Below are 72,089 nucleotides of genomic sequence, written 5' to 3'. Positions count from 1 at the left end.
AGCAGAAAACCTAGCAGTTGTACTTAAACTCAGACCATCATCTTGAGGGCAAAAGGGGTCTAAATTAACAGATGAGTTTAATTTGGGGAAAGTTTGTGTGAGAAGGTAAGCTCTCTGTAAGTTTTGATGAACGAAAGGATATAAATTGGTAGAGACAAGGAAAAGAGGGAAACCATCATTTGATGAGAACTGAAGTTTCAGACTCGGTCTTTCATTTAATTCTCTCAGTGAGCCAAAGGTGGGTGGATGTAACTACCTCTATGTCCGGCACATAGTGACAGGAGAGAGAAACTGCGTGCTTTTTCTCAAAAAACAAATGCTGGGTGATGTCATCTTTATCAAACAGATATGTATATATATTTATTTACTGAGGTACAATTGATTTACAATGTTATGTTAGTTTCATGTGCACAGCAAAGTGATTCAGATGTATATACATACACACATATGTATATATATGTTCTTTTTCAGATTTTTTTCCATTATAGGTTATTACAAGATATTGAATATAGTTCCCTGTGCTACACAGCAAGTCCTTTGCCTATTTTACATATCATAATGTGTATCTGTTAATCCCAAATTCTAATTCCAAACTCCCCCTCTTCATCTTGGGAACTATGAATTTGTTTTCTGTGTCTGTGAGTCTGTTTCTCTTTTGTAAAAATTTCACTTGTGCCATTGTTTTAAGGTTCCACATCTAAGTGATGTCATGTGATACTTGTCTTTCTCTGTCTGACTTCACTTAGTATGATAATCTCTAGGTCCGTCCATGTTGCTGCAAATGGCATTATTTCATTCTTTTCTACGGCTGAGCAATATTTTATTCTACATATATACCACATTTTTCCTTATCCATTCACCTGCTGATTGACATTTAGGTTGCTTCCATGTCTTGGCTATTGTAAATAATGCTGTTAGAGTTTTTGTCTTTTCTGGATATATGACAAAGAGTGGGGTTGCTGGATCATATGATAAGTCTATTTTCAGGTTTTTTAAGGAATCCCCATACTGTTTTCCATAATGGCTGTACCAAACTACATTCCCACCAGCAGTGTAGGAGGGTTCCCTTTTCTCCATAGCCTCTCCAGCATTTGTTATTTGTAGACTTTTGAATGATGGCCATTCTGGCTGGTGTGAGGTGATACCTCACTGTAGTTTTGATTTGCATTTCCCTGATAATTAGTGATACTGAGTGTTTTTTCATATGCCTATTGATCATTTGTGTTTCTTCCTTGGAGAATTGCTTGTTCAGGTCTTCTGCCCATTTTTGGATTGGGTTGTTTGTTTTTTCTTACTAAGTCATACGAGCTGCTTATACATTCTGGAGATCAAGCCTTTGTCAGTTTCATTTGCAAAAATTTTTTCCCATTCCGTAAGTTAACTTTTTGTTTTACTTATGGTTTCCTTTGCTGTGCAGAAGCTTGTAAGTTTCATTAGGTCCCATTTGTTTATTCTTGCTTTTATTTCTATTGCTTGGGTAGACTGACCTAGGAGAACATTTTTGAGATGTACGTCAGATAATGTTTTGCCTATATTTTCTTCTAGGAGATTTATTGTATCTTGTCTTATGTTTAAGTCTTTGATCCATTTTGAGTTTATTTTTGTGTATGGTGTAAGGGAGTGTTCTAGCTTCATTGCTTTACATGCTGCTGTCCAGTATTCCCAACACCACTTGCTGAAGAGACTGTCTTTATTCCATTGTATATTCTTGCCTCCTTTGTCGAAGATTAGTTGACCAAAAGTTTGTGGGTTCATTTCTGGGCTCTCTATTCTGTTCCATTGGTCTATATGTCTGTTTTTGTACCAATACCATGCTGTCTTGATGACTGTAGCTCTATAGTATTGTCTGAAGTCTGGGAGAGTTATTCCTCCAGCCTCTTTCTTTCTCTTCAGTAATGCTTTGGCAATTCTAGGTATTTGGTGGTTCCATATGAATTTTATTATGATTTGTTCTAGTTCTGTGAAATATGTCCTGGGTAATTTGATAGGGATTGCATTAAATCTGTAGATTGCCTTGGGCAGTGTGACCATTTTAACAATATTGATTCTTCCAATCCAAGAGCATGGGATATCTTTCCATTTTTTAAAGTCTTCTTTAATTTCCTTCATCAATGGTTTATAGTTTTCTGTGTATAACTCTTTCACCTCCTTGGTTAGATTTATTCCTAGGTATTTTATTACTTTGGGTGCTATTTTAAAGAGGATTGTTTCTTTACTTTCTTTTTCTGTTGATTCGTTAGTGTAAAGAAATGCAACTGATTTTTGAACGTTAATCTTGTAACCTGCTACCTTGCTGAATTCTTCAATCAGCTCTAGTAGTTTTTGTGTGGACCTTTTAGGGTTTTCTATATATAGTAACATGTCATCAGCATATAGTGACACTTTTACCTCTTCTTTTCCAATTTGGACCCCTTTTATTTCTCTCTTGCCTGATTGCTGTGGCTAGGATGTCCAAGAATATGTTGAATAGGAGTGGTGATTGTGTGGAGCCTTGTCTTGTCCCAGATTTTAGTGGGAAGCTTTTGAGTTTTTCACCATTGAGTACTATGCTGGCTGTAGGTTTGTCATATACACATTTTATTACATTGAGATATGTTCCCTCTATACCCACTTTGGTGAGAGTTTTTATCATAAATGGGTATTGAATTTTACCAAATGCTTTTTCTGCATCTATTGAGATGATCATGTGGTTTTTGTCCTTTCTCTTGTTAATGTGATGTATTACATTGATTGATTTGCATATGCTGAACCAGCGTTGTGTCCCTGGGATGAACCCCACTTGATCATGATGTGCAATCTTTTTTATGTGCTGTTGGATTCTATTTGCTAATATTTTGGTAAGGATTTTTGCATCTATGTTCATCAGTGATATTGGTCTGTAATTCTCTTTTTTGGTGGTGTCTTTGCCTGGTTTTGTTATCAGAGTGATGGTGGCTTCATAGAATGAGTTTGGGAGTATTCCCTCCTTTTAAATCTTCTGGAAGAGTTTGAGAAGGACTGGTATAAGTTTTTCTTTGTGCGTTTGGTAGAATTCCCTGGTGGAGCCATCTGATCCTGGACTTTTATTTGTAGGGAGGTTTTTTTTTATTGCTAATTCGATTTCATTTCTCGTGATCGATTTGTTCAAGTGGTCAGTTTCTTCTTGATTCAGTCTTGGTGGACAGTATGTTTCCAGAAACTTGTCCATCTCCTCTAGGCTATCCATTTTGGTTCCATATAGTTTTTCATAATATTCTCGTATGATATTCTGTATTTCTATGTTATTGGTTCTAATTTCTCCATTATCCTTTCTTGTTTTGCTTATTTGTGCTCTCTTGCCATAAACCTTTTTTAAATAACAAGAAAAATCTTTCCCAGCATGGCCATGCATGCTGCTGCCCCCAGGAAGAATCCAGATCCTATTGACCTAGTTGGGTCGTATAACCATGGCCAAATCCATTCCCTGGGAAGGAGAATAGAAGTATGATTGACTTAGCCCCTTGTGATTCATAGAACATGGGAGGGTGAAGCCCAGAATGAACTAGGGCTCTCCCAGTGAGGGACAGTAGGATGAGAAGTGGACACCAATTGTGTCCACCTCTGTGAACTCACTACAGTCTTGGAGGACTTCATGTTTCCTTTTTCTGGCCCATTTGGAGTTGACTTCACATTTTAGTTTCAGAAAGCCATCTCTATCTCTCCTATTCTTGGGCCTCAACTGCACTGTTGCCCTTTCTTGTATCCATCCCCTATATCTTGACTTTGTTGGTATGTTTAAAAGACTCTCAGGAAGAAACCATCCATGGGAATGACATTCTACCATCTCGTTGCAATGTGCACTAGAGTATAAAGAGTGATCTGCGTGTGGTTTCCCTGTCACTCAGAACAGTGCTGTGAGAGGATCAAGTCTCCAGTAAGTGAAAAGTGGTCTTGTCCAGAGTCCAACAGCTTTTAGGTCATTGCGTTTTGTCTTAGGCTCTGCTCTTTTTTTTTTTTTTTTTAATTGAAGTATAGTCAGTTACAATGTGTCAATTTCTGGGGTACAGCATAATGTCCCAGTGATGTGTGTGTGTGTGTGTGTGTGTATTTTGTTTTGTTTTGTTTTCATATTCTTTTTCATTAAAAGTTATTATGAGATATTGAATATAGTTCTCTGTGCTAAACAGAAGAAATTGTTTTTTTGTCTATTTTTATATATAGTGGCTAATATTTGCATCTGAAACTCCCAAATTTATCCCTTCCCACCCCATTTCCCCGGTAACCATAGGATTATTTATTATGTCTGCAAGTCCGTTTCTTTTGTAGATGAGCTCATAGTATCCTCTTTCTTCTCTTCTTTAATTCTGACTCTTCCCCCAGTGCTTTTTCCACTTTTCTCTCCTGACACTCAGGACAGTGCCAACAACATAGCAAACACTCAGCACATACTTGTTAGATAAATAAAAAAGATTAACATCGAACATCTGGAGAAGAATGTGTACCATTTCTGTAATTGTTTTAGGAGCGTTGAGACAGTATAAAGCATAATAGCAAGACAGCCACTGGAGGTCACTGTTATTTCACAAGAGGAGAATTCGTTATTTCAGAAAGAACAGGTTGATCCAATTTTAAGATCTCAAGTGAAATGAGGATGGTTGTTATTAGGTAACACTTGCTGACGTCCCAAGGCTTTAGGAATTACAGTTATGCAGAGTTCACGCTTAGTGTTTCCAGTGTGAACACTGACCAAACATTCTGCTGAGCCAACATAGCCATTTTTTTCTGTGACATTTCCCATATTTAGAATTACCGTTTCTCTTTTATAATAAAAAGATGGGTAAGTTATTTTGTGAACAGAAAAGTTCCTTTCCTCGAAGTGGGTTTTTTCTGTATTGTTATATTCCCAAGGAAGAGCCACCTATACTTCCCATGGGTATAATTTGAGAGACACTTAGAACTCTAACCCTCTTGTTCCCTCTGTGATGCCTGCAGTGCATTCACAGAGATCTGAAATTTCATTATTAGCTCTTTGTTCCTTTTTCTCAAATTTGCATCCCCACTTTGAGGGCCTTTGCTCCAAAGCAGCATCTTCCAAATTGATGTTTTTAAAAATACATCTAGTATGAAACATTCCATAAAAAGGAGGGTTCTTCAGTCAAGTCAGTTTGGGAAACGTTGCAAGCAATAGCCTTCAACTGGAGCTGGGAAACCAGGCTGAAGTGGAGGGAAGTTCAACAGCCAAGAAACAGTTGGTGTGACTTTATTTAACAAGCTGTTTCTGCATCTTTGACCAGAGGTCAGCAAATTTCTGTAAAGTGCCAGATAAGGAAGTATTTTAGGCTTGGTACATCATCTCGGGTCTCTGCTGGAACTTCTCAGATCTGTCACTGTGGCAAAAAAAGAGGCTCTGGACAACATGTAAACAAACAAATTGTGCTGTGTTCCAATAATGCTTTGTTTATGGACACTGAAATTTAAATGTCATAAATTTTCACCCGTAATGAAATGTTACTGACATAATTGATTTCCTTCTTCCAAATATTTAAAATTGAAAAATTCACAGCTATACACATTTTGTATGCAGGTTATAATGGTCACCAAAACAGACAGTGGACCAGATTTGGCCCATGGACCACAGTCTGCTGTCCCCTGCTTTAGACCACAAGCTTTCTCATCTTCCCCTTTTTTGTATTTCGTGCAGATTCTATTAAGGTCTAAGGGACTGTGGGGCCTTCGGATGGAAGCCACCTTGATGGACATTTTGCTTGTTTTCATTTTAATATTGTAAACTATTCTGTAACCCATTAACCAATGAATTTCCTAGATCTATTTTTAGATATATCGTTTCCTTAAGTAAATGACCAAGGACGTATCTAGGGACAATTGAGGCACCTATGTGTAATTCAAGAAAAACTATAATTTTGCCTTTAATTCTGGACAGGTGACATTCTACCCTCTGTTTGCTAATAAGGTAGTAATTAAGTATCTGGGCATTGGCCCAGAGAGTAGGGAAAACAAAATTATCCAGCTTCCACACTTTTGTTTATCTATCCCAGAGGCTTCGAGTAAGGAAGGAAGAATGTGAGGGCAGAAAGACTCACAAGGATTTGACCACAAATTATTCTAGTAAAGCTGTAGTGCATTAGGGAAAACAGCATTAAGCCTAGGAATAGAGTTTTAACTTTTTTGAACTATACCTTGGAAATTAAAAAAAAAAAAAAAAAAAAAAAAAGAACAACTAAGTCCAGTAAAACAACATGTGCTTCTAGAGTGGCACTAGAGAAATGTCAGATCAAAGCAGATCAAAATAACTTTAAAAAGAGAGTAGAAAATAGTAGATATTCTATATTTGGGGGGATTGGGGTCAAGGTGTCAGACACTGTGGGTGGGGGTAGCTTTGATGGCAGCTTCAGGAATCCTAAAACCTCTCAATGTTTTCGAGTCTTCAGCCTTTGAAAGTTATTCCAACTCTAACTTTCTTATTTCTGATTGGTTTACTTGAGATTTCAGACACAACACTAGCTGTTAGTTTTTAACTCCCAAGCTACTTGCATCTGTTACAATCTGCAACAACTGTGAGAACTTCGCAACAATCCTCGGTTGTGTAGTTCCCTTGCCTCCCCATGTTATACAGCTGTGATTCTGGAAGCTGGGTTCCAGGTCAGCAGTGCCAACATCACCTGGTACTTTGTTACAAATGCACGTTGTCAGGCCCATCCCTGACCCATGGAGCTCGTCCTGCAATCTGTGTTTTTATTAGCATTCCAGATTACTCTGATGGTTGCTACAATTTGAAAAACCATTGTTCTACACCCTCTAGTCAGAAATACATCATAAAATAAGAAAAAGAAAGAGAAAGTCTGAAAGCTGTCATGGATTATTTGGCTAAGACAAATCAATTGTTACAAGAAGAGTTATGGAAAGGAAGCCTGTTGGAAGAAAATGACTGGAGGAATGAGAAATCTGACTTGCTGGAAAAATCCTGGTTGCTATCCTAATGACTCTTATTCCAAATGTCACATAATTGTCTAAGATGTCTTTGCAAAGAAGAATAAGAGGAATAACGGTAAAACTTTACAAATAATCTAAAAATGTGTGTCCTCATAGGAAAACTTAAAATAAAATTTGTTTCTCAATAAATATTTCTTAGATAATTTTTTAATGGTTCTAATTTGATAAAGATTCAAAGGAATTCATTTAGGAAGGAGAAACAAAGCACTCACATGCTGAGCAGCAGGAAGAGGTCCAAGAATCAAAATTAAAAGATTACTGTTTAATTTCAAAGGGCATCTGGCATGGAGCTCATGAGAGGGGAGAAGGTGGACACATTTTGAAGTAAATTTCCCCCTATACTCAGCAATATTCTCATCTTCCTTTGAGTGATCTATTCAGATTTGGATCTACTTCACCTAAGTTATTAAATTTAAGTTTCTAGGTGTTGATTATTCTACCCATTTCCCCCTTTTAGATCTAACCTTCATTTTGTTGCGTTATTTGTTATTTGTTTCTTTTTGCCATTTGTAAAGGTAATTAGAGTTCTGGTACTTTTACAAGAACTATTTAGCTTATCACAGTCATGAGTCATTTAACACATTTTCCTAATCTCTGTGACCCTCAAAGGTCCTCAACTCCTAAAATTCCATGATTCCATAATTTCTAATTTGTGCTGTAGTCTAGAAATCCCAAGAAGATAAAATAGAGGAGATGAATGAATTTGTTCAGAAAAGCATTATAGAAATAAGAATCCCAACATTAATATTTATTTTGCACTAAACTAAACATGAATCTAGATTTAGCGATGGTTCACAGCTCATATAATTAAGCTAATATTACAGAACTAAGGAATCTTGAGTCTGCAAATGAAAAGAAATGAAGTTACTGAATTAAATTTAGAGTTAATGAGCCTTTTCAGGCTTCGTCGTGTTAAACAATATATCCCATTATTATAAATATTTGGAACTGTTATAAGTCAGATGATAAACAATACATTGATGAACACACTTAGGATCAAGTATTTGTAATTTCTCAGTTATTTTGAGGAACTTTATCATATAAATGACATTTATTCCATGTCTTGGGGCACCTGTAGACGATTTTTTTTTATTGTGACATAAGTCACCATGTAATGCTTGAATGGCTGAAGGTTGCCTCCAGATTATTAGAGCTGTCAGAATCCATTTTTACACAACAGATTGGAAAAAAAAAAGTAACTCCCTTAATTCAAAGCTGTTATTTCTATCATTGTGATATAGTTCTTTCCCATTCCACTTAGGAAAGTGAAAGCAATAAAGATTTTTTTCTGTCTTTGTAAAGGAGAGTCTATGATTAAACAGTCAAAAATGACTCATTTTTCCTAAGATGAGGTTATCACTTTCATTCTGATTTCCAAAAGTGTACATCCAGTCTAGTGGGAGTCCGGGGTAGGCTTCCATACAAGGATACTAAAACAGTCAGTAAATAATCTCACTTTGGAAATGGTCACACAAAGCAAGTCGCCTCATGTGTCAACTTGCTTCAGAGTGTTCCAGAGAATAATCGAACATTTGCTGTTGCTCAGACCTGATTGCTATGTGAGAGTGTCAACGGGACAGGAGTGCCTCCACTCTGACTCTCTCCACCCAGTTGAGTAAGTCCATGTCCAAGATAGAAAGCAGCAAAGCTATTTGTAGTCCATAACACTTATTACTGGATATTATGTACTAACCACTGGGCTAGAAGCTGAGAATACAAAGAATAAGACATGACCCTTCTTCAAGAAAAAAAACAGTTTTCTGGAGGAACATAAGAGCAAAAATATAATTTCAATCTGGTTGTGTAAACACTATGATAAGTACACACACAGTCCATGTAGGGAAGCAAGGAGGAAGAGCCTCCAACACAAGCCTGCAGAGGCTGCTACGTGGAGGGCAGGCTGACAGGAGGAAGACTCCTCCTTCCTCCCAGCCCATCTAGTGTGGTCCTGGGGGAGGGGTGTTCCCACGAAGTAGCAGAACCAGGACTCAACCCTAGATCTTCTTCTATTTTGAAGTGCTCTTGCCACCAACAATGATGTCTCTTGAGATTCTCTTCCTTGTGGTGACCTATATGAAGATTGACCCTTATAGTGGAATCCCCTTATGGATGAATCCAGTAAAATGTGTTTGGGGAGATGGGTGGGATGGGGTGGAGGCAATAGGAGTTCCCACCGCTTGCCAGTGAGTAGCAGGCTGTGAGAGACTTGAATCTTCTCTTCCTTCAATTAATCTGTTTCCATGCACCCCTCAGGGCTGCTTTAAGACATTCTCTGAGCACAGGGTTAGGTGCTGACTTTCAGGATCTACTCCACCTTAAATCAAACTTGCTAAATTGTATCCACATCCTATATTAAATACAATTTACACATAACTGTAAAAAAAACTGAACTGAATTGCACTTGACTGGATGACATCAAGTTTTATATTGCTGCTATAATGGTCTTCAACAATTCCCTTTTCTTACCGAGCATTCAATTTTGGAGTGGTTTCTGTGGCAGAACGCTAGCTGACTCCAGTGTCCATTTCCACATTCTTCAATAATAAAATGATTGTCATCTGGGCACATGCAGCCCAGCATAAAGTGGCTTTTTCTACCCTCTCTGGCAGCGAGCTGTGGCCATCTGACTAAATCCCGGGCACAAGAATTTCCATGGAAGTGTCTGAGACAGCTCCTGGTTCCCTTCTGTAAGAAACAGCTAGCCTATACTGTTTGAGCATCTCCTTCTGTGTCCCTTTCCCCAACCCCTTGTCTGTAATGCAGATTATGCCATCTAGAACACAAGTTCGGGACCAAGCACAACAGAGCAACAAGATGTAGAGATCCAAGTGTCATTACTGTGGAGTGTCATAAAAGCTCTTATCTCCCTTCTTTGCTTAAAAGAGAAATACATTTCGTTTAAGCCACTCTTATTTTGAGACTTTCTGTTACTTGCAACTGGTCTTAACCCTAGAATCACGAGTGAACTGCAGAAAGTTGCAGAGCAGAGCATGGGCTACTGACTTGGTGGAGTGGTGAGGTGGCAAGGAATCGGACAGTATTGGCTGGAAAGTTCATGACCCATATGTGGCTCAGGGGTCCCTATCGTATCCTGAAAGCAGCCTGTAAGCTGAAAGAGGCTGTAGATTTGGGGCGGGGGGAGAGAAAATGGAGAATGTTGATGGCTGCCTTTTCTGTCTTCTTACTGCAGCAAAATCCCGCACCAGAGAGACAAATCCAGACCAGAGGATCTGGGACTAAATCTCGAAGATAGAACAGCTCCACTAAGGACAACCTTTTCAGCCTGAAGTCTGTCATCTAAGTTGTCTCAGTGGCTACCTGGGGCCCTATAAGAGAAAAAAAAGAAACTTTTTATACCCCTAAATGGAGTAGTTATAAGCAATATTTCTGAAATGGAGCTTTAGCAAGAGGGAGCGCTGTAGCCCCAAATCCTTTTCAATCACCTGATAAGAGTTTTCTTGAGTGAAAACAGAGTCTTCAGGCAGTAAAGTTTAGTGTGGAGTCAGATTGCTGGGACTGAATATATTAGCTGTGCGACCCTAGGAAATGGCTTAATCTCTCCACGCAGCAGAATTGATTGGGTCCCTATTATTTTGCCAAGTACTGTTCTTGGGCTGGGCTGGGGACAACATGGCAAAAAGAGGACAAAAAAGTTTCTGCTTTCATGGGTCTTGAGTCCCAGTGAGAGGAGAGAGATCATTATTAAGTAAATAAATTACCAAGTAAAGAAACCACCAAGAATCCATTCACAAGATAATTTCAGATAGTAGAAAGTGGTAAGAAACTAAAGTAGAGTGAAAGAGAGTGTGTTACCAGTAGTTATAATATCCAAGAAAAACTCAGAGTCTACATTATTTCTACGATCCTTTGGCATTAATCACTGCTGGAGTTTAAGAGTGCCTACCATATGGAAACTCTGTTCCCCGCTAGAACTCGGTACCAGCTGAGAGATCGAGCAAAGGAGTCAAGGCGATCCCACTCAGCATGTCAGTTCTATTACTGGGAGAGCTATTTTGAGTACGTGGCTTGGTCCATTCAAAAATGGACTTTGGAATACCGAACCTCAGAATTAGACTAACTTTCCCACTCAGTCATTGGGAGAACTGCTTTGTTTACATTTACTCACAAACTACAGTTTTAACACTCAATTTAACAGTAAAGCACAGAGCAAGTAGATAGCTGATGAAAAAGGACCTTCATCACACAAGACTATGGTTAGATTTTTAGCATCTTCAAGGAATCTATTTTATAACTATTTCCTCACCTTTTATTCTGATAACAAGCAGAATAGCTCATTCAGTGCCTTGTATTATTAAGATTTTATGTCGCTAGCTCAGAACTACTTAGCCTTTCAAGTGTTCTCTACTAAACATGCTCACATCTGCTGGTTTCATCTGAAGTCAAGGATTAATAAAAAAATTCAAGATATGAAAAATTTAATTCCACAATATCTTCAGTAAAAATACATAGTTATATCTGAAATTAAGAATATCACAAAAGAGAAAGTATCCTGGACTTACATAGTGCACAATCCTGTAAACAGGATTATTACAAGGCTCTCTTTTTTATTTATGTAATTTTTGTACATATTTAATTTTTATTGAAGTATAGTCAATTTACAATGTTGTGTTAATTTCTGGTGTACAGCATAGTGATTCAGTTATATATATATATTTCTTTTCATATTCTTTTTCATTACAGGCCATTGCAAGGTATTGTATATGGTTCCCTGTGCTATATAGTAGGACCTTGTTATTTACCTATTCTCTATACAATAGCTAGTATCTGCAAATCCTAAACTCCCAAATTATGGTTGCCCCAGGGTAGGGGGTGAAGGGATACAATGCTCTCTTAAAATGTGTTTCTAATTCTCTGCAGTTAATCCACTGTAGAGATGGGAAAATCCAGTCTTGGCTCTTTGCTGATCCATTCTGATGCGCCCTACATCCAGGTCCATGTTTCTACTGAGGATAGTAGGGTCTGGCCACATGGGAGATTTACAGAGCAGGTACACTGGTGTGGGCATGTAACCTTAAGCTCAACCTCCTCCCCACCCATGATACAGCTTCAAATGTGTATTAAAATCAGGGCAGAAACTATGGCATAGGGCATTGCACTGTCCTGGAATGTCAAACTCTCCTAAAAAGCCAATTTTTCTTTAAGAGAATTTCTGCAATCTAGATGCATGCCCTGACATTCTCTTTCTTGGGTCTGTTATTTCTCACACTCAGTTCTTGTTCTGTTTTCTTTGACATTGTAGAAGAAAATTAATGGAACAGAATAAATTAAGAGCCTCGGTGCTTTATCATCTCAACTGTTTGGCAAATCTAACTGATAACTTGGGGAGATCAGGAGGGGCCTGCTGATAATTCCTTTAAAGCAAAGGGCTTTTTGTTCGTTTATTTTTGTTTACTTTTATGTTCTGTTTATCATAAAGAATCCCACACTGTTATGGTGCTGCATAAATAAGAAATAAAGAGAAGATATGATAAGTAAAGGTTTAGGGGGAAATCACAATGTAGACTTTCAAATTAAACTGCAATATTTTGTCCCCAAATATCTATAGAACTGACAAATCTGGTCATTTGATTAGAAGGAAGTAAACTAAAAATCTTTAGGTTTCATTAATTCTCGAGTTTTTAACACATTAAAAAGAGGGTTGTAGAAATTCTTTTTGTGGAGGTGTCTGAAACGGAATTTTATTTGAGGAGAATTAAGGCTGAACCTTAGAATATTTTCTCAGAGTCTGTTGTAACCTCTGTGTGTGTGTGTGTGTGTGTATGTGTGTGTGTGTGAGGGGGAGGGGCATAAGTGAGCCCATGTACATGCTATTTTCTCCAGAGCTGAACTCACAGTGCCAACATATTGGAGGGTTTTCTATCGTAATTTGAGATTCAAAGCTGTATCAAGGTTAAAAACGCTAATTTCTTAAATGAGTAGTAAAAGATCAATCTTTGTATTTCAGATTCAAAGAAGTTAATTTTCTCTTACATTCTCTTTATGTTTTTCTTCCATGTGAGAAATGTGTCAGAAAGGACAAGTTCTTGGGGAATTTTAGGGCAAAAGAGCGGAGCCACTTCTCAACTGCTTCAAATTATCAGCAGAGAGGCCCCCTTGTCATTCACCTACCATCTTTAGCCTAAAGAAGATGAGTTCCTGGCCCTGAGAGGGGGACGGGGAGGGTGCAGATGGCAAGAGAACGGTGGTGCAGACAAAGCTTTGAACTTGAACTGATAAAAGCCAGGGCAGGTTGCATTCATGTGGATGTTAGTTGCGGTTCTCCAACTGTTTCTTAGCTTCAAGTTTAATTTTTTTTTCAAATTCAATTAGATATTTTTGCAGACCAAAGTATTCCTGCCAAGTTGAGTATTCCTATCTAGAATGCTGTCCCTGCTCTTCCTCTGACTAACACCTAGTCATTTTCCAGGTTCAATGCCACTTCCTCCAGGAAACCTTATTTTTCCTCTAAATTAGTACCTTCGAAATTTTTTTTCTCCCTTTGCACCATGTTCCCTTCTTTCAGAGGAATATATGTATAGAAATCCACATCCATGTACAGGAAGGTGATGGATAATTACATATTAAGATCTCTTATATGATAAAAGTCTCTCTTCCATATGGGACCATACCCTGCAGCAGGACAGGCACCATATCTGGACTGTGCGGCACCAGATGGCAGACAGCCAATCCATATTTCCTCAGAGAATAAATCAGTAAATATTGCCTCACTTTCTCACATTGGAATTTGCGACGTTCTCTGTCTCCATTTCTAATTAAACTTTGATCAGCATTATTTCTCACCAGTTTACATGACGAATTTCATAGCTCTTCCTTCATTGCCAAGGGGATGTAATGTTTAAAGGAGTTCAAGAGTGATACGTTTTGCAAAGAAAAGAGTCATTTGACTGTATAAATATCCCATACACTTTTCAAGGTGAAATTTATTTTCTCACAAATACTGCCTTGTTTATGGGGTTTTCTCTGCTAGGACCGTGTCCTTTCGCAACTGTTTAAAGCCGCTCGTATTTCAGTAAAGGACGCTTTCACCTTCCGCCACCCCCACAACACAATTTGATGGGATTTGGGGAGATTTGTTTCCTTTTTGCTTGAGGATGGCCGCAGGCAGTGGCTGTATCCTTGTCACCTCTAAAGGCGCGGTAGCTGACGGCCGGAGCTCTCCAGCTGCTGTCCCATCCTTATGCCGCGTGAAGCCCCGGGAGAAAGAGGAGGCAGATTAATTAGTACTAATTACTCCTGAGCCGGAAAATCTCCACTTGGTATGACAAAGCACAAGGAAATCCCGTACCCGGCGTGCTCAACTGGCCAGATAGTCGGGGCCGCACAGCTCAGAGGCGAGCTCTGTTGCTCCTTCCTGGGAACCGAAGCCCGGCCGCGCCAGCAAAGCAGAACACCTTGCCTGGGCCTCGCTGTCACCTCTGCGGCCATCCAGTTTGTCTTTCCCCTTTAATTCACAGGTATCTCGGATCATTGCGTGTCTATTTAGAATGCACTGCGCTCTAAATAACAAGCCGTCTGACAGTTGTTTCCGCAGGAGGAGACGGTTTTTCCCACGTCACACGAAATCCGGACGTTGGCTGTTGCTGACCTTCTTCCAGCGGCTCACCAAGTCCGGACTTTGGGCTGGGTCCCTGCGATGTCACGGTCCCATCCACACGGCTGTCAGAGGACCGAGGTGGCTCCCAGCAGCCTCTGCCCTCACCCCCAGGTTCAGGGCCGAGCGGCGGGGCGGGGAGGGGGCGCTGAGAACTCACCCCCACTCTCTCGGCCGGGGAGGGAGAAACCTCCTCAGCAGCCTCCCCCCTTCCATCTCACTGGCCAGAACTGGGTTATAAGACTGCTCCAGTTGGAAAAAAATGAGTAATCGGTTGTCCCTTACAGTGAGTGACAGAAAACGGAGAAGGGGGATTGGAAATAGTTTCTGAATAGGTGTAAGAAAGTCCACAATGAGAGGGAGGGTATATAGCTCAGGGGTAGTGTGTGCTTAGCAGGCAGGAGGTCCTGGGCTCAATGCCCAGCTCTTCTATCAAAAATAAAATTAAAATAAAATAAATAAACATAACGATCCCTCTACCCTCCACGCCCAATTTTTAAAAATTAAAAAAAAAAAAAAAAATCCACAATGGATCCTGGGACTCTGCTGTCTTACAATGTCCTTCGTTCTCTGTTTGGTGCCATACCTCCCATTTGAACTTTCCCTAAAAAGATTCAGCACAGAATCGGCAAATCGCGCATTTGTACGGTAGATTAAGCGTATCAGCAGAGCACATACTATTTTTTTTAAAGATTATTTTCTTCTTTTTCTTTTCAAATACCCCCCCCCCCGCCCCGCAACTAGGGTGTTATTTTTTTATTCTTTTTTCTGTGGACTTTTCTCAAGTACTGCAATTCCCAAGGTAATAAATGTAGAAGTTTATATCAGGTTGCTATAAATTCATTATTTCTATAAATAAGGTAAGGTCCGTAATTTCATGGTTTGGGATATTCAAGAGAACACTATGGTGAACTTCTCTATATTTACTGTTTTTTGAAAAGGTAATATGAGATAGAAGTGCCCCTCACCCACTCAGCCTTTCTAAAGTACACAATTTTACCAATTTAACCAAAATCTTTTCATGCTAGAGATGTTATCATGTACTAGTAACTAACCACTCGATGACATCCTCTTGGGTATTCAACTATTAGCACATGATCTGTCACTGAATTTCTACCTGTGGTATCTTAAGTCACTGGGTGCCCCTGAAGGGCAGGTGGATTCACATTCCATTTCACCAAGAATGAAAAGGAAAAGTGACAAATGTCTTTGGCAATTGTCAGTACTTCAGCGTGTGAGGCTCTAAAGTTGCCTATAAACTTTCACATGAAAGAAGGAAAACAGAATCTGCATAATCTTCCTATAATTGTGATTAGGTGCCAAAATTGAGTGACCTGAACAATTTAATTTTTTCATCTGTATATAACTAATAATAAATGAATTCTGCAAGCTTAACCATTTTTTTTGAAATTCATCTATTTGATAGTCTTGATTTGACCTCTTTATAAATACCCTGCGGCTCTGCTTTTTGTTTGTTTCTTTGACTGGAGACCGGCAACCACTCATGCACGGTTCTTACTGACTCAATGACGCTTTCTCTTTTGCATACAAATGCTCTCTCTAATTTTTTTTTTTTTTTTTTTTTGCTGTCATCAAATGTCCATGTGACGTGATCTACAAATATGAAGACCATGCTCATCCAAAGAGAATTCAGTGTTTAAATAAAAGATGGAGCAAAGTTAATCTGGCATATATTTAATGATGTGTATAATTGTGATTGTGCTGCATGGTAATTGGGCATAAGTGGTACGTTACTCATGTCATAGCAATGGGGGCTATATTTATACAGACAGACCCAGCATTTTTATAATCAGCAGTGAGAAGCGGTTGAAAGTGGAAAGAGTGAGAATGGGGAGGTAGTCTGTGGAAAGCCTCCACCTGATCATAAGAAGACTGAATATTGACCTGTTCTCTCCTAGATCTATTAGAGCTGACCCTAAGGAAAGGTACCTAGCATCTCAGAGTCTTTCCTATATTGACTTCTCCAGGATTTAGCTGGATCTGAATGTCAATCTACACATGGGCTTCTTAAGCACTTAGATGCAGGTCCCTGTGTTGATTGTTTTGGAAAGAAAAGAAATTGACTAAAGGACTGAAGTGTCCAACAACTTGTTTATTGGACCGGGTCTCATCTTACCTGAGACAGCTAAAATTCTGCCTTCCCTCCACCAGATTGACCCCCACTCCACTCTGTACTGCTGCAGAGATGCAAGGCACTCTGCTTCCAGAATCCTACATGTGAAGAGCAGCCAAGTTCTCTACTTCAGCCTTCCCATAGGCTTATCTATTACATTTCCCTCAACTCAGAGTAATGTCTGAAGAAGACAGATTTAGACACACATCCCATCCCTTGCCTCTCCTCCCTCAAGCCCCTTCTTAAAAGAGTGTAGTAAACTACAATCCCTTGATGCTGAAAGAAGCTAATTTTTGTTTCTCTTTTCGATTCTCCCAGGAACTCCCTTGAATACCCTTGGGCCAGGAAAGGAGGGCTTTGGGCTCCTAATACCTTAGCCATACTGGAGGACGGGGAGTGGTGGAGAAAGATGAGTTGGCCAATAAATAAGTCTAAGCTGGAAGGTATTTAAAAAATATTCTACCTAGTTACAGTCCCCCTCTAATAAGACTTCTCCACTCTCACAGGATATTTACTCTTATTTAGGGATCACCTCTCCCTTTTCTCAAAGCACAAGAGCTAAATCTTTGCTTTGAATCTACTTTCTGATTTGACCCAGCCCCTAGGTCTTCCGAGGGTGGCTGGGTGATCCTGGGGATTGGTCATGTACTTTGCCTAGGGACAGATCTTAGACCCAAGGAAACTGAGTTCCCAATACTGGCCCTCAGGGACCCTGGCCAGGTGGGCAAGGAGAGCTTCCACTGAACAAAGGTGAGTCTCAGGGAATTTTGCTTAGCTGAGGGTGAGATGTAGCCCCTGCTCAAAGACAGCAGGCTACATGGGGTGCCATCTCCAAACCTGAATTCATCTCCATGTTCTCTTTGGCCTTGATTCTGTGACTCAGAAGGGAAAAGAATGACTGCTGAGTTCACCTCCTGGAGACCAGAATGCCCCTGCTCTCTGTCTTTGTGGACTTCTCCAGCCAACCTTTGCTTCATGTTTGTCAGCTCTGGAAAACTTCCTGGGGTAAATATAGATATGGAGTCAGATCTCTTTCTCCAAATCATAATTTTTGAAATACGCCCTAGGCCCAAGTTATTGGAACAAGGCTTCCTTTTCTTGAAAGAGGCTCAGTCTTTTCAAAGAGAACAAGCCTTGCTTCCCCTCCCCTTCCTTTCTTTAAACTGTGGATTGTCTATAGTTGCCTGTATACATAATTTTCTTCATTATTCCTGGCCTCAAGATGCTTCAACTCTCAAATTCTCCCCTGGGCAATTGTTACCTATCAGCAGTGCAAATATGTGCTTCCCGCAGGGTCTTAAGGATTCCCAAGGGCCCCTTCATGCAGCAAACTTGCAGATTTTTATTCACTCAGATGTGGAAAGAAAACGTAGCTTATTTAATTTGGCAATAAGTGGTCAGCTTTTTTCTCATAAGCCTAAACTTTGTACGATGCAATCATTTAAACAGCCCTTTTAGATGGTACTCACATCTAAAACAAAATTTTAAAAAATGCACATTTCCATATATTTCCATATAGCTCCTGTGCAAGAGGGCATTTGTGTGTTTGATGGGGTGATATAGCTTGACAAGTGAGAGGAGATGTCATGCTTGCACCCTTAGGTGCGTTATAAATAATAAATACGGTAGCGATAAATACAACACTTACAATACACATATATAATACTTTATATCAAACAGTGACATACAAAAGCTTTATCTATGTCTATCTATGTAATTATACATCCACGTTTCCCACCCATCCATCCACATAGACAATGTTTTATATTGTTTATAAAGCAAGTAAAGAATGTCTTGGCAGGGGATGCTCCCTGGCCTTGCACCCACCGAGGGCTAACACACCATTTAGGTGTGTGCTCCTGCACCCTGAGACTGGTATATGCTGGCCTGTTTTTTTAATCAGTGTGGGCAGGCCTACCCATCTTTCCAGCTGCCTTGGCCCTGCCTTGGTTCTCACCTTTTTGTAGACTCTCTTGCCTCCACCTGCTCCTACATCCCATCCCCAGATCCCTATGAACCAGACAAGCACCAGTTGGGCTGTTTCCTTCTTTTCTAGACAAGATTTCTGTGACTCCATAATTGCTTTCTCTACTGGGGAAGCAGTGATTTAAATCCTAAATGCTTGATTCTTGGTTTCCTGAAGGATTTAGAAAATACTAGCTGTCTTCAATCCTATTGCCTTACTGCAAAAACTCTTATTTTGAACGTGAGAAAATGAAAGTGAATTCCTTAGTTCTCTCTCCGTTTCTAATGTAATAACCTTAATGTCTTCTCCCTACTCCCAGCAGGCAGTTGGATGCCCGCGGCCAGCTAGGGAGAAAGTCATGTACACAGAAACACAAGAGAGGAAAACACATTAATAATTTTCAGGCTAATTACTTGAGTACCCAGAGTGTTCGATAGTGAGTAAAACTGAGCCATCTCGGCTTCATGGAGGTTATAGTCTGGTAAGAGAAACAGATAAGATACAAACACACATATAATGCTAGTTCGTGGTTAGCACTTTGAAGGAAAACAGCTGGTAGAGAAAGTGACTGGTAGACAGTGCTAGGAAATGTAGGTTAGATGGGGCATCAGGGAAGTCCCCTCTGAGAAAGTGACACAGACCTGAGGATGAACAGATGTAGGTCAGGCAAAGCACAGGGGAAAGAGTGTTCCAGGCAGAAGGAGCAACCTATGAGATGGTCTAAGTTGAGAGGGGTGAGAAAGGCTGGCAAGGGCTTCCTTCCCATTCCACTCAGGGCCAGAAGCCAACGTCCTCCTCTCACCCCGTGATTCCCCGTGACCTTTCTGATCTAATGCTATGGTATCCTTTTCTCCCTCTGAGCTCACCCCCTACTTCCTTCCTCTTTACTCTCTCTGGAATAGCCACATGTGCTCCCTTGCTGTTCCTCAAACACTCCAGGCAAGTTTCTACCTCAGGACCTTTGCACTTGCCACTCTCTGGCTGAAGCCTCTGCTGCCAGGTAGGGGCAGGGATCACTTCTCACATTCTTCCAGTTTGTACTCAAAAACATCTCCATAACACCTGCCAGGGCCACCTTATCTACAACTGCAGTTCCTCCTACATTTTATATCCCTCTCCCCCACTTTTAGTGTTCTTCTTAGCACTTAGCATTATCTAATGAACTACATATTTTATTCATCTATCTCATTTATTGTCTGTCCCCACCTAATGTAATTTATAAGGGTGGGGACTTTGGTCAGTTTTATTCACTACTGTATCTTAGCAATTAGAATAGTGCCTGGCATGTAGTAAGCATTCAATGTTTATTGAATGAATAAATGAGTGGTTGACAGCACTGTTTGTTTTTTGGTGCACTTGGTTTGTTTTCTTCCCTGCCTCACGATGCTTGCTCTAATTCAGTCCCCTGTGCCTTTTTACCAATTTACCACTCTGCATCATCTCAGTCTGTTTGTTTCAGATTCCCCAACAATCTGAGACATCTCCTGGATTTTTAGCTGGTGATTCAAATTTCGTTCCTTCCTTGATTATTTGTGGGGCACCTGTCTTCATGAGGTTAGATGTAAAGCAAGAATTTTTTCCCCCAAAGATTCTGTTTTGTGACAAACACATCACCCCTGACTCCCTTCTGTCTCTACCTGAAAAAGGGCAGCTGTAACAGCAAAAGCCAGTCTGGCAGGGCACCCTATTGTTGAAGTCACCAAACGTGGCACAACAGAGTAGGATGTAGGAGCCAGAAACAAGAGATGACCCTGTCTGATGCAAATCTTGTGGAGGGAGGCAGAGATGACCGGGCAGTACCCCTAGAAGGAATTACTCCCTGGGAAAGGGCAGCAAGGTGAAGTCCCCAGCTGTAGATAAACACAACCTGGCCATCCAATTTCCCACTATTGTTTCACTTGCTCTTTACATGATAAGGAGGATGATCTTATTCTGAATTTGTTCTTAGATAAGTTAGAATGGTCACTGAGGAAGAATGGCTACATCTATGGAGGCTGTAAAAAGCAATGAAGCATGGCCATTCCAATTCCCATAAGCATGTGCTTTGACAAAACTTGACAGCTCACAGGACATGCCATTTGAAACACACATATTGTGTACTCTAAATTCCACACTTCCAATGTGGCGATGCCGGCAGAATGTTAACTGAAAACCTGACGGATACCCTTAGCTGGCACCGATGCCTTTCTGTAGGGGTCCCAACGTATCACAACAACTCCCCTGAATGCAATTGGACATACAGTATTGTCCACATTCGAAATATTAAAAAACAGTTTAAAATATTCTGGGGAAAATTAATTTTTATTAACATATTACAGCTCATTAAATAGGATCAGAAACTATATATATAGTACTTAGCTATTCAGACATTACATTTTTTAGTTTATCTAATTTTGAAATCATTTTCTTTCTCTTACTGACATTACATTTTAATGAACATACAGTATTTTCACACATAACTCAATCCTAATAGCTAATATGATCTTCAGAGTTTAGCTTGGACCACATAGAATTCTTATCTAATATCTGTCAAGTGTTGTTCATAATAATTTTAAATTTTAGTGTAATTATAAATAGAGAATCTCAGGCTATTTTTAGGTCTATTTGACAAAAACTACGGCCACCACACTGCCTATTACAGTATTACAAGCGGAAGTTCCTCCAGGGTAGGGGCAGAATCACGTCCATCCTGTTTCTGTTCAGACAAGGTAAGAGCACTGAGGGGAGCCTCACATGTGGGAGGTATTCAGCATGGGTGGAATTAACCAAAGAGCTGGCACGTCAGCCGACTGGCTTAGAGAAACACAGTTCACATGAAAGGTGGCGACAGGCAGGGACTCTGGAGCCAAACTGCCTGGGTTCAAATCCCAACTCTGTTTCTTACTTGCTTGAGCCTCAGTTCCCTGCTCTATAAGATGTGGATACCAGTAACACCAACCTCACAGGGTGCTGGTGAGGATTAAGTGAGGTAATTAAAACGTTGAAAGCATTTAGAGTGGTCTCCGGTGCGTGGGATGGATATATTGGCTACTACGATGTAAGACAGGCACACATACTCAGAGGAAACGTAAAATACAGGACTAATGAGCACTTTCCCACCCCTCCCCCCTACACATGCCCTTTCCAGACACACACACACGCACACACACGCACACACAACGCACATTTGCACAGACAGAAACCCTTCATAAAAATGAAAGGAGCAGAGCTTCCTTCACAGGCTGCCAGGAAAAATCTTTCTGTCCCGGGAATCCGAACATGGTGTCTGCCCCTTTAGTTGAACCCAGACTGCACTTGTAAACCTGAACTGGGATTATGCAAAAGGTCCTGCAAAGCCTCTGAGCGCCATCCCTGGATGAATTCCAGGTCATTTTCCTTCTGCCAGCAGTGCTAATCCTTGGTCTTAGTGTGATTAGATAATCTTTTATCAGATAATAATATTTGTGGCTTTCTCCCCGCATCTTTTCTTTAACAATGCCCTGGACAACCTCTCTCCTCTCTTTTTCCCTCTGTTGCCCCTATCCAAGCTGACCCTAGACTCTCTGCTCTGCTTGCTTCAGTGGTTGGTGGAGGTGAGGGCAGGGTCGGGGTATAGTTAGAATGAAAAGCACTAGTAACCCACGAAGTGTCCTGACTTTGCTCAAAATCTAAGCCAGTAAGCTAATTGGAGGGTTTGTAAAGTTTCTAGAAAAATTAAGTGAATGTATGGGGGTGAAATGTTTTAGAAGAAACACAAGGAGAGAAAGATCTCCTGAAGTATTTTTGAAGGGTCTGTTGGATTGTGACAGGGTTTGCAATCTGAAGGTTTTACTAGTAAGAGAGACTTGAACATTGCTCCCTGACCAAGTGCCAATATGTGACGTGACTCCAGGAGGAGTGGCTGCACAGCATGCTGGGAAGCTCTAATCACAGTCACCTCATTAAAGATTTCCGCATGCAAAGCTCAGGGTGGAAGTGATAAAGAGCTGGCAGTGAGCAGACACATGGACAAGATTGTGGGATTCTCCAGGTCATCTGTGTGGACAGTAGACCAGAATCTAGGTGCCCCTACCCAAGGCCTTGGTGATGCAGAAAGCTCTGGAATAGTAGCAAAATGCCTGTGGTTGGAGAAACCCCAAGAAATGACACACAGTTTCCCACCTGTCTGGTGGGATGAGGCTCAAAATGAAAATTAAATTGAGGTAAACAAAATACAGAGGCATGATGTATCTGGCAGGTGTTTCCACCTTGCAGTGTCCTTACTGTTTCTTTCCCTAACAAATCCCAGCCCCCTTTAGGGGTTTTTTATCTTCTCCATTTGAGGAGACCATGAAATTGTTGATCAAGTCTTCTTATAGCAAAAGCAGGAGGGCACAAGGTTTAGATTAGACCAGTTAGACTCCCTCCTTAGGACTTTGATTCTTTTATTTTCTTTTATTCTTCAGGATTCTTTTTAAAAAATTGAAGTATAATTGGTTTAAAATGTTGTGTTAGTTTCTAGTGCACAGCAAAGTGATTCAGTCATTTATATATATTTATATATACATATATATTCTTTTATATATAGATAAACATATATATTCTTTCCCAGACTCTTTTCTAATATAGGTTATTACAAGATAATTGAATATAGTTCCCTGTGCTATACAGTAGGTCCTTGTTGATTATTTTATATACAGTAGTGTGTATCTGTTAGTCCCAAACTCCTAATTTATCCCTTCCCCACCTCCTTTCCCCTTTGGTAACCATAGTTTGTTTCCTATGTCTTTGCGTCCATTTCTGGTTTGTAAATAAGTTCATTTGTTAAAAAAAATAAGTTCATTTGTATCATTTTTTAAGATTTCACATATAAGTGATATCATATGATATTTGTCTTTTTCTGTTTGACTTACTTCACTTAGTATAATAATAATAATAATAATAATAATAATAATGAAATAATAGCATTATTTCATTCTTTTTTATGGCTCAGTAATATTTTTAATCTTTATCTATTCATCTGATGATAGATATTTAGGTTGTTTCCATGTCTTGGCTATTGTAAATAGTGCTGCTATGAACACTGAGGTGCATATGTCTCTTCAAATTATAGTTTTCTCTGGATATATACCCAGGAGTGGAAATGCCAGATCATGTAGTAACTCTATTTTTAGTTTTTTTAAGGAAACTCCATACTGTTCTCTATAGTGGCTGCACCAATTTACATTCCCATCAACAGTGTAGGAGTTAGGACTTTGATTCTTGAGAGAAGTGATTCGAGTACCAAGAACTGTTGGATCTAATGGATCCATTTCAGAAGTCACCAGTTCTTGCCACCTGCATCCTCAGAGCTGCCCTGGGTTCTGCCCTTCCCAAGTCTGATCCCTCAGGTTTGCCCTGGATTCTGAGAACTGCTTCAGATACTTCCACTACATTCCTCTTCAAGTTAGAAAGGCTTTTGGTAGCAATAAAGAGTTACAAAGAATTAACATTTGGGGTTATAACTCCTAAAACTTACAGATCTCATACACTATCCCACCGTACATGGTTTTGGATAGAGGCAATGGTGATGAATTGCAGCTGTAGTTGACCCTGGCTCCTTGCCAAGATATGCATTTTGGCATCTTCTTTAGTTTCACATACTGACCCTTCTAGTAAGAGGGGACCCACTCTTTCTCTTGCCTCAGCACAAGTGACTGATTCTTTTGACCTCCTATCTCCCAGAATGTGCTTCACAGGGAGGAGGAACAGAGAGGTGGTTGGCTGACCCCGAAGCTGCTGATCGATTAGAAGAGGATGCATGATCTTCAGTATGTCCCAAGATGAGCTTTATTTCATTAATATCCAGTTTTCAAAACATTAGCACGAACTGATCTTGTTCTGATCTGCGGCTGATATCAAGAGCTGGATTAATTAAGTTTTGTCCCCAAACCAAAATGTTTTAAAAATGACTTTTCTTTTACCCTTTGGTGTCATTTCCTTTTATCTGAGTTGTTGCTTTTGTTTGCTGTACAAATGCCATGCTAAAATTTTTATTTTATTAAGAATTATTCATCTCAAAATATTAGTGAATTCACAACTGCAACCCAATTTTGAACGTCTTCATGTATTTGGTCAAAAATTTAATTTGAATTTATATCAGCGTTGTTTTGAATGATCAGTAATAAATTTAATTTTATACTTGTTAGATAGATATTTTCTTGATTTTGAGTGGTTTCCATTCCCTCCTTTTTTGCAATTTAATCACCTTAATATGTTAATACATAATTTAAAAAAGAATAAAAGGTACTCAATGTACTCATTTTAAAACTCTTAATATTTTGTATTTGCAACTTACTATATTTAGGACAAACCATTTTCAGAATAACAAAGAAAATTAAGCTAAAACGTTTCTTGTATTTTTCTAAGTTTGCTTTTATCAAACTTTTTTGAATATGTATTTTTTAAAGGGAGCAAGTTCTGTTATTTAAGAAGAGAGATGGGAAAACTTCCCAGGCAGATAAAAATAATAGCCCAGAGTGCACTAAAATGTCTGAATCATTCTTGTCTTAAACACAACCAGAGTTTAGTCAGAATCCTAGTATTTTGTTAATAAATATATTCATAAAGATACTTATATCCATGCTTATTAGGTGTGAATTCAAAGTTAGACTTTTGCTTAAAAATACCACACTAATATAGAATGATTATTTTTCAAATTAGTTTTTTGAGGGAGGTTATACTCTTCTTTAAAACATTCTGGAAATATTTAAAAAGTTTCTGAAATTTTTAATAAAAATGCTTTCCAAATCCATTTGTGAATTGCACAAGAAAATTATTCTCATTACTTTATAATAACATATTCAATTTTAATGTCTGCAGTCAAGGGTTTTTTCATTAGAATTTGTCTTAACAAGAGAAAACTCTGAAAGTTACTAAGTATATAGTGACAGAGAAATAGTTTCAGGAGTCTTTAGAGATCAGACCACTACCAAATTAACAAACAGTAACATTTTACTCTGCAACTGCAGACTAGTCCATAAAAGAGAATGCTGGATGTGGAGAATACATACAGTGGCAATAAATCCTTAAAACAAGAGTATGCTGCTTGGCACACATTTAAAAATAGAATTCATGTTCTCTTTGGAAATGCCAAGAGATTTATTTCCAATTTTGTTTCATAATACACACTTTGACTATATGGCCACCAGGTTGGATCTATCTTCAGCAGTATTTAAAAAAAATACACACACACACACACACACACACACACACAAAAGATCATGTATATTTATGCAGACAAAAAATATGTGATTATAATGAAAAGCATGGACTCTGATCATTCTGTGTCATTGACTGAGAATTATGTCTTGGTCACCATTTTCTCCAACTCCAGCCTTTGGATATACAAGGATCACTTCTATGTCATTTAGTAGGGACCCAAAGGCACCAGATCTGGAAAGGTTGTTCTCAACCCTCCTGAAACTTTTAGGGTCTTATTTTTGTATTTGTGCAAATCAGCTTGGGAGCACCTTCGAGGGAGATTTTGTTTTGTTCTGTTTTGTTTCTGCTTTTGCCAATGTGCTCCTTGGGTTCTGAGGTGGTGAGAGAAAAGGCTCATTGAAGAGCAAAAGTGTGGCTCTGGGCTGATCCACCATCGACATCACAGCACAGCCAGCAGCGCCATCCCCAACAGCCCACCAGCACCACCACCACCAGTATCACCAGAAAACTAGCATCACCACCACCAGCCCCACCAGCAGCACATCACTGACCAGCACTACTACAAGACAGTTCAGGTCTACTTGGCTCCTGATTATGAAAGTAACAGAAATATGCAATCCTTTGTACAATGAAGGAAAAAAATAACTTCTCTAGCCCTTCTCAGAGGAGCAACATTTCTGTTAAGAATTTTGGAAGGATGAGTAGGGGACAGGGGAGAGTGGGGAGAAAAGATCTCCAGGCCAAGGTGATACTGCATAAAATGGGTATGTTCAGGAACTGAAGGCGTTCTTCCTGCTGGACCCAGAAAGATCTTTGCATAAGTACTTAACAATGATCCACTCATCTTGACTTCCTTGACTTTCTGATGTTTTTCAAAGATGAAATCCCTTATCTAGTCACCTTGGCATCTCTAGTGCTTAATATATAGCAGACACTCAACAAGTACAAACACTCTTCAACTCACCTCCTTCTCCCTGTTCTATGAATACATGCCATTTAAATTGATCTTCTTCTGAGGCTGGAGAGAGATTTTAAAGGAGACAAACTGAGGTTACTGTCGGTGGCAGAATGCGCAAGAGCTCTTGGAACTCACGGTGACAACCTGACACACATCTTATCCAAATAAGGTAATTAAGGTAAAATCTCAATAAACTATAAATTGTAATGTAAAAATTATGATTATGTTCTTTTACCCATTTTGCATTTGCTGAGTTGTCCTCAGTCTTTGGTGGAATACTGATAAATGCTTTTGGGGTGAGTGATATGAATGTTCTAATTTCAGAGTGCCTGCAAGCCCAGCCTATTTATTATTTTAAAGGACCTTTTTTGTATAAGCAAAACCCAAGGGACATTTTACAGTATAAAATTTTGGCAAGGCCATCTGATGTATTCCTATAAATGCATGCCTGGAGGCCTTTTTCTGAATATAGTTAACCCATTGGGATAAATATTCTTAAAATTATCCTACATCAAATAAATATTAACATGCTTTTTAAGGTCATTTGACACAAGACTAGAATATTAACAAGAGGCTAGATTTGATGCATTTTTTAAACCAATAAGTGGAATTGAAATTCCCTGCACTTATTTTAGAATATATATCTTAAATATTAAGAAACCATTTTGTAGTATCTGTCAAGGAATACAGGTTATTCACATATACTGCTTATAAAATGTTCTTCCTATCCCATTTTTTTTCTGTAATGCTCAGAAACCAAAGGACCTGAGATGATAAAACAGAAGATTCTGTCGAGCTATTATTTATCTCTGCATATTTCATTTATTTTCCTTTCTGGACTATGTTTCATAGGCAATAAAGGAAACAAAAAGAATGAGAATGGGGTCTGGGAAAACAAAATTAGAGAGGAAAAATAGTTTCTATGATTGAGATGGATGATGGATTTACAGAGGCAGGACAAAGGGTTGTCATTCTTCTAATGAATATTTTTGTTCCACATCAAAGCACAAATATGTTTCAGGGCTTGTATGTGAGGAGGTATCCATTATGATGAGAAACATTTCTTCTTGGAGCCAAATAGCAGGGAACATAGCTCATTTCACTATAAATCTAGACACATATTATGTTTATTTGACAAGAGAATTGATGATGTCTTCTCATCCCACAGAACAAACTATTAATTTCTAGGTTCTAAGGAGCAATTTCAAATTCCCCGTCCACCTCAGGTCAGGCTTTTGGCAAAAACTGATTCTAAGAAATTACTATGTTTCCCAATTTTGGTTGCATGTGTGTGTGTTGGAAGGCAAGCTGCTCAATTAAAAAGAATTAACGTGTGCAACTGCTGGAGAAGGGAAGAAATTGGGTCCTGCATCTCGGCTTTTGAAAATGATATCACTCAGGTGATACCTTTATAAGATGATTCACTCTTCCAGGTCCATGCATGGTCACTCCTGGAGTACTTGTTCTCCCTCTAAAGTCACCTTGGGTCAGCTCTGTTATTGTTGTTCTCCAAAAATCAAGCATTGGCAGTGCCTTTCCATCTCTCCCTCTCTTACTCCTATTTAAAGGAATGTTCCGAAACCAAAATACCAGGTTAAAGATTTCTGCAGTCAAGGCAGATCATAAGGATTCAAGTGAGGATGTCAGATGAAGAAGATACGGTGAATACTATTCAAATGTTTAGATGATGTGTTAAGCAGAATTCACTCCTTCCCCCTCACCAGGTGACTATGCTCTAATCCTAGGAACCTCTGAATATGTTATGTGACTTGGAGTAAGGGACTTTGCAGGGATAATTAAAGATAAATTGAGCTGAAGAGTTTATGTTGGGTTATCTGGGTGGGCACAGCAGAGAACCTTCTCTAACTGGAGTTGGAGAGATGGAGCAGAAGTTAGATGACAAAGATGGGAGAGACTCAATCCCACGAGTCTGCTGCTAAAGAGGGCCACATGGAAAACATGAAAACAAATGTGGGCAGCCTCTAAAAGCAGAGACCAGCCCCTGGATGATGGCCAGCACAGGCACGAGGACCTCATTCCTACACCCTCGAGGAATTGAAATGAACCCACAAGCCGAATGAGGTGTGAGCCACATTCTCCACTAATGAATGCAGCCTGGCTGACACCCTAATTTTGGCCTTGTGAAACCCTAAGCAGAGTGCCATTTAAGCCCACTCAGACTTCTGAGCTACAGAAGATAAAAGAAACTTTGTTGAGTTTATGGAAACGTTATAGAAGCAATAGAAAACCAAGAGATGTGGCTACAGATCCTAACAGAATCTTTAGCTCTATTTTTACTGTTCAAGTTTTTACAATAAAAGGAGAAAAAATAAAATCAATTTCAAGTAGCTTTTCCTCAAAATTTACCTTTTGTTTTTTATGAGTCGGGGTTCAGCCAGAACAAGAGAAACCATTGCAGGTATTTTGAGCAGGAAGGATTTAACAAAGATATTAAGCACTTTACAAACAATAAAAACAAGGGTTGAAGGAACAAAAGTGAGCAAAACCACCTCTTGTGAAATATGGAGACAGAAGGAACTGCAAGAAACCACCACTGATGACCTCAGTTATCTGTGGCACTGAAATGAGTTATTCTCAGAAGAATGACAGGAAGCAGTTGGCCAAAGTTCATTACTGCTGTTTGTGAGGGTGAATGCTTGCCTTGCTCTGCAGGAGGAATAACAACGGATTCTGCCTCTCTTCTGCCTTCTGAATCTCATGTGATTGATGGAATCTAACCCAGAACCTAGGCTTCCAGCCCTTGCAATACAGAGACGAGCACAGGAGGAAGATGGCCCTGAGTGGCTGGCACACTGCTGTACTTTATTATTGCCATTACATCAACACCCATGTGTAGAAAAATAAAGAAAAATGAGGAGGAAAAAAATGCCACCTACCAAAGCACTCAATGAGAAACATTCAGACACTTACAAAGTGAGATTGTAAAAGAGCTTCAGTTCTTCCTTGCAAGCTCCATTTTATCTGGATGAGTGACTTTCTTTTACATTGCAGGGTAATTTTCCCTGTACTCACACAACATGGCACCATGGCATATCAAAGACTATCTACTTCAACTTTCTCCATTTACATGAGAGGAATGAAAATTCTGCAGAGATTGCTCATTAGTCCAAGACAAGATAGCAGGTCAGTGCCTAAACAGGGCCAAGGTCTTATGAAGTTTTTCTAGTCTCCCAACTTTCTGTCAAGGTCCATGAAGAGTCTGGGATTTTACTCACTGTAGAGGCTAGCAAGTTACTGTTACTGTTACTGTTTTATGGATGTTGGCAGATGACCCAAGACTCTTGGATCAGGGGCAAAGGACTTTAGTATTCATGGCACAGCAGTGGCCAGAGTGTCAGATGGTCATATTGGTTCCCTGTTGATTCTCAAATCTCAAGGAAGTAAGGCAGAGGGGCCAGAGGGCTGCTATGCACACAGTAAGGTTTGCATCATAGCCAAAGAACACTGAGCTTGAGGAATTCCTTGCCTTTTTTAGCAAATGGAAGCAAGAGTGCTCTTTGTCCGGTAAGACACGTTACCTCAATCTTCAAGTGTGCCCACTGCAAAAATAACTCTTGAGATATGGCCCTGCTAAAGGGCCTTGCATTCCTGGCACACCTACAAGAATGTGCATCTGAGGGTTCATGGCAAACTGCCACTCTCAACACCACTTACAATTTAAATTATTTAATATTTGCTACATGCAAAATACTATGTAAAATATTCTATTTATAATATATGTAAATATTCTATTTCTGAAATTTAACCAATTCTGCATATTGTTGTAGTTCACTCATTTCTACTATCATTTAGCAATTGCACTGGCCGAGTATGTAATGATTTATTATTCCATTCTCTTGTTGATGAACATTTGGTCTGGTTTGCAAAAGTTTGCTGTTATGCTACTATGAACATGTACTTTGTGTACATTTTCTGGTAACTTTGTACAGAAGTTTCCCTAGAATATTTGACTAGGTGTGAAAATTACCTGATTAATAATTAAGCTAAAAATAACTACATACATTTATCCACAATTTGTTTTTCCATGTCTATGAATAGCCTGTTCATATTTATTCATTTTTCTATTGGGTTGCTTTTCTTTTTAAATTTCTTTTTTAAGAGTTCATTGTTTCACCACTAATTCATGGGTAAAAACCAATTTCTTAGTAATAGAAAGGAACATTTTTAATCCACACCCCAATCCACTGCCATCACTGCCAAAAAGAAGAGGTATCTATTAAAACCTATAATTTCAAACATCTTTTAAATGACAATATGATAAAAGCATTCTCTTTAAAATCAGAAACCAGACAAAGATACCCCCTATCATGGCTTCTGTTCAACGTTGTACCAGAAGTCCTACCCAGGTCATTAAAGAAAGAATATAAAATAAAAGATATAAGGAATAGGAAAAGTAGAAAGAAAAAGTCATCCATCACAGATGATATCATTGTCTACATAGAAAAGCCAAAATTATTCACAGAAAAACTATTTGAAATGGCAAGAGAATTTATAAGTTGTAGGGGTGTGTTTAGAATCACAAATGAATGGTGAGTGAAATGTTTTTCTGCAGTTAATGAGGGGACAATTCACTTTTTTGCCTTTAAGCTGTTAATGTGATGAATCACTTTCGTAGATTTTTTTTGAGTATTTAGACCACTTCTGTGAGTATTTGTTCATCTTCTATTGTGGTATCATGCTTGGCTTTGGACAACCTGTAGACCTACACTGGCAATTTCTTCCTGCAGCAAGTATTCACATTTGCTTCTTGTTCAAGTCGAAGACACCACGCACCTGGGACCACCCTCACTGCCTTCAAGGACCCAGGTTGTTGCTGCCAAGAGGCTTAGTCTGCTTTATGCCTTGCTGATGTTGGTTTGGCCTCAGACAAACACCCCTTTCACGTCAGCTTACTTTTTAACACCCTGGTTGCAGTTCCAGCTCCCCCCTCCCAACCCAGGGAAAGGGAGGTGGTGATGTTAGAGATTTTCCTTACTTCCTGTGAGCTCACCAAGAGATTAAAAATTAAGTTGCATGCAGGACCTAGTGGTTTTGTACTGGAAGGGATTTTTAATGAACAGTTTCTCATTTTGACCCATTTTTTTAAAAAATTTAAAAAAATTTTTTTTAAATAGAGGCACTGGGAATTGAATCCAGGACCTCGTACATGTGAAGCATGCCCTCTACCACTGAGCTATACCCACACCCCCACTTTTTTTTTAACCCACCCTTAAAGTTTTCAAATTTCCTGTCTTGTGGAATATAAAAAAAAAATCAAAAAGTGGCTGCAACTGCTAGTTTCCTACAAAATATCCATTATTCATTTCTCCCTTAATAACAGAACCTCAGTTTTACTCAGGTTTGCAATGTGTGCAGCTGAAAAACCACATTTGCTGGCCTTTCTGGCAACTGGGCTTGCTCAGGTGATTCAATCTTGGTCAATAATCGGAATCTAGTCATTGGTTGGGTTTCAGGAAAGCCTGCTGACTCAGCCATTGTGGGTTGTTTTGCCTTCTCTCTCTTCCTCAAATTTCCTGCCTAAAAGTTTCTTTGAGAGCCTGTCCAAAAGAATCCTCAGCTCTTTGGCAGTAAAGTTCTATACCTGTTTTGGACTTCCTGTAACATGAGAGAAAAGTAAACTATCTTGTTGAATTCACCATTATCTGAGTTTTCAGTTGCATTCCGTTTCCGACTGATATATTTCATATCTCATTTTGATGTAATTTTTAATTGCTGTCTTAGCATCTTTAAGTAGCAGGCTTTAGGAAAGAAAATCACAGTAACAGATCTCATTTATTTTATGTTTGGTAATTTAAAGTGTTTTGCTTTATCATGGTTAATTATGGAAGCAGCTGGAGATTAGATGCATCTATGCTTGTTATTTTAAGAAATTTTTATTGAAGTTATAATTTGATTCTACTCAAAAAGAAATGAAACTAAAATTTAAGTTAATAGTTATTATCTGATGTTAGATATTTATCATGGTTAACACATTTTACACTCCTAGTTAGAAAATGATCTGATTCCATTTATAATCATGCCTTGTTATTTCCAAGTACAACCATTAATGTACTTCAACATGTATCATATTGAGTTTATTTTAAAGGCATTGAAGGTTACCTATGCATTGTTTTCCCACTAGCCCCCAGGTAGAAAAGTAATAGAATCAATGATCCCTTTAACTATTTTCATTTATTTTAATGTATCTTAATTTTTTTTTGGACATCTGGTAACTACTGTCATCCAGATGGCTATACTGGATAAAAATCACATTCTGTATTCAAAATTAACACTAACTGACCTTTCGGGTTTGGGAGATAGGGTACTTAGACTTTGTTGTATGATTTTCATTGTCAATATTTTGATAGATGTTTTAAAACTCATTCCATCTGAAGCATCACACTCAGGCAGAGTTATAATAATGGTCATTCCTAAAGCAAAGGGAAGACATTAATCAGGGAGGAAATCTGAAAAAAGTGGATGCTTCGCCCATTTTGAGTTGAGCCTTCACAAGTTGATCTATAAACACTCAATCTGATTTAAATATCTCAGGTCAGTGCTCCCAGAGTCCCCAGTGCTGCAAAGACAGTACCTCACTGAATACTCTGAGGACACACTGGTGACAGAGGCCTGAGGTCTCAAGGAACAGGGGACGGGGCTAATAGAGAAACAGGGTCTGAATCACAGCTGGGCTGAGGCTCCCTAGAGCCAGGGAGCCAAGGAAGGAATTCCACGCTTACTGCCTTCTGTGTGCCGGCCACTGTGCGGAGAATTTACATAGAGCACATGCTAAATCCAGTGAGCCTGAGGGAAGGGGTTTAAGAGCAACAGACCAGGATATTAAACTTTAGGGATGTTCTGGAGCCCAAACCCTTTCTTGTATTTGTTACTCTTACTTCACTGTAGAATACGGCAGATAAGTCTTAAAATCAAACAAACTAACAAGTGCCTGAAGGTGGGCTTGTGGTTAGGAATTCTTCTGCAGTGCTTTTAATTTTTATTTCTTCCCACTCTACTAAGAGGCAAAGTTGACACAGGGAATTAGCCCTACCATCTTCCTCTACGTGGAAGAATTTTTTTTAAACTTTGTTTTTGTTCTAGGGTGTTGTCCTTTGTGGGTCCCAGCCTTATGCAAGTCTCCACCTAGTATCCTACTCTTCTTCGCCACAGGGTGCCTGTCTCCAACGCACATGTTTTTCACTAGAATCCAAGTTCTAGGTTACTGGGGGTGTTCAGATAGTCTCAGCCAGATGCCAGCTCTAGCGCTTGGTTACTGTCTAGACTCCCACTTTTTTTTTTTTTTAGTTGAAGTATAGTCAGTTACAATGCATCAGTTTCTGGTGTACAGCATAATGTTTCAGTCATACATATACATACATATATTTGTTTTCATATTCTTTTTCATTATAGATTACTACAAGATATTAAATATAGTTCCCTGTGCTATACAGAACAAATTTGTCAACTATTTTATATATAGTGGTTAATATTAACAAACTTTCTCATTCCTCCCAGTCTTCTTGATCTTCTGTTACTTTCCTGTCAATTTAGTCATGCACTGGACAAAGTTTTTTAATGTGTTTACTTTTGTTTTGCTTTCTCTGGAGTTTTATGTGTTCTGGTCTTATAGAGTTTCTTCAGACATCTTGCCAGAAATAGATTATCTGGACTTTATTGAGGGAATGATCTTGACAGAGAGTTTTGAGGTCATAGGACAAAGGTTTAAAGATTATATTAATGGGTAGGAGAGACGGAGTGTCTGTGTTGACTCCCAGATTTCTGGTTTAAACAGATGGATCAGTGCCCTGTGTTCACCAACTTAAGCCACCAATAAGAGGGCATCCATTTTGGGGCAAAGATGTTGAATTCAATTTTGAACAGGTATCATTTGTCATGACCAATACAAAGAAACTTCAGCTTTCTTATTTGCAAAATGGAGATAGTATCTACTTTACAACAAATGAGTTTTTATGGGTATTAAATACCATAATGAATGTGGAAATCTTTGTAAACAATAAAGAACTACACACGCATTAGATACTGAGAAACCCTGCCTCTCTTCTCAACACTAATGGGTCAGGGTACTGAGAGCTTACCATAGAATAAATTGGGCCAGTGGATTTTAGGGTGTGATAACCGGTGAAAAGAGGAGAAATAAGTTGTTAGATGGTTATGGACACTGGAAGGCTTTTCCAAGAGACAAAAACCATTTGTCGAGGATCGTTTATTATCTTAACTCAAAAATGTGATGCTTTAAAGAACTGACGGGGCATTAGTCCTGCAGTTATTTTGTGAGCTCCAATCATTTCCCTTCTGATTTTTAAGGATAGTGTGATACACAAAAGATGGGCAACATAGGTATCTGGATTTGGAAAGTGATATTCTGAGCTAGAAAATGAATATTTGTTTGGAAAATTAAAATGAAAAGAAGCCAAACTGAAAAGCCCTTAAATGGGTAGGTTAAGGAGTCCCATAGTTCAGAGGTCCTCAGGCTGTCTTCCCAAGCACAGCTGTGTGCTGCAAATAAGTTGCAAGTGTGCATTGATCTGGGTCCTTGAGTTGGGACAGAAATGGAAAATCCTCCTGCATCTAGAAAAGATTATGAGAGGTGCCTGTTGCAAAAACGCAAAGTATACGTCTTCCTGACAGACAGATGAATAGGGATTTGTACCTTTCCACCAAAAAAAGAAGAGGAAAAGGGGAAAAAACTCACAAAGAGAGTTACCTCTGGCAACAAACAGACCTACACTCTGTACCCCTATGTGTCCTATGAATTTTATTTTCTGTCGAGGCCAGGACATGTTTGGGAAGAACTGCTGTAGATGGCTTCTTTGAAGACTTTCATCCAGATTTTCTGCTTCTATTTTTAATTGGTATTCCTTTAAAAACCTTGTAACAGGCTATTACTTGTATAAATGACATCAATCACAAATTTACAGATTGAGGAATGTTCAGAGTTTGAACACGATCATAGGTAGAATATTTCCAGTACTCCAGAAACCCAACTTGTGACCTCCTCCAGCTACTACCTTCGCCCAAAGGTAACCACTGTCCTGACTTCTAACCCCATGAGTTTTGACTATTTTTTGCCTTATATATAGGGAATTACAATTGGTTTTTTGCATTGCTGTTTTTTTTTTTTTATTACTGTTTTCTTTTGTTTAGCATTATTTTTGTGAGATCTTTCCATCCTGTTACATGAGGTTACAGTTTGTCCATTCTTGTTGTTGTATAATACTTTGTTATATGAATATGTAACAATTCACTTATCCATGCTTCTGTTAAGGGATACTTGGGTTGTTTCTAGTTCGGGGGCTACTGCAAATAGTGCTGTTATAAACATTCTTTCAAATGTACTTCAGTAGACACAGATATGTATTGTATTCAGTACATAGTGCTATGTGATTTTCAAAGGTGGTCCCAATCTATAAAATTTCCTGTTTACATCTTTTGTCTGTGATTCTTTTGGGTTGTTTGTGGTTTTCTCACTGAATAGTAGTTATTAATTGATTCTGTATATAAATATTTTGTCAATTACATAGGTGTCAAATTCCTTCCCCTAGTTTTTGGTTTGCTTTTTCACTTTGTTTATGGTGTCTTCATTCATGCTAAAGATTTAATTTTTTATTCAGTTACATGTATGTTTGTTTTCTTTAATTTTCTGCTTTTTGTGATGTCTAAAAAATCACTTACACCTCAATATCATAAAGCCATTGTCCCATATTTTCTTACAATAGTTTCATATTTTTGCATTGCATATTTAGGTCTTTAACTCATCTGAAATTTATTTTTATGTATGCTGCTAAACAGGGATCTAATTTTATTTTAGGCCATATGGATAGCCAATAGTCTCCACCTAATTTATTGAATAATACATCTCTTCTCACTGACGTTAACACAGATTATACCATTTACCAAGTCACCAAATATATGTGAGTCTGTAACCTAGGCTTTCTATTCAGTTACATTGGTTTGTTGATATCTGTTTGACCCAACACTGTTTTAATTACTGGAACCTATAGTAAAATATATTTTATTTTATAAAGGTATCTTTATAAAATATATCTTTATAAAAGATACCTTTATATAAAGGTATCTTCTTCTGCTGGTGTTTCAAATAGTCTAGGCTATCATGGCTCTTTACTGATCCATATGAATGTTAGAATCAATTGATAAAATTCCATTTGAAAATCTCTCTCAGGATGTTATCTGAATTGCACTGAATTTAGAGAATATTTCAGTTCCTCATAGTTTTCATATCCAACACTGTTTATTATAGTTTTGGTGTTTTGTACAGATAATATTTCAGATTTATCCTATATGTTAAATGAACTGATTATACACTGTTGCTTTTTGCATCCCCTTCTTCCTTCTGAATTCTGTTTTTATCTTCCTGAAGCTCACTCTTTGGAATTCTTTCAAAGAGGGTCTGGGAACAGCAAAGATTCTTTGTCTTTGAATATTTCTTTATTTTGCCATCACTCTTTGAAGTGAATACTGGGAGGTACTACCCAGATTGCTCTTCAGAAGGGAAGGACTTATTCTCTGAGCTGCTGGGAGTGCAGCAAGCTGACAAAACCCAGCTGTCAGCCCTCTGAAAGAGCAGTCCCACCCACGCTTATACCTGCTTCCCTGTTAGCCCACACCCAGTGACTGATGTAACAAGTGTATAAAGGCTGAGCCTACTTGCCTCAACTCTGAAGGTTCATGCCAGATTCAATGTCAAGGCCTTCACTGAGACTAAATTCCCTCTGTCCAATCTAGCTACCATCTCCTCCTCAGCTGGTGTTCCCAAAGCATGTCCTAACAAACTCCCCATGCTCTTTTTTGACTCAGAGGATGCTACCAGAGAAGTCAACCTAAGATGGATGATATCAGGGCTGAGCCAAGAAAGCAGGAGCTAATATGGGATTTCTGACTTGAATCATTGGCCACTTGATGGTCAGTAAGGACCTCTTCACTGGTGATAGATGTAGGACAGATGGACCTTGGCACAAGGTAACAGTACAGTAGTTAAAACTTTCATCAGTAGTGAACTGGGATGTATTATAATGGAAGGTAACACACTAGTGGGTGCAATGTATCACATGTTTAAGAAATATGAGGGAAATATCTTAAGGACAAGGGAATTGGCTTTGTTAGGCAAAATTGGTTCTTTGGAAAAAGCAAAAAGGTGAGAATGGTTAAAGGCTATTAAAAAACTTGAGAGTAAAATTCAGAAGGCCCCTTTGGTAGCAAATAAACCGGCTTTTATCTCCTGCAGTGGGAGGGCACAAAGTGCAGAGGAACAGGCCCAGCACTTAATCATAAGTGTGGGAGAACTCCAAAGAAGATTAACAACCATTTAGCTCAGCCAGACTGGCTATGCCATGGTCAGAATGCTGGACTGGAAAGAAAGAAACCCTGATGCCATGGGCCGGGTTGTGACACCGGAAAATCTCAAGTCTCCAGATTCTCCTGAACCTTCTGAGTCTGAACACGGTCCAGTTTTCCTGACCAATGGCTAGTGCTCCCCCACGCTTGAAATTTCACCATGCAGAGGTGTCCTCCTTTAGTCCACTCTGTGCTCCCTTCAGGATCTGTCCCCAGTTTCTCTTCTGGTCACTAGGTCAATAACTTGGTTTAAGTTACATTGTAACCTGGCATATATTGTAATGAAGAGCAAGAATAGAGTGGTAGGGAGAGAGAGGGGTCTGGTCCTCAGAAGAGTAGGGAGATGGATAACAGAATATGGTGCTACTGGGAGCAAAATGGATGAGTAGCATACAAAGATACTGCTCAGTCTGTACAATCAATAGAAATCAAGGGAGTGTCTGACCGGGAGCCTGAGAGCAATACTTCAGTTGAGTCACAATTCCTTGCCCAGTTTTTAAGACTGAGACAGTTTTTAGACCTGGAAACCATCAACAGAGAAGAGGCCAGACTCTAGTAAGAAGATCCTGAAATATCATAAAAGATGTACATTTTAATAATTCCCCCAGCCCTTCCCCAGAGGGGTCTTTGCAATTTCCTTGGCTAACTATCTGCAGGGAAAATGGAAACATCAAGACATTTCTCAGTAGAATGGCAGATATAGGAATTCACCTGCCTTCTATGAAGCTTTACATCAAAGAGATTTGCAAAACTATAAAACAGTACCATTCTTTTATGTTTTTGCTTGGGAAAATAGTCTTTTTTTTCATAGAAATATGTTATTTATACTAACATGTGATAGATTTATCAGTATAACTTCTAATAAATTAATAAACATTTAAAGTTTTATGTTTTAATTTTTATATGGTAAATATCAATTGAATATAACTCACATTAGAAAAGCTTATTAGGGTTCTCAATTTTTAAGAATTTTTAAGGGGTCCTGAGACCCAAAGTCTCAAGAAAGTTTAAGAACTGCTACAATAGATGATATTACAAGCTAAACCATCTACCCAAGTTTCATCATGTGTAAAATCAGGAATTAATGCTACACAAGTAAAGTAAAACAAAATTATAGTTTAGCTGTTACTGATATTATTCTGTGTTCTCTGTGAGATAGGAAGTAGTTATACAAAGTTGATGGAGGAGGTGGTTGAAGTTTGAGGAAAGGGGAGAAGATCTGATAATGCCCTCATGGAGATGGAGAATGATAAACTTGATTAGGAAAAGAGGAGGCTTGCTGGGTACTTTTGAGGGACTTGTGGAGGTTGGTGACTTTGGATTTAGAGTAGAATATTGATTGCATAATTTTTTTTCTCCTTGATAATACTCAGAAGTCAAGTGTAGGAGAGAAAAGACAACCTGATGAATTAACGGAATTGGGAATGTTCTAGCTGCTTTGATCGGAACAAAAACATGGGAAATTGTGAATGAAGTGATAAACTATGTTTTATAAACTGGGGAAGACAAGAAGGGAAGAAAGCAAAGGGACAACTGATAGAAAAGGGAAGGATCGAGAGACTCGAAGTCTTCGTCAGGAACTGAGTGAGAGAGCTGGTGAGATTGGATAGTTAGACGTTTGATGTTTGGATTTCCGTGGTGGAGTAGTTCTTTGATGATAAGGCCTGGGGTTTGGTCATGAGATTGGGTGCCCATAGTGGAGCAGAGGCGATGGCTACTGGAGAAGAAATCCAGGACCCAGGAGGATGGGTCTCCCATTTAGATGTTAATGTGACTGTGGGTGAGGGCAGAAGTTGGAAGTCAGGTTCCAGAGTTTTTCTATCAGTCAGGAGAGGATAGAGCATAGCAACAAGAAAGGATAAAAAGTGGCATGGCTACATACAAAGGAGGAATAATTATCTGAGTAGGGCACTGGGGAGCAAGAGGATAGACCCCAGCTCCTAACCAGGACATAAAGGGACTGTGGGAAAGTGAGCAACCTTCACCTTGAAGTTTAAAGCAAGCACACTCTGCAAGGGAGAGGATGTCAGGTTTCAGTGAAGCAGGCAGAGCACACACAAGAGGCCCAGAATGTGGAAGAATTGGTCACGGAAGAATGGAATTCCATAAGGCATAGTGGAAACAGGAGACAACGGAGAGCAGTAGACAACTTCATTAGGTAACGAGAGGTACAACTGGGCCAGCAAACGTGAAAAGTGGGATGTGACGCACAACATACTAAGGCAGCAGAAAGCTTCCAGAAAAATTAGGCAAGAATTTCCAGTTTGAGTCCACTGATCCAGTACCAGGTCATGAGTTCATGTCCTTCTTCCTTTTAGATTTTTTCTCTCCCTTTAGATTTCTCCTTTTTTGAAGACATAAAATCCAGGAGGCTTCCCGACCCCTGTCCTCCTTGGGTTCCCCCAGTTTTCCTCTTCTTTTGGTGACGCCCTCGACCCAGGATTGGGAGCCCCGCTCCGCTCAGGAGAAAGAAGGACGGGGCGGGGCGAACAGAAGTGGGCGTGCCCTTCCGGTCGACGTGCTGCGTAAGGACGCTGCTGGCGTCAGAGGACATCCGGTCCAGTGCCTAGTACCTACAAGCTGTTCCATCCGCCTTCCTCCGGTCTTAGTAACGTTTTCGCCGGAGTCGTGGTCAAAGAATTGGGTGTGCTGCCGCCGCGCGCCGGCCTCACGCCCTTCCCTGCCCCTCGGCCCCCGGAGTGAGCCCGGCCTCCCCGCGAGGGTGAGCGAGGTCGGCCCGGAGCGCGCGCGAGGGAGGGTGCTCCGCGGGCGGGCGACGGCTGTGGGTTCCCCGAGCCGCGTGGCACCTCCGCCGAGTCTCCTCTGGACGCCCCCTTGACCCTGCTGGGTCCTCGGGCTGCAGGCTTTGCCTCGAGAGCCACACTGACCCCGTGCTTCTTCCCTTGTCCCGTGACGGGCCGTGTCCTGAAGTGGGAGCGTCCCTGGAGAGGGCTTAACCTATTTAGAGCTGAGGAAAAGAATTCACTCTTCAGTTTGCGAAACAAGCTGGAGGGGGAAAAAATGGGGCTCAACTTTCACAGCGAGTTCACCCTTGGGGACGCAGGAAATTCATCCGATGATCACCCTGGGATTATTTTCTAGCTCCTTTGGCCAGGGCGGTACACATTTTTTTTCACCCAGTATGTTTTGTCATTTTAAATACTGGAAGGGTGACTAGCAGCGTTACTCCAGGTAACCACCTCCTAAACCTCTTGGCCTGGTTTGTCCATGATTTTAAGTCTCAACTAACCACCACTCGGTTTTTGTTTGAACATTCCAAAGTAAAAGTTGAAACGCAGAGAATAGGAAAACTTTATGAGTTACCTTAGTATTGTTCCAGGTACAAGCTGGTATATGACTATTGCTGTACTGTAATAAGAAATCTAAATTTCGAGATGCGCTTTCTTGGAGCTCTCTCCATGTATCATGGACATGACTTTGGTTTCTTTGGTAAGATTTTTTTTTTTTTTTGTCTTCAGGGAGGTTGTGTCACCAGTGAAAGGTGAAGCCATACTTGGAGGTTTAGAATTTGTAGATCTTGGATACAGTCTTGAAGTCCAAATCTGTATTTTTAGGGATTTCCACAGTAGGTCTTTGAGAACCACTTTTAGAAAATGCTTTTCAAAAAAATATGTACTTTGAAGAATATTAAGAAATTTGAGATTCTCTTTCAAAGCAAACACATGAACTCATTCCTGTGTGTCTCTTTATTTATTGAGTGCTTAATATATGCCAGGCAAGTCTGGGAGGCAAACATTGTCAACAAAGATAGAGCTGGAATCCTCAGGAAGCTTGTGGTCTTCAGATTAGATGAAAAGCCAAATAAAAATGTTATTTAGTGAAAAATCTTGTCTTTCTAAATGTGGTAGTTCTTTCAACTACCTGATGAAAGCCAGTTTTAAAGGTCTTATTTTTATGTGTGTGGTAAACACATACTCTTAAATTTAAACCCTGTTAAAATTACATGCTCGCTGCATGTAGAAGAAGGGCAGCTTTCAGAGAGTCTTAGTGACTCTAATGCCTTTAATATCTTTTCTGAGAAGATAGATTGGCTTTATAGTTAATGTCACTTGACTTAGGTGTTTTATTTAGGTATTATGTGGGAGAAATTAGACTTACTTTTCAACAAGTCTTGGCAGCATCAGGTCATATGAATATATAGCTAAAAAAAGTGATATAAACTGGATAAATAATGTACTTTTTAATGATTTCTTTCTAATGATGTATCTCTAATATTTTTCCCACTTGGTAAAATAATTTTTAAAGAATACTTAACGTCAGAGGAACTTTTTTTCTTCAGTGGGAAAGAAAACCATTTTGGCTGTTAGGATAAATCTGATGTTTACATTTTTTAGAATTGTTTAGGAGTACAAATAAGTGCTTTATTTAAAAAGCTATCTATGTTATTTGGGATGATGTGTATTTAATATCTCACAAAGGTTTAAAACACGCTTAACCATCAGCATGACAGGGTTGAGTTTAAAACTTAATGAGAATAAGAACATTTCATTTTACTATTCCTTAGTTTCTTTAAACTAGCAAATGTAACAAGACAGTTAAATCTTCACTGTTCTCTTGCGTAGAAAGAAGGAGAAATGCCTAAAAAAAAGACTGGTGCCAGGAAGAAGGCAGAGAACCGCCGGGAACGTGAAAAACAACTGAGAGCATTAAGAAGCACTATCGACTTGGCTAAACACCCATGCAATGCTTCAATGGTAACGGTGTTTTTGGATTTCAGTTGATAATTGAAAAACCACAAATATACCTGTGTTAAATGCTTGTCCATTGTTGTCATTAACACTGAATAGTAGTGAATTATGTTTGATTTTGTTATTTATAAAACCTTTCGTATTACCTTGGCTACTGTTGGTGACAAGTAGATATGTATTGAACAAGAATACATATGGGGAACTGTGCAACATTCCAGCTACTCTAACCTAATATACCTTACTCAGTTTCTCCTATTAATTAGAGCTTTTTTGTCATATGTCATTACCTCTTCCCTTCCTTTGATCATGTTTGTCTGAGTTGTCCCATGTCTCCCTATTTCCACTCCCTCTCTGCTTGTTTTTGTCCTTGCTTCTGTTTCTTTTCCCTTTTTTTCATCGACCACATGTGAAATGCTTAGTGTGACTTCATTCCTCAACTGTTTCTTGTGTGTCTGCTCTGTGCCAGGTACTATTTTAGGCACTGTGGGGGATACACAGATAAATGACACAGTCTCTGTTTCCACAGGCTTACAGCTCAGTTATTTTCTGTATTACTTAGAGTTTAAAAATAATAGAAATCCAGCTTAAATAACTTTAGGGAGAAATAGGGTTTATTGAATAAATAATGGACTAACTTTATAGTTAGTTGGGAAGGGCAAAGATACAGCTGGGATGCAGGAACAGCTCGAACCTAGAACAGCTTGTAGTCCTTCCTGTCTTGCTTGTACTTAGTTCCATTTTCTCAGGTTGTTTTTTCCCTTTTGTTTGGGTTCATAGCCACTAGGTTCATAGCTTGCATGTCTCACATCACATACTTCTGCTGTCAGTCAGGGAAAGAGCTCTGATAGGTTGGGCTTGGATGGGTGCTCATCCCGGGATCAACTAATGTTCATGACTGAGTTGAGGGGACGATGGGCAGCAAGATTATATAGCACAGGTAGGACCATGGGGACTCTTTTCTCTGTGTCAGGGTCATTTCTAGAGAAGAGAAAGAGGGCAGACAAAGAAATGACTCACTCATAAATCCATGCAGCGAGGGCTAGACTTTGGTGAGTGCTGCAGAAAAGGTACAATCAGGACTAAGGTACATGAGGACTCAGGTGGTAAAGATGAGTGTGGGGATGGGGTACAGTTCACCGAGGAGGGGGTCACCGGAACTTCCCGGAGGTAAAGATGTGAGGAGGGACTTTTTGGGGAAAAGTGTTAGAATAAGTAAGGCAGGGGAAAGAGAATACAAGACATATTTCGAGAATAGCTGACAAATAGTGACTTGAATCTAAAAAGGAATCTCAAAAACAAAAACAAAAAAACAAAGCATAAATACAAAACAGAAATAGACTCACAGACATAGAATACAAACTTGTGGTTGCCAAGGGGGCAGAGGGTGGGAAGGGATAGACAGGATTTCAAAATTGTAGAATAGATAAACAAGATTATACTGTATAGCACAGGGAAATATACACAAGATCTTATGGTAGCTCACAGAGAAAAAAATGTGACAATATATATATGTTCATATATAACTGAAAAATTGTGCTCTACACTGGAATTTGACACAACATTGTAAAATTATTATAAATCAATAAAAAAAGTTAAAAAAAAAGAAAGAAAAAAATTAAAAAAAATAAAAAGAATAGGCCAGCAAGATTTGAGAAGAGGTTAGAGAACAGATTGTGGAGCACTTTTCATAGCATGTTTAGAATTCTGGATTTTCTATGAGCTTCAGCATACTGTGTTCTCTACTATTTCTTGTGTCCATTCTGTATTATTTATCTGATTCCTTAAGGAAAAAAAAGAAAAACAAAAAAACCCACCACCACTGCATTTAGCTGTTTTGTGAAAATGCCACTTCTTCCTCTAGTGTGGCATACTCAAGAGCATGCCTTTGTTACTAATGTTTGTGTAGATGCTTGTAGACATGGGTGGAGTTGGAGGGTTTGGGCAAGTGTCACTTAAATTTTAACATCAGAAGCAGGGTATTTTTTGTAATGTAATGCTAGTAAATTTGCAACTTTCAGCCAGTAGAAAAATTCATGTTATGTTTTTATATTTTACAGGAATGTGACAAGTGTCAGAGGTATATTTTTATTTATTTCTTTTTCTTTCTATATGTAATAATATAGACTGACCTTTTATCTGATATTGACTGTATTTAAAATTTTTCTTTTTATATGACAAGGCGGCAGAAGAATAGAGCGTTTTGCTATTTTTGTAATTCTGTACAGAAGTTACCAATTTGTGCACAGTGTGGTAAGTATATGATAAGAACACATGCTTTTTCTTTTATCAAACATTTGTTTGGCATTTAATCAGTTTGAGTCCGTGGGTTTATCATTATCGTTTACAGTAATGTTATATGCCTTGCTACTAATAAAATGACATAAACTATCATCTGGCCTACCAAAAAATAATCAAGTCATGGTTTTGTCTCTTTGATATACTGGAAAATAATAAGATACAGTTTAGATAAATAATACCACATGTTGTTTTAAAAATTAAAAGATTAGATTTTGGACTAATAACATTTGGTGATCCTGTATTTTTATTTATACTGTCTTAATCTCATTGATGTCCTTTGTTTCTGTATTTTGATTCTTGCTAATATTGCCTGCAGTATGTTAGACCATTAAAAATGATTTTTTTCCACATTTACTTTGTGCCATTTTTTTATGGTCAGTTGTTTTCCTGTTTGGTTCTTAAGTTTATGATTCTTGAGTTTCCTCACATATATTCTCAAGTGAGTGGAATAGAATTCCTAAGCCATTTAACCTAGCTCCAAAGTATAAGTGGAAACTTTTATTCAGAGTAAATGGTTAATCAGAGTAAAAATAAATGGTAGTTCATAGAACAGCAAGATCAATGTTCCCAAATAGTCTCCCACAGAACACTAGATACTAATAGGTATTTCCAAAAGCAGTGCATACGTGTGAAACATGCTGCATGTCTCGTTCCCTCATTCCTATCTGGGAGAGTTCTGTTACATGTCTGTATGTTAAAAGGTTCTGACAACCTCCAGTAAAGGAACCTGACTGTTTTATTCACTCCAGATTTGCCTCCCAAATGTTTATTTGAACAAGTATGCCTTTCAGTTATGGGATAGTAGTTTCAGATGAAATACAGTTTGGGATATGCTCATTTAAGTGTGTTTATATATGTTAACATTGCAGAAAGTTAGGAAGGCTTAGGGCTATACCCCTGAATATTTCTGGTGTGGTTCTAGCTGAGGTCTGTAGTTAATGAAAAAGAAATACTGGCCTAGATAGACCAGTCATCTGCTGGTTTTTATATCCTTATTTACAAAAACAAAAACAAACAGACTAAACGAATATAGAGTGAGAAAATAGATTTTGGAGAAGACTGAGATAAGTTCTCGCTGGGACCTTCCCCTGTTTTTAGTGTTTGTAATGATACATATAGATGCATTTGCCACTCGCTGACTCTGGTACTTAGTGTTAGGCATAAAACATGCTGCCTCTCATTTCCAGTTTCTCTTTCTTCCCGTTTTCTGTTGTCTGGCTTTGTTTCTTAGGTAATCAGGTAATGGAATATTGAGCATCTTCCATTTCTTTCATGTTTCACTTTGTGGAATCTGAGATGGGTGATTAATATGTCACCATTAATCCTCCCATAGTTTGTGATAAGTGAATTTCCTGATACTGATTCGGGTTGGTAATTTGCTGCTAGATCAGAGCTTTTGTGGTTGTATTGTAATTTTTAGCTTTATCACTATATTCCTATTTTTTGTGCTCATTTGGGCACTATTTGACAATTCTTTTGGAAGAATGTTTACCTGGGGGCTGTGTTTGTAAGTTTTTACCTATGGGTAAACAAAAAATGAACCAGATAAGTTGCAGGATTATTATTTGATCTGGTTTGGTTTGAGATGTTCTATGGAAAGAAATAAACAATACCTTCAAACCAGACTGCCTTTATTGTGAATTATAAAATGTTAAATTCATTTTTAAAGCATAGTTTTTTAAAGTCTGTTTTAATTCATCTGAAAAGTCACAAGATTTTAAACTGCTTTAGTGATCATTAGATTACAAAGCATAGCGTTCAATTTCTGATTTTAGTACAAATATGAATTAGCATATAAATTCCTCATCTCAAAAGGTCTGACTCAGGTAATGAAATCTTAGGTATATTCATTATCTTTTTTAAATTATGTAAGCAGTAAACAATGCTGATCTATTTTTAAATTATTTCCATAGGAACCTGGGCTAGGTAAAAAGAGGAATTAGTACTTGTGTGTACTACTCTGCAAGGCTAACAGTGAACATTTGTTTCTTTGCTAGGGAAAACAAAGTGCATGATGAAGTCTTCAGACTGTGTCATAAAGCACGCTGGTGTCTACAGCACTGGCCTTGCAATGGTGGTAAGCTTCATGTCACTGTCTTTTAGATTAGTAGGTCTCTAAGGATGAGGAAAAGTCTTTGACCAATGTGTAGTCATTTTTTTCTAAATAGCACTGCTTTGTTCCTTGGTTCAGTTAGTCTGGAGTTATCTGGATTATATATGGCATGTTTTTGTGTGCTTTCCCACATTATTATCTACCTGTTTTTTACTGCTTCCTTCTTTCTTATTGGGAAATGTACAAGGAATGGAAATTCATTTCATGTTGATCTAAACAATTTGTTTGTCAGTGATACCTTTGTAATGTGTCTTAGACTTCACAAAACATTATTTACTATACTGAAAGCCCTGCTTAACTAAGTTTCAGGCTTTTGGCTAAATAAGCAACCTACTTTCAAAAGAACCTAGGATTAATTGGTTTTGTAAAGCTTTACGTTTCAAAAAAGAATACAGAGTTAACACGGAAATAATGCTCTTCATTACACGTAGTTACATGTAGTTCATTACATGTAGAATTTTCAAAGGAAATTCATTGTTTGAAAAATAGAAACAGTTTCATTGTGTGATGCATTTTGCTTTCTTTTTCACTAAAAATAGTTTCCTTTTTGACCAGTTTTACTGTATTCTATTGTGTGAATTTATGCTCGGGTCCAAATGTCCATGAGTAACGTAATATTTATAGTAGAATGTTTATAATAATTTCCCAAGAACATGTAGTTTTCCATCATAAGGCAGACCTTTATATTTTTCTTATCTTACAGAAGCAAAAGCTAGAATGATTCATAATCATCTTGTGAATTCTTCTTTCTTTATCTTCTTTATAGGATTGTCGTTGTTATTACCTTTATTCAAAAGCCATTATACTTTTCCTTGGTAGCTTCCTTATGTCTAGATTTATCAGATTACTTTTTTTTAATTCAATGGGTTGTATGAGTATGAATGATTTCTTACATGAAGAATACAGTTAAGTAGAATCATGCATCATTCATTAGCTGTACATTCTAGAAAAGTGATTTTTCTGGCCATCTTCTATTTGCTGATTGAGATTCCTCTCCCTTCACTATCCACCATGTTTTCCCCTGGGAACCTAACCAGTGTGTGGGGACTGGATCAATTGCTTTCTTACTTAATGGCTTCTTTTAGGTTCAGCCCATAGAGGACTCTGGCAAGAGACCTGACGATGGGAGGAAATGATGATCTCTGTGTTAATCCTCCCAGCTTACTCCCTACCAGGTTGTCCCGGTTTGGACGTGGATTTGCCACCAGGTCCTCTCTGTATGACCAAGTAGTCCTCTCCATACGATTCTCTCTTGGGGTTCTGCACCTCCCTCCCTCCCCTACCTTGTCTCTTCAGGCCTAGGTGTGGTATCTCCCATTATCCCTTGATGTTTCTTCTAAGCCCTTCCCTGTACTTTGTAAATTATCTTTTTTTAAACTCTCCTGGATTAACCTCATTTAGTGTATCATCTCTTTATTGCTAGAACCCTAAATAATCCAGAAGATATATTTGAGGATTTACTATCTCACTGGTAATCTATTTTTTTAAGCCCCAAGACATTCTTCCTGTTTGTCTTTTACCACTTTTGTTACAGAGCCTTGAATAGTAGAACACTGAATTGAGGTTCAGGAAACCTGGATGTAAATCACAGCTTGGTGCTAACGTAGTTCTGGAACTTGGACTTAGTGTCAGGCCCCTATTCTTCCTCACCTGTAAAGGAAAGACTGTCCGGTCCCATCTCCTTAAGATTCTTTCTAGCTCTTAGTGTTCTGTAGATGTCATTGTGTTCCTGAAAGGTATAGCCTTAAAGTCTTACCTTGATTGAGAATTGGAGAATCTTAACCTGTCATTTAGTTCCATAAATATTTTACTTTAGTTTTTTCCACAAAGAAATGCAATAATGATTTAAACCATAAGTTGCCTTAAAAAAGGATGCTGGCAGAACTTTAATATTTTCTTTCCATTCTAGAAAAGCTATATGATTATTTTATAAATTACACAGATGAGAAGGAATTTTTTTAAGTCAGAATTTAGTATGTGAAAAAATTCAGTCTAGTTACCAGAATTGCTATAGTCAGGAATGCTTCAACTGTGGACTCCAGACTTTATTTGATTTAAAATTCAGTTTGAGGGCAATACTGTCAGCTCTTTGATTTACTTTAATGATTAATATTAGGGTAAGTGTATAGTTTCCCCTCTGCTTTTTTTTTTTTGATTTATAGCTTAGATTTGTATAATGTAAATAGCTTTTGGTGAAGTAGTTTGATTTTCAGGGAATTCTTTAATTTTGGTTTTAGAATTTAGTTTTAGTACATTTTCTTTAATAAAGCCATTTACTATCACTGAAGGTTGGTAAATGGCTAAATGTATATAATTCTGACGGTTCCAGTTACTTAAACAATGGTCGCAGCCAGTCAAGTGTCAGAGATTAATTTTTCGTGTTTCTCGGTTGCAGGGTGCAATATGTGACTTCTGTGAAGCTTGGGTATGTCATGGTAGGAAATGTCTCAGTACACATGCCTGCGCCTGCCCGCTTACTGATGCTGAGTGTGTGGAATGTGAACGGGGTGTCTGGGACCACGGTGAGTACGTACAAACAGCGAACTTCCTAGAGGTGTAGACTGACTTTGAAACATTCTGGATGCTCTTCTTAAGATTTTTTTCAGAATACTGTCAATCCTAAGTACTGGCACTGTTTTGATTGTCAATTTAGTTGGAAAAGGGATTTGTACCAGTAGTAATAGGCAATGGTATGATTATTTACCTATGTAGGTAGGAGGAGAGTTACAGGAAAGTAAGTATCTCTGAGCATTATGAGTATGATCTGAGTAGCTAGGGCATAGTGGGAGTTTACTCTTTTATGGTTTAATTTGTCAGTTTTATTTTAAGCCTTTATCTGAACAAAAACTGCTGTACCATTTTGACATAAATCTAAAATAATTTGCTATCTTTTCTGAGGAGTTTTATAGGTACGAGTTTTTAAAATTAAACTTTATCATATTTACATTTATGGGTTTTATTCTTTAATCCAATAGGAGGCAGAATTTTCAGTTGTTCTTTTTGCCATAACTTTCTCTGTGAAGATGATCAGTTTGAACATCAAGCCAGCTGCCAGGTTTTAGAGGCGGAAACATTTAAATGTAAGTTTTTATATATTAGATGTTCTTTATACCCAAGATTCTTAATAATGTAAGTGTTAAACTTAATGAGAAAGGAATCCAGTTTTTCATGTAGCCTCTTATGGATTGTAATTTAATTTAATATATTTTCTTTTTCTATAAAAAATTCAGAACACATAGTCCATTTTTTTTCCAATAGGGGTACCAGTGGCCTTTTGGTTGGGTCAGTTCTTCCTTTTGTGGGATTGATCGGGCATTGCAGGACTTGTAGCAGTCTTGATCCTGAATGCTAACTGTCATTTTCGTCTCCCAGTTATTATAACAAGTAACCACCCTCCCCCCCCCCACCTCATTTCCTAATGTCCCCTGGTAAGTGGTATACCCCTAGTTTGTTCCTGCTAATTGGGTTCGGTGACTCTTAGGCAGGAGTGTGCATCAGAAACACCTCTGAAGGTTTTTTAAAAATATAGGTGCCCAAGCCTTACCCCTGGGGATTGTTTTTACGTTTGTGGTGGATGCCCAGTATCTTATTTAACTTGTGCATGTAATTCTCATGTATAGTCCAGTTTGAGAACCAGTGTTACTGATTGGTGATGGTTTCATCTTTACAGATAGATTGCATTTTATTTCTACTCTGTTAATCTCTCAAAAGCTCAAGTTTTTGATTCAAGTATCACTTGAATCCTACTTATTGACTGTATATGTTTGGGCAAATGGCCGAATCTTTCTAAACCTGAGTTTCGTTATGTATTAAATGAAGATGCTAATTTTTCAGAGTTCATTGAGATGAGAATTCATGTAAAGCATAAGTATGGTACCTGGCACTTAGAAAGCCCTTATTAAGTAGTAGATACCATTTCAGGAAGGACTGAAATTCTAAGTTCACTTCCTTGAATTTGATTCTTGTTCTGATGCAAAATCCCTATACTTATCTATAGAGTTGCTAAGTCATCAGTCTAAGACACACACACACACACACACACACACACACACACACACACACACCATGTTAATTCTTGCAGTATTTGTAAAGAATATCTCAGAGATTAAAGGAACATCTCGAAGTATTTAGCATTTTTGAGCTGTTCTTGGGCTTCTGCAGAACGTATAATATAAAAATTGGGTTACTTTATTTGGGGCTTGAGAGCTTTGTGTATTTTATAGCATTTAAACCCCAAAGACAGGCAACTGTGAGCTTAAGGCTATAATTCCATCAAGAAGTTTTTAGTGATTCAGTAAAAGACAAAGGAAAATAAAGGCACTGAATATAATTGAAAGGATTTTAAGATCAATCTATTAACCATGTCTTTGATACCTCATATTAAAGTCACTCTCATTGCACATAAACAGATTTCCTTGGCTTACTATAATTTATCCTCTTTACTTTTTTTCCCATTGCTTTGTTTTTTCTTTGCCATTCTTCCTTTACTAGTTACCATTCACTGTTTGAAATATTTTCTCTGAAATACTGTCCTAATCATACATTTAAGCCCCAAATAATTTGTTTTTATTCCCTTAATTGGTCACATCTCATCATTTTTGGATTTGACCTTACAGCTATGAATTGGAAGATTCAGAAATTCTTTAAAATACTTATTTACCTGCATAACTGGTGAGAAGGATGTTTTGAGGGGGAAAAAAACACGTGTTTTCTCCGCCTTTTATTTTTTTTAATAATTAAAATGGCCGGGGGGCTTCGAATTTAAATGGCTTATTGTCAGCCAGCTTTGGTGTAATCCCAGCCTGCTTTCTTTTAAAATACTCTGAAGATATAAAATAGATACAAAAAGAAAACCATTCCCCAGTCTAAAAACAGGAATGTCACACTATTTTGTAGAATCTGGGAGAAGTGTATTTTTTAATGTAAGTTCAAGATTTTAACTCTTGGGGAGAAAAATTACAGGGCAGTGAACTGGAGAGTCTGTGTGTGGGATTGAGGTATTTAGGGGAGGAAGACCTGCAGGGCCACATTTCATCCTAGTGGTTTGGGTTCCCAGAGGTAAAGGTAAGGGTGTGATAGACAGCGAATTTCTTGGGATTGTGTCTTTGTGGCACATCAAAGATTCAGGTGGTGGGAATGGGGAAAGATTCTATATTAGAAATGCCTGGTGCCCACTGAGAAATTGGATTGGGTGCTTTGTACTTTCAGTATGTGTTCTGGTTCTGTATTTGAAAGAGACTTGACTTCAGCATTTTGATTATATTTATCCTTTTTTTGACTGAATGAAGAATGAACCTAAGAACTCTTGGGCATATCTTCAAGTAGATATGATTGAGATTGCAGGTTTTTTTCCCCCACCATTGTGAAATAATATAGTTATTATTGGAATAATTTGGTATACTTACATATGCCTAACATATAGTAAGTACTTGGTTGATTTTTACTTTTATTATTAGCATATAGGACCAGTAATACAACTGTGTCTGAATTAGTGGTGTTACTGTGGAAGAATGCAGGATAGCTGGACAGAAGCAATAATAATACACATAATTGAGAACATTTTGAGTTAAAAAAAAAAATTTCCTGTTCAGATTGAAAAGGCTCCCCATGAACCAGGCAGACTTATATAAAAGAATCCCCAAGTTAGAAACAACTAGTCAGATATTTGAATTATAAAGATAGATATCCTTTTGTTTATTTTTTTAAGACCTCTAAGTAAATTGAAAGTTAATAGTTTATATTCAGACTTTACCAGAGTAAGGTTCAGTTTATTTTCTCTTTCCTGTAACTCTCCAGTTATTTTTGTCTTCCGTATTTTGGTATATTCAGTTGTGCCAGATGTTTTGGTGTTTCCAAAATATTTGCTAAATACTTAAGTTTAGATTTTTTTTTCTCGTTAATTGTAGATAATGACCAAAATTAATGTGCCTTACTGACTAAAATAGAGATAAAACATTTTGGGATTTTTTTTCCATCTGTTTTACTGCCACTTGAACATTATTTTCTGTGTATAGTCATGCTTTTCCACATGAAGGATTCTATTCTCTTATCAAAAGTTTGCAAAGAAAGGCAATAGTGTACACCACCAGGAGAGAATATATATTAATGGGGACAATTACTCTTTTAAAAATTTAACCATTATATCAGTAGGGGAATAGTCCAGCCAGTGTCATGGAAAAAATATGTTTTGCCATTTCAGTTTTCTAAATGTAATTAATGAAGTTTGCTGTCTCCTAGGTTTGGAGTAATAGAAGGAGATTGGAGGATAATGAGAGCTGTAGAAGTGAAAGAATGCTGGGCATGTGCAGTTGCTGGTTCCCTTCCATCTGGCTGGGGAGTCCATCTCATTTTATGTCTCTTCTAGGTTATGAGACAGAAAAAAATGTTGGTAATTGATAGTTTCATTCCCAGTTTGAATCTGGATATTATGTACTTTCCCCACAGGTGTTTCATGTAATCGGCTTGGTCAGCATTCCTGTCTCCGTTGTAAGGTATACTCTTGTATTTTTTATTTTGAGGTTGATTTTAATCCCCATAGTCATCCATCAGCCCTTGGATTATATATCTATAATCAATCTACAAGGGTCTTAAACGTTATATAGTTTAATTCTTTTATTTTATAGATTGTGGAATTGAAAGCTTAGAGACTTTCCAAAAGGCATCCAGTTGGCTTGTCTCAGAGTTGACACTAATGCACATGTTTTCTGAATCTTAGTGTTTTTATACCTCAGATTTATGGAGAACATTTGACCAAAATGATGGGAGTACATTTTAATTAATATCAAAGTGCACTTGCTTCAGAGAGTTTGAATAAAGTGAAGATTTCCGTAATGTTCTGTTTCCTTAGACCTTGTCTTGAGCACTTCCATTTGTCAAAGATCACTAAACAGGTGCAGCTGATTGACTTCCTCTCAGAAATATTTCTTTGGTTCTTTCTTATATTCCTAACTCTCTCTTAATTCTCTCCCAACTCTTCTTCAATTTTGTCTATGCTGTTTCCTCTGCCTTAGATCACTCACCCATCTTTGCTTACCCTGCTGCACCTCATTCTCCTTCAGATCTCAGCTAAGACTTCATGTCTCCCAGCAAGCCTTTCCTGAATCCGTGTCTGATTTAGCTCCTCTGCGCTTCCCTTTCAGTGTCTGGTGTCGTGTAGCTGCCTCTCTACTTGTCTGTGTCCCCAGATAGACTCTGGACTCTGTGTGGGTAGAGAAGCTGCTTACCATTATGTCATCATAGGCTTTGTGAATACTCAGATTTATGAATAAATGTGTCTCACGTCATACCTTGTGTATACTCTCTGCCCTGTGTTAGTCCATAGTTCACAAGAGTCCTGGCAAAGACCATTTCCCAATCGGGAGTGTGACCAATCCCAACAAAACTCTTAATCTCTGCTCTAACAAAAGTCTATCTTTACGTTTAAATTTCCTTGAAATACTGAGTGATGTCTTCATATATTTTTTGATGAATTACTTATTGCTTGTTTTTATTTCTTCTATATAGGCTTGTTTCTGTGATGATCATACAAGGAGCAAGGTGTTTAAGCAAGAGAAAGGAAAACAGCCTCCCTGCCCTAAATGTGGACATGAGACTCAGGAAACTAAGGATCTTAGCATGTCAAGTAAGGCTCTTCTTAAAATACCACTGGAGTGATTTTGCTTTCATGCTTGAACAAGATTTGTCTTTTTTTTTTTTTCTCTTTATATATATATATATAAATTTTTTTTTGCCTTTTCTTCATATTTAAAAAGATGAATGTGTTCTTTTAAGCAAATGGAATTTTGTAGCCTTGAAAATCTGTGGGTAAAATTTCTCGATTTAACTTAAGAAATACAGTATCAGTCACTTTGATATTTAGCATTTGCTTCAGTTAATGACATAGTGAATACTGAAATTTAAGACCAAAAAGAATGATTTTTCTGTTTTTGCTGAGGCTTCCTTGTTAAATAATTGAGTAGTAATAAATCCTTAATATTCAAGTGCTGGTAATCTTCAACGCTTGGAAGTTGGAATTCATATTCTTAGGTGTGTGGAATTTGAGCAGAGATGCTTATTATGTTATACATCACTACTGTAGGAAATTGTTTTATGGTTTTTATGTAACTTTTCTATGAAGGAATGAGACTACTACAAAAATGCTTGCAGTAATGCAACTCACAGTTTTGTTAAAGAGAATTTGACTCTTTACCAGTCATATCAGGATGGAACCATAATTCTAAATGACTCTGATGGTACTTTGTTTAATCAAAGATACAGTTACACAATGAGGTGAGACGTTATTTTCTTGCACTAAACTTTGTGTTGCTGCTAAGGCAGAAGAGGAAGTGAAAGGCTTTGTCTTTTAGGACATCTGAATTATAAAATAGTTCTCTCAAGAAAACGTAATGACATATGAAATCAACTCCTCTGTGATTTGAAAATAAACTTTTAATCAAGCAAAAGGCATTTTAGTTTTTAACACAGCTGATTTAACTTAGGTATGGAGAGTGCTGCTATTCTTTTATTGTTTTCCAACTTTTTCTAGATTTAATGAAATGACACTGTCATCTTTATTGTTTATTGTATATGATGTGTATTTAGATTCTGAGTAGGATAGAACTGACTGTTATTTCTAAAATCTCCTATCTTTCCAATTAGGTATCAAGTGAGGAAATAAGGAAAATGTGACGTTTTCATTTGAGGGTAAAAAGAACCAGTGAGGTTCACGTAATGTTCTCTGTTGTAGAGGAAAATGAGGATGTAGAGGATTGGAACTAACCGAGTGCCATGTCCTCATCTATTTTTGTAGCACGCTCCCTGAAATTTGGCAGGCAAACTGGAGGTGAAGAGGGAGATGGAGCTTCTGGGTATGACGCCTATTGGAAGAACCTTGCATCTGAGAAGTATGGTGATACCAGCTACCACGATGAGGAGGAAGATGAGGATGAAGCAGAGGACGATGAAGAGGAAGAAGATGAAGGGGGGAAAGATTCAGATGCTGAGACGTCAGATTTGTTTACTAACTTGAATTTAGGAAGGACCTATGCCAGTGGCTATGCTCACTATGAGGAACAAGAGAACTAGAAGAGCTGCTTGCCCGCTGGTGACCTTGTCTGAGAGGAGTTGGACCGTGTGTGCTTGGTGAGTCACGTGTAGATGTTCAAAAGTACGTACTGTCACTTAGTCACACTTACTGGGGCAAGGAGTAGGGCATAGCATTTTTATAGGAACTGATAGTCAGGCTTCTAGCATAAGAAAAATGAGTTTTAAATGCAAGATATTTATTGATTCAAGCAACTGAAGTATCATAGATTAGATTTTTACTGATTTCAGTAATCTAGTAGGTTTGCCAATTAAATACATATACAGGATAAAGGACTAGGATGGTAATATATTTGTTGGAAATTAAATTGCTGTTTTTATTAAAAACACTGCTTATAAAATCATTTTGTCTGATTTTGTAAAATGTAATGGGTAAAATGAATTGTTATATTTTTCCTTGTTTGTCCACAGGCTATAAGTCAGATGCTATATACTAAATTATCATTAAATGTTCATGTTATCTTAGGTAGCTATACATGTTTTAGCAACTGACTTATTGATCTCTTTCTTCGCAGTGTATGTCCTGAACAGTACTTGTTATTAACGTCTAAATGTATAGACAGAGGTGACTATTTTTCAGAGACACAATCAGTATTATTACACAGATGTTTTACCCAGGAAATTTCATTTCTCTTTGAATAAATCTAGTATTTCACTTACATATTTTTGATATTCAATTTCTTGTTCTTAGTATTTTAAGCCTGCTTTGGAAGGCATCCAGTATTTTTGTACAACTGTTTCACTTTGTGTCTAATGTGTGAAATGGGTAGCAGAGATGACTAGCGTGGCAGACACAGAGTGATGCAGCCGGGCCTGTCATTCCTGGGGGTGGAGAGCGTTGCTGGCACAGGTTCTAGTGGCCACACTTTACACTGACAGTGAATTGATGGTTTGTTAGAAAGGAAGGCATCATCAGACCGGCTGGCATTTGAGAAGTATGGGGAGGACTGTAGCCGGGAGGGTAACAGGGTTGGATGGCTGTTGCTAAGCCATCATTATTCCATAGAAACATAATGAACAGCTGAGGGCAGTAACAGGCATTAGGAAGCCAGGTGTGGAAGCCAGAGGCCTCTAGATGCGTTTGGAAAAGCCTTCATCTCTTGTGGCAGGAGAGCCGAGAAAATGAAGGACCAGGCCCAGGACTTAATAGTCTGAGTGGATAACCTTCAAAGACAGTTGCCAATCAAGGCAGGTCTGTTAATCAAAGGTCAAGGCACTGTTTGGGAAAATCCGGGTCCCTGACAAGTGAGATGGAGACATCTCAGCGGATGCTGCCAAAGATTTTTCCTCCCCAGACTCCTGAACTTTCTGAGCCTGCAGTCTCAGCCCACTTCTTTCTGTTTAGGTGAAGCACCCCTCATCCACTCCTAAGCTGGATGACAACGCAGAGGTCCCTTTCTGCAGGTGACATGTGCCCCCTTCAGGACTTGCTCTGCCTCCATACCACTAGACCTAGAATTAGAGTTGCACAACTGTAATTGGGGTTAAGCAAAACTTAGCCAGAGAGATGCGTGGCTGATGAGACAGGAAATAGACTGTACCCCAAAGGAGCTGCTAGAATTGGCCTGTATGTATTGGGAGGAGCTTGAGGGGTATGCCTGAGACTGGAATCTCGGGGGGGCTGATTTGGAGGGACAGAACATAAAGTTGGGGAGAGTCTGATGACAGCACCCACATTGGGTCCTTGGGTTGAAGGGTAAGAACTGTCTTAATAGAATTTAACAACCCAGCTAGGATCCTGCACGATGTTGTGAACTCTACCAGGATGGCTTCTAGAAACATGGAAAAAGCTGGGAGAGAAACTTGGAACAGATTCTCCCTGCGAGCCTCCAGAAGGAACACATCCTGCCAACACCTTGATTTCAGGCTGCTCGCCTCCTGAACTGTGACAGAGTACATTTCTGTTGTTTTAAGGCACCAAGTTTGTGGTGATTTGTTATGACGGCCCTAGGCAAATGCCACGGGAAATAAGAGTGGCAGCGGGAGTTGCCATCACTCTCAGATTGACTGGGAAACATTTTGTTTCCCATCTCTGTGACTCTGGGCTCAGATGGTTACAATTCTGTGTCCTCCAAGGGGGCACCTTTCTTCAGGGTACCCAGTATAAACACTCCATTGAATTATAAACTGTGTCTGCCAACTTGGCTTTTTATGCCCAGGGACCCAACAGGCAAGAGAAATCACTGACTTGGCAGAGAGAAGCAACTCTCTTCATCAGGAAGAAGTATGGCTGCTTTTATATGATGGTGACAGAAATTTGAGTGGAATCCAGGTGACTCACTTGAATTTTCTAGGTGCTCCTTTGCCCACTTGTGATAGTAAGTGGATGTGACCAAACACGCCAGCCTGTGAAGGGCGTGGTGACTTCATCCCTGGGGGTGCTGACTGGGCCATGCCATCAGGTACACCACCCAGACTAGCAGAGGTAGTAGCTGTCAGCCTGCTTCCGGGTCTACCTCAGCTGCAGAGCTGCCTTGTCTGGATCAAGCCCTTCCCAAGGCACGGCATGCATCTGGTGACGGAGCAACTGGCTTGGCTATTGTGGCTCAGTGTGGCTCAACCATGACAAGTAGCTATTAAGGTAATATCCCTGTACAAAATCTAGTAGCTGACACTTAACCACATTGGTTAAATATATTTCCCTCCTTTGCATTTTGCTCCTGGATTGGCAAGCTCTTCGATAGAATGCAATGATGTATGTGAGGCTGACCTTTATAAGTCACCTACCTCAAACTTACGCTCATGCAGAATGTATTAGCCCATTTCAGAAAGGGAATAGACCTTATAGCACGCATGCCTGTACTTAACGGAATGACCCTGGCTACTTATTTGACTAATGGGAACAATTCAAAGGATGCAACTTAATATGTCTAATCATATTTTGTGTTTATCCATCAGACATAGATAATACAAAGATAAGTTAGACATTGAAACATTCTTAATAAAGAATCAGTTAAAACACAACATACATAAAGGCCAGAGGGTTTCTGAAAAAGAATCTCTGTAGGAAGACAAAAGAATGTGCTAAGTGCAATTTGCTAATTTTCCCAAATCTACACTGAGAGGCTTAGCTGCAAACCTATTCAGACTCTCAGTTCTTTCTCCATTTGGGACATCTGCTGGGCTCCACTAGGGTCCCCCTTTCCTGAGCTGTGACTTGTAAAATCTCTTACAGATAGTTGGGGCAACTGTAAGGCTCATCTTGTTAGTTTCACATCTCTTAGGGATCACTGTTTCCTTCATTATGTGATGTCCTGTGTCTTGAAAACTCATTTCATATACCTGTCTCTTATTTTCCAGGTGGGAGAGTAAATCTGGTCCCTGTTTCTCCAATCTGACTGAAGTGCAGTCATAATCTACATGTATTTTATTACATAGAAACCAGTTCCTCAGAGCTGACTCAGACATATTTTACATCCACATTTATAAGGAATCTGTCAGTATTTTTAATCCACCAAAGAACAAAGGAATGAAAAAATCTCCTTGCAGTACTATGCATATCTGTCCTAACTCTGTTAACTTAGTTGTATTAGTAATCTTGCTTAAAAAAAAACCGTCAGTGCTTTTCCATCAGTAAAAGAAGAATAATTATTACTACCAACTTTACATTTAGGCGTTATATGTTTAAAAGTTAACGTAAGTACGTGTTTTTACTTGTCAGGAGAAATGACAACCAGTCATCATTATTTTTAAAAAGGTTTTAAAAGTTACATTTTGGAACTATAATTTGAAAAGATACATGCACCCCAATGTTCATAGCAGCACTTTTTACAATAGTCAAGGCATGGAGTCAACCTAAATGTCCATCAACAGATAATTGGATAAAGAATTCGTGAGGTAGGTAGGTAGGTAGATTGATAATGGAATATTACTCAGCCATAAAAAAGAATACAGTAATGCCATTTGCAGCAACATGGATGGATCTAGAGATTATCATACCAAGTGAGATGTCAGACAGACAAATACCATGAGATACCACTTATATATGGAATCTAAAAAAATGACACAAATGAACTTACTTACAAAATGGAAACAGACTCAGACAGAAAACTTACGGTTGCTGGGGGAAAGAGGGCAGGAAGGGATAAATTTGGAGTTCAGGATTTGTAGATACACACTACTATATATAAAACAGATAAACTTCAAGGTCCTACTATATAGCACAGGGAACCATATTTAATATCTTACTATAACCTATAATGAAAAAGAATATGAAAAGGAATATATATATATATAAGTGAATCACTATGCTATATTCCTGAAACTAACAACATTGTAAATTGACTATACTTCAATTTTAAAAAAAGTTACATCAGAGAAGAAAATTCCTAAGGCTACCTGGGTGAGGGTCCTGTAGTCTGGATGGACCTCTTGGGGAGCATTTTGCTATTAACTTCTACACCCTAAAATGTTAGGCATCTGTGTCTCCATGGTGACTGAGAGGCAGGGATAATAAAGGAGCCACACTTTGCAGGCCTGGAGCAGATTTACAAAGTTAGAAAGAACTGTAAGTGTCATCTATTTTAATTTCTCTCCCTATTAAGGAGTCTTCTGTAGATCACTGACTAAGTTTATCCAAACTACTTTGATACTGTGCTTTTTTTTTTTTTATATATAGTTGTGGCTATAGTTTAACAGGAAATGCATATTATCATACAGAGTATGGTTTGCTTACTTAATCATATGTGCTTGAGGCTTAAATAGATAGGATCATGGGATCCTGACTCATGCATAGTTTCAGATTTTTGGCAGCATTAAAAATCTATCTTAGTGTGGTAGGCAGAATAATGGCTTCCCAAAGATGCCCACATCTTAATCCCAGGAAACTGTGAGTATGTTACATTACATTTTGAAATTAAAGTAACACTGTTAAATTTGCTAAGCTGCTGATCTTAAAATAGGGAGATTATTTTGTGTTGTTTGGTTGGGACCAATGTAAACTGGGTTCTTCAACTTGAGGAGGAGGGAGGGGAAGAAAAGGTCACAGTGACAAGATGTGAAAAAAACTCAGGTCTCCCTTGCTGGCTTTGAGTATCAAGGAGACTGCAAACCAAGAATATGAGAAGCCTCTAGACAACGGAAAAGGCAGGGAAGCGGGTTCTCCCCTGGAGCCGTCAGAAAGGAACACAGCCTCACCAACACCTTCAGTTTAGTCCAGTGAGACCTGTGTCACACTCCTAACCTGTAGGTCTGCAAGGTAATAAATTTGCATCGTTTCAAACCACTAAATTTGTGGTAATTTGTTACAGGACAATAGGAAACTAACAGACTTAGTTATTTCCAACACCTTAGATGAAAGTGTCAACACCTTGGCCTGTTTCACATAACTATAGAATCAAACGTTATCACATAGAATAGTATTTCCAACCAAAATTTAAAGGCTCCCAGAGTTTACTGTGAAGTGATTATTAGCTAAATCATAAGTTAGGTGTAGAAATTTATAGCTTGAGCAAGTCCTCAAAAAGAGAAAGCAGAGGGTGGGAAAAAGTGTCTTGTACAACAATCAGCACGTTGTCTGATGGTGTTTACAGTAATGAAGAAATATAAAGCCGATACATGAAACTATACCCTTTGCGATATGGTCATCAGGCTGCAATGAAAACCAAAGATGCTAACTTATTGATATTAGCAGCCATCGTGGTGGTTATATTTGGTCTCTGGAGTTCTTTATTCAGTACTGCCTATGAGCTTTTTGTAGACCAATGAGGACCAAGTCGTTAATGCACTGTCAAAACAAACTCATTGGAGAAGTAAGATTTCTGTACAACTTCCCTGGGCGAGATGCAGGTCTAAAATTCCACACTTGAGTTAACATGAGAAAAGGTACAGAGAGAAGAAATGCTCTGTGACTGTTTTTCATATCTGAGACCTTGCACAGCCCTGAGAATGCAGTTGTGGACTCCCTGGGATGTATCAGTTACAAGGGCATAGCTGCTGTTGTGCAAAATCTACGAGCTAAACACCGGTGTAAAAGGCAGAGTAAAAATAGCAACGGACTCTCTAAATAGCTCACGCCACTGAAGCAAAATCTATTTTTTTTACATAGTTAATGCCAGGAAATGACTACCGTGTAGTAGAACCACAATTATAAATATTCAGGGCTCACATACATGTGTGTGCTCACACACACTTACACACACACACTGCTATTTTAAAGTTTAAGATTTACATGTTACCTGTGTAACATCTCTGTAAGTTTAGTATAAAGGGTACTTCATTTACTTGAATCTAATCTTGGATATCAAGTTTTTCTTAGCTTCCAAAAGAAAAAAAAACCAACAACAACAGTGTTTAAAATTTAAACATAATGACAGTAAGGTTTCCGTAGTCTGTATAGTTTTGACCTTTAAGTTTCTGGTGCCAACTACTGTCTAAGCCCATGAGTGTGTAATATACCTGATGAGCTCATCAAATCATCTTTGCTGATGACATCTCTATTATAAAATAGAAATGTGCTTAATGCTACCAGACAATCATGAGAAAAAGGAGTGGTGTCACTGAAGCTTTATTTAGCTGGAGACTTTTTGTTGGATAAAAGGAAAGTTTAAAGAAAATATTTTTTCTCTGAATTTCAGTCTGGAATGCCACCCAGGTCTCTCAACTCAGCTTTGAACTTGAGTCTAAAGAAAACGTTTGATCTTCTTTATCTTTCAACTTGACAAAATGTCCTTCTTCTTTGAAATTCCCTTTTTGTTTTATGCGTGCTTGTCCATGTGTTTTAGAGATATAAAGCTCTTGGGGGTAGGGGGCGAGTCTTTTTTGCTTAACCTCCTAAGTGTCTACTCCACCAAGTTTGCATTCCCAAAATATTGCTTATTAAAATCTTATTCTTCATCTAGTTTGGGAGTAATAGTAAGAGGTGTTGGATTTCTTTAGATTTTTCCCTTAGAGATTTTAAAAAATAAAAATGCTCAAAGGTAACAATTCCATTCAAATATTCCTTGAGGCCATTCTGTATGGCAATAGCTAATGTTCAATGAAAGATTCATGACATAGCCAACAGGATTGTTACCCCAAAAGGTAAAGACCTTGGTTCTTGTCATACCTGAAAGGCAGGTTTGCAGCTGGGAGACAGTGTGTTGTATAGCGAAAGATTTTAAAAGATTTATTTAATAAGAAAGAAAAAGTACACCCCCAAGAACGGGAGGCAGGCTGATCTAAGGGAGGACAAGCAGCAGTTTTCATCTCCCCTTTCTCACACCCTCGCTTAGAGGTGGTCTCTTGCCTGATTGACAGCTCTTACCCCTGGAGTGCTTAGTCCTGTTTGTCCCGTTTGCGCGTGCCCTTACCCAGGGCAAACACAGAAAACCCCCTGTGGTGGGGAGGAGAGCCTAAATCGCAATGTTAATTATAATACAATGAGCACTGGGCTGTGTCCCATTAAGTCTGTTCTGCTACCACTTAGTCCTGGCTGTCGGGTTTTAACCGGTTTCTTGCTGGCACTCCTGTAGAAATTAAGTCCCTTTACGCTGGGGGCGGGCATTTTCCGGACCATCCTCCCTCTCCTCCACCTATCTGATGCCCGATACCCCTGTTTATCTAACTACCTAACAGAATCAGGTTCTGTGGATGATACACAGAAACTTAAAAGTGATTCCTGGATTAAAAAACAATTTATGCTCTTATTGGGACAAGAAGACATAACTTGTTAGCAAATGACATTGCTTGGTCAAATAACCAAAGAATACCAGATTTCAGCCCTAGGATAGCTACCCCTCATAGGACAAAGTAAAAATACGGAGAAAAAGGCAAAGTCATACTTTGTCATCAGGTGGGGATTTTGCTTTAATCCGTCTGCAGAACCCTAGTGACTTGGGCTGAGCCCCACAAAAAACCCTTCCCTAGGTGCTACTAGCCTGAAATGCCCACTCTGTGTCTCTCTTTCCTGAAAGTAGGATGTGGACATGGGTGGGGAAGAGGAGCCAAAATAGACCAAAAGATCACGACAGAGAACAACACAAGGAAGGACTACAGTTTATCAAAACACGTCACATGAGTCTGCACAGACTAACGAGGGTAGCTCAACTCTCATTCTAAATGATCTTCCCTGACTCGGTGGTTAACTTTCAGTAGGAGGCCCCTCATGCTGCTTTAATTTTTTGTTGAAATAAAATAGAAGTAAGAATATTCTGCTTTTAGATCAAACAGCTTAGTCCACCAGCTTCTGCTTTGGCAGAAAGCCCAGCACCATTAGGAAGAATGTATTAGCGGCTAAGATAGCCATTAATAAGAAAGGATATAATCATATATAGTTCAAATAAATGCATCAGCGTAACACTCAACACTATGTCTCCAATAATAAGGCATTCAGTGATAGAATCAGATACTTCTTCCCCCTGGCATTTGTCACTTACTCACTTTTCATTCTAAAAAGGCTCTTCTTCTGGCCGGCCTTCAGAGAATTCTTGATCCCTCAGCACTGAACGTCTTTTAATACCAGAGTGCAAGGCTGCTGTGACCTTCATTTATATTTCAACCACGAGCTAAACCTAGAAATAGACGGGATAGCATTCTTTGAGGATACTGCTGTATTACCAAACCACGTCATAGAGACACTTTTACTTTTCATTTTTTTCCTTTTCTTAAAAATTGAAGTATAGTCAGTTACAACTATATGGTGTACAGCATAATGTTGCAGTCTTGCATATTAGAGACACTATTTTAAAGGATAACTAAACAGAGTGCTGTTCTTAACTGATCTGGGGAAACAGAAAAACCAGCACGACTGTGGCAGAGAGAACGGCCTGCCACCCACAAGAAGGGGAAGCACTGCATCCCCACGGGGCTCCCTGGTCCAGAAGGAGGGCTTCCGGGTGAACCTGGAAGTGGTGGTTGGTTGGTGGAGCTGTAGCCACACATGCAGCTTTTGGTAGAAAAGGGCAAATACTCAAAAGAGGATTTTGGTCTATGATGTCACCCCCTCATCCATTCTTCTCAATGCCAATCTGCTTCCACCCGACCCCACCATGCACTTCTTGGAGACCACTTTCGTGGAGTGTACCAGGGATCTCCATGCGCTCCACCCAATGATCACCTCCCTGTTGTCTTAGCCTCTCCTCAGTGTTTTACACAGATGCCTGCTCTCTTTCCCTCTGTGAATGACAAATGTCACCTGCCGCATCAGTAAACAAAGGATCTTGCAGTCATCGAGCCATCATATGGCAGCCACATAGATGGTAAGCCCTGAGGGAACTCAGGATGGGACAGCACAGTGAACTGATATAAATATTTCTTTTTTGCATTGTCCTCCAGATAGTTTCCTTTTCAAACTAAGAGTCAAGTCCAGGGTCTACCCCTTGAGTTGCAGTCCGCTTATTGCTTTGTCTTGTTCTAAACTGGGGGATACAGTTTGAACTCAGACCCTTCCAATTTTCCCCTTCCCTCATTGCCATTCCTTCTTAGTCCCCTTTGCTGGCTTCGCCTCCCTTCTCCACTTGAAACACTGTATCTGTGTTGTAATTAAACATATAACTGTACACATTCTACCTACACAATCTTATCCAATCCCAAGGCTTTATCTTCTGAATATAAGGTGACTTCAAACACAAAGTGTTTTTCAGTTTTCCCAGTGAGAAGATCATAATAAAAGTGTTTAAAATTTTATTTTAACAGCTGAACTTTTGGGGATTTAGATACACTAGCTAAATATATGCATACTTGTTAATTTGATTGCACATATTGTATAACGTAAGATATTAATGTAGGGATATTGCTTTTTCCATTCTCACATTTCATGAAATAAATACATGCGGAATCTTCACTTGTGGCTTTGGACATCAGTCTCTGTCATCACTGGAGCCATTCTCAAGTCACTGAAGACGGTTTTCCTGAGTATACCCATCTTCACTTCCATTTAAGTTTTTAGGGAGGGGAGGGTGTAGCTCAGTGGTGGAGTGCCTTCTTAGCATGCACGAGGTCCTGGGTTCAATCCTCAGTACCTCCACTAAAAAAAAAAAAGATGAAAAAGTTCTAGAGAGCTGGTGGACAACAATGTGAATAAAGTAAGCAATACTATAAAAAAAAAAGTTTTTAGGAGTTAGCCCTTTTGGAATTTTGTATGGTATTATCATTGGAAATCTTACCCCATTAGGGATCTTTGTACATTATTTGTACAACATTAGGAGAGCTATTTTAAAATTTGTTTTATAGATGCATGTTTGTGATCTCCACAATGCAATCAGTATCTTTAAGTAATTTCAGTAGTTTGCTTATAAGGACACCTAACACTTATAATTGTAGGATCATACCTTCCATAATAGTTAAATCTATGTTTTATTTCTTTGCCTCCATTTTATTAAAGGTGGCTTCCATCAGCAACTAAAACTAGAATTAACTGAAGTCCTCTGTGCCTGAGTTTTCCCTAAATATTACTTTGATTTTCAAATAGAGTTATCCACTCATCTGAGTTTTTGGTGACTTTGATACTTTTTTTGTCTTTTGCACAGAAATAGAGTTAATTTCTGGTTTAAAAATGTAATATTTAATATATTGAATTATCATAATGCCTTTTGTTCCTAAAGTACAGATTATTAATCTCTACATTATATTTATAAATATAGTAAATGTTAAGTCTTTTTAAAGGGATTTTTAAAAAAACATCTGTTTCTGTTTGTAAGCTTAGTTAATAAAATATCTTCAAATATTTTAAACTGCATTTACAAATTTAATCTATCTGATTTCATTTTGAACTACTTCAGTTACCTGGCTTTAGAGGAGAAACATTCCTAAGTACTAAAAAAATTATATATCTAATGAAATAAACTTAAACATATGGTGAAACTCAAGTTATTGTAAATGTCTCAATACTGTAATGCAGTAATATGTAGACTTCAAATCCCAAAGCATAAATTATTCAGTTGTGGATTTTAAGTTGTCACTCAAATAGGTCAAATTCTCGTAATCATTATAACCACATATATTGCCAAATATGCACAGATTCCTTCTTAACACAAAAAATGAAATACTCCGGTCTTGGTTTTCTAAACTTCTTAATCTTAATTTTCGATCTTACTAAGATTTAAAAATAGGTGTATACTCAAACAACTATAAATAAAATAGATAAACAATAAGGTTATACTGTATAGCACAGAGAACTATATTCAATGTAATAAACTATAATGGAAAAGAATCTGAAAAAGAATGTATAACTGAATCCCTTTGCTGTACACATGAAACCAACACAACATTGTAAATCAACTATACTTTTTTTAAACTTTTTTTATTGATTTACAATCATTTTATTGATTTATAGTCATTTGTGTCAAATTCCAATGTAGAGCACAATTTTTCAATTATACATGAAACATACATATATTCATTGTCACATTCCTTTCTCTGTGAGCTACCATAAGATCTTGTGTATATTTCCCTGTGCTATACAGTATAATATTGTTTATCTATTCTACAAGTTTTTAAAGAGCCAAGTCCTAAGAATACCCATTTGTTGGCCCAAGTGGACAGTATTGGAAGAACTGGGATATTTTCCTTTACCCTAAATTCCTTTAGTTAACTAAGAATTGGTAGAAATGTACACTTCATTTTTGTCTACTTTTAAAATATGAATGCATTTAGTAACTCCATGCCTTAGACATCTATCTACATGGACTTTATCAGCCTGTGTAGGTCAGAGGCTATTAAGATCAAGATGAATTTAGTGAATAACATAGCCCAGGGTTATCTCAGAGGCTGCCTTAAACCTTGCAGAGCTGTGGTCCTGAGCAAATTTTTTTCTGAAAGTCTTGGAGCAATGCTTCTGCGACAAGAACCCTAATATAAATTGGAACTAAGGAAACAAACACATACAGTGCAAAATAGAACAAGCGTTTCATTTATCACTGTGTGGATACAAACAAAAATAACAGGATGAACAAATCTTTCTACAATTATTTCATCATTTACATGGTTTTTACTAAATAAATTTGCTTTAAAGAAACCAAAGTTCTCATTTGAAAGAAATTTAACCTCTCAGTTTTTACGCAACTGTTATGTCCTTGGGGGCAAATATAAATATCCAGATGGGAATCCTTTCCTTATTAATAGTTTGTACATAGACTTCAGATGGTTCTCAATTAGACGTTTGTTGAGTGAATATTAATAGCTTTGAAATAATTCATAGGTCCCTACTAATGCTGGGTATTTTATACATAATTTGTTTTGTTTTTCAGTTATCCTCACAGTAACCATGAAATCATGTCTCCCTTTTACAGATTAGAAAAAGGAGGATGGTATATTTGAAGGAGCAGAGCTAGTGATTGTGAATTTGAGAATTCCACATAAGGGTCTCTGATTTCAGAGTCCCTGTTTTTATCTACTTTAGCACACAGCTTGCCAGTCTTGGAGTACACAGACAAAAAAGAAATTGCATCTCCTTTCATGAGTAGACCATGAATGTTCTTTGTAGATAATTTGTTATTAATGTCTCTTCTGCTTCCTTGGTACCATTGATGGGAATGTGTTAACGATGTGATTTCTTTTGTGTTGTGATTCCTACTCATCTTGCATGAAACTCATAGCTCTGTTAAGCAGTTCAAAATGGAGTCACAGTGGCCAGTGTGAACTTCCATATTAGTTGTTTTGAAACCTTGGGTATAGACTGCAAGTGTCTTAGACAGATAAACTAAGTGTTTCCTTAGATAAGGACCCTGATTGGCAACATCTGTGAAAGACATCACTGGAACAGAAGAAGCAACTGATAGCGAGACAAGACCTCCTGGGGCATAAGTGGCACACTCAACTGGCAGACTGCTTAAAATGAGAGCAAAGTGCCAAGGTACTTAAAGGCTCTTTGCTGGAGGACCTGACTCTGTGCTGCTAAGAGATGTTCCAGATGATGCTGCCCACGCTTTGCTGGAGCAGAAGGTGACTTTCCACTCACACGCGTTGGGAGACCCGGTGGCCGACTGGAGTCCACTGCTCACGCTGATATGTCTCCATCCCTGACTTCTCCTTGGAGTGGTTCGTTACCCCTTTTCCTATTTTCCCTACTCTGACTAACTTTGCTGCATGCTAATCGTGTGCAATAAACTAGTGATTCATGAATTGGATATTGGCTATGCTCTGTCGATCTCCAATCCCGTGATTCTTACCTGGCCTTACCCCTGGGCCCAGCAACTAAGAGAATGAAAAATAGTTATAACATTTCAACGAATTATGAGAGGGATAAATCCTAATATCCTAAGAAACTAATAACTTCAAATTAAACACAATTAACAAACATTACCAGGTAGACAACTGTGCATCTCTAAATTCGGGGCATTGTGGGAGATACAAAATGGAAAAGGCAAGATGCTCGCTCTTTAAAAACATTATAACCCGATGAAGAGGTAGAAATGTACATAAACAACATAAGGGTGTTTCCCTGGGGTCAGAAACTTTAGGCTCTTATTTGGAAAGGGTGGGAGGCCTGTGAAGGATCTTGACGGAACAGACTTGGATAATTTGAGCTGGGAAAAGGAGTGTGAATGAAGGAGCAAAGTTCCTCCCATTGGAGGGAATGAGGGTTAGGAGAGGTGACCTGGTTTTAATGCTGTGCCAGGGAACATGGAACATTCTTTAGGATAGACCACATACTACAACACAAAATAAGCCTCAACAAGTTTAAGAGGATAGAAAGTATTTGAAGCATCTTTTCTGACCACAACAGCATAAAACTAGAAATCAACCACAGAAAGAGAAACGAGAAAAAAACAATTGCATGGAGACTAAACAACATGGGTCAACAATGAAATCAAAGACGAAATTTAAATTGTGCCCGGAAATAAAATTGTCACAATTATAAATGTAGGAGCCTGCACTGTCCTCCTTACTTGTCTCCACTCTTCCAGTTTTGGATGCTTTCCTCCATCTCACTCTCAGCAGATAAGCTAAGGAGAAAAAGCAGTCCTAGATTTTAATATGACACATACAAACCTATCTATTTACCTTCTGCTCCTCCTTCTCTTATGGAAATAGAGGAGCTGTCTCTTCTAAGACTAATTCCTCTCCCTGCTTTAGATCCAATTTCCTTCCCTCCTCACCCCCAATCCTTATAGGAACCCATTTTCTTTCTTTTCCTTTCAACTTCAGTCTCTCAGCTGGATTCTTCCCATTGATTTCAAACAGCCCAATTCCTCCCTATTTACACTTTCCAAATAAAAATGAAAGCTTCACCAGATTCTTGATCCCTGTCCAGCTCCACCCTATTTCTCACATCTCTGCTCTTCAGAATAAAATGATGGGAAATAGTTATTTATTATTCTGTCCCAGTGTCCTCATACTCAGCTCTTTTGGCTTCCTCATGCATCCATTTCTCCACTGAGATAACTCTCCCTGAGGTCACCCATGACTACATTCTCGCTAAGCCCTGTTGAGGTTTTACATTCCCAACTGTACTAGTCAATGTAGTTACTGCAAACTTGCACAACAGATAAACTCCTAAAAATCAGTAGGATAACATAATAAATGTTGTTCTTTCTTAATCACGTAGTCTGATGTTGGTCAAATGGCCCCTTCCATCTTCTAGCTATGCTGTATGAAATACGTAACTGTTCCAGTTATTTAATGCTGTAACAAACAACTCAAAACTTTAGTGGCTTAAAACAATGATGATATTCATTTTCTTAGGTCTGAATTTGTAAAGAAATATATGGATGTAGTTTTATTTTCTATTGCCCTCAGCATCAGCTGGAGTAGCTCCAAGGCTGAGGGCTAGACTCACCCAAAGATGCACTCCCTCACTTGCCTGCAGGTTGGTGCTGGTTGCTGGCTGGGATCTCAATGGGGCTGTTGCTGGAACACCTACTCGCGGCCATCCCAGGTGGTTGCTTGGCTTCCCCGTGAGCATGACGTCTTGGGCAGGCATGCTGAGGAAGTGCAAGGTGAAAGCTGGATCCTCTTTTCTGAGCTACTGCTAGACGTCATGCAGCATCACTTCCACAGCATCCCCTTTAGAAGTGAGTCACTGAGACTGGCCACTACATCATTTGACTTGAGTCCTTAGCAGCACTGGTGCATCAACTCTGCTTCCATAGGAAAATTTCTCTTTCCTTCTTTTTTACGACTCCACATCTCCTAGCTTCACTTCTATATTTTTGCTCTCAGGACAACACCCCAAATCCATGATGTGGTCTGGCCCCACATACTTCTCCACTCTTGCCTTGCACTGTGTCCTCCTTTGATTTTTCTGCTCCAGCCTCACAAGCTGTTTTTTGTCTCCTGTCTAGGCCACGTTCCTTTGCGCCCTGACGCCTCTGCCCAGGCTGTTTTCTTTCCCTGAAATGCTCTTTCCTAAGCTCTTATGTGTCTTCTTCAGGTGCCTTTTCTTGACCTTTAAAATTAGTTCACATATACCTATTGAACCCTCTAATAGAAGCAAATATATCCTTTTCCAAAGCACTTACATCAGTTTTCAATCCTGAGAAACTTATTTATCAATAAATAAAATTATTTATTTCTTATCTGTTGTCTATTTTCATCTCTACATATAAGCTCAGTAAAAGGTGCCTGTTTTGCATATCAAATTACTTCTACTGTCCACCTAGCATAGTGTCTGGCACATAATAAATATTTATTGAATAAATGAGTGTACCACTCAGCCTAGGAATCTTGGGTAGCAAGAAATATCTTTTATCAATAGTTCTCAAGTTTGGAAGTGTGTGTGTGTGTGTGTGTGTGTGTGTATGTGTCTGTGTGTGTGTGTGTGTGTCTGGGATCCTGACATTTACTACGTAGTGTCAGA

At 38.6% G+C, this 72,089-nt stretch overlaps 1 protein-coding gene across 2 annotated transcripts; it reads left to right on the top strand.

Moving 5' to 3' along the window:
- Positions 1 to 40,704: 40,704 nt before the first annotated feature.
- On the top strand, positions 40,705 to 57,035 carry ZNF330 (zinc finger protein 330). Of its 2 annotated transcripts, none has more exons than XM_010954605.3 (10): positions 40,705 to 40,895; positions 42,757 to 42,888; positions 44,940 to 44,959; positions 45,062 to 45,132; positions 47,178 to 47,257; positions 49,689 to 49,815; positions 50,269 to 50,373; positions 53,738 to 53,784; positions 54,797 to 54,914; positions 56,082 to 57,035. In XM_010954605.3, exons 2-10 carry the CDS (start codon positions 42,769 to 42,771, stop codon positions 56,354 to 56,356), a joined length of 963 nt encoding a protein of 320 aa, XP_010952907.1. In that variant the 5' UTR covers positions 40,705 to 40,895; positions 42,757 to 42,768; the 3' UTR covers positions 56,357 to 57,035. The 2 variants fall into 2 exon arrangements, with proteins under 2 accessions (XP_010952907.1, XP_045372373.1); XM_045516417.2 differs by having other exon boundaries at positions 40,705 to 40,904.
- The last annotated feature ends 15,054 nt before the right edge of the window (positions 57,036 to 72,089 follow it).

The sequence above is a fragment of the Camelus bactrianus genome, chromosome 2 (genome assembly GCF_048773025.1).
Source record: "Camelus bactrianus isolate YW-2024 breed Bactrian camel chromosome 2, ASM4877302v1, whole genome shotgun sequence".
Classification (NCBI taxonomy): domain Eukaryota; kingdom Metazoa; phylum Chordata; class Mammalia; order Artiodactyla; family Camelidae; genus Camelus; species Camelus bactrianus.
The sequence above is the reverse complement of the archived record's forward strand: the minus strand, read 5'-3'. Positions and strand labels throughout refer to the sequence as shown.

Bases quoted from the DNA above. Each gene is read 5' to 3' on its own strand.
- ZNF330 (XM_010954605.3), top strand. From the start codon at position 42,769: ATGCCTAAAAAAAAGACTGGTGCCAGGAAGAAGGCAGAGAACCGCCGG. The intron at 49,816-50,268 runs GTGAGTACGTAC...TTAATCCAATAG, and splicing joins ACGGGGTGTCTGGGACCACG to GAGGCAGAATTTTCAGTTGT. The intron at 54,915-56,081 runs GTAAGGCTCTTC...CTATTTTTGTAG, and splicing joins TAAGGATCTTAGCATGTCAA to CACGCTCCCTGAAATTTGGC.